Here is a 71,752-nt window from a genome sequence, read left to right as displayed (position 1 = left end):
AACGAAATACAACATCAGTAGACTGCTAATTCCATGCATTAGCTGGATTTTCTTATAAATCTATTTTAACAATATCCCCAAAATGAGAAATTCCATTAACAGCATTATTAGCTCTCCTTTAAATAGCTAATTGCACCTAACTCCAGTCATAATACCTAATTACTGGTTTATTCACTCCGAGTGGTTCATAACAAGAAGAGAAATTACCAAGATGAAATTAGATCAAAGGGTAACATGGATGTGTCTGCATCTCAAACTGCGTCCGGAGGCAGAGCTGGAGCCGGGGTGGATCAGGGCACAACAGCAGCACGGAGCTGCGCCCGCGCTCCCAGTCCAGCCTGCGCCCTTCGAGCCCTCCCACCCATGGCCACGACACCTTGGAGAGACAGGAGGGACCAGTGCACTGAGAACATCCCCTGGGGCTTCGCAACGTGCCAAGAGATGGACGCAATTCCTCCTGTTGCCTTCGGAAGATCACAATAGGAAACACGAAGCAAAAGGGCCGCAGGAGAATCATGGGGAGCTACATTAAACAAAGCCAGCTCTCAAGGGCCTTTGCAGTGTTACTATAATAAAAATTTGCTACCTAAAATGTGCGTACAATGGATGGATAATGAGTTTCACCTCTTTATCCTGCACCAAAATGATGTGGCTTTTTTATTCAAAATTTTCCCTATAAAAGTACAACAACTAGCACTCCTAGAAACTGAAATTGTTTCTCGATATACATGGGAGCTGATGTTGGGATAAGGATGGAAACAGTTATGTCAGGAGACAGGTGGCATGGAGAGATTTCACAAGGCACTAGTCTAGAAGTCTGAGGAGTCCTGAAATCAAACGGGGAGCAAAGCATTCTTCACAAAGCTCTCGCATCTAAACTTTCTCACAACCTTCTCATTTGCGGTCATAAGCAGCGACAAGTTTTCCTTTTTCCCCTTACCAAAATTGTATAAAAAGCACCTAATCAGCAACAAACTAATGTCAACCCAAAATCGTTACTTTTTTCTCACAGTTGAAAGGATAACATGAACATAGCCAGACTGTTCATTATCTCTGAGTGGAATGCAACGTTCATTCACACCGCTGAGAAGATTGCAGCAAAATTCTGCTGTCTTTTTAAAGCAAGGTGGGTTAAAGCCATTCACCTTAGTTCAGAAGGACAATGCCCTTGGTGTCGTGCAAAGGCACCTGTCTCCTCCAGCAGCGGGAGGCGTTTGATGTGAATTCTCCTTACATCAAATTCCACTTTCACTGGCCAAAGGACCAACTCCATTCTAATCAAGACTCTGACAACATCTTGAGGGCAATTGCTTATGCAAGCAGTAGCTCTGTTGCTCATGATTTAAAGCAAGGGAGACACTGCACAGAGGTTTAAGAACACTTTGCTCGTCTTATTCTTTGCTACAGTGTACAACATCCTCATCATTCGGATCTCTGCCCTTTCAGAGACACATCAGGATAAACACTGTTTCAATGAGTAGTAGGAAACAGGGGAGTTGAACTTCATGCATGACAGCATCAAATTAATGGAGACAGGTCATGAATTATACAAAGTGTTTGTCATTCATTTCCTTTAGACTGTACAGCTAATTAAGAGCTGCACTTTTCATACGACTTCTGTAATTACTCTGACATACGCTAACCAAGCATCCCATCCCTGGCTTGTATTGTACTCTATTACTGAGTGAAAGTTAATGGTGGTCTGTGATCCTGACATTAGTCTGAACCATAAAAACTAATGGCTGAAACTCCTCGTTATTGGTGATTCTCTTTTGTGACCTCTTGCTCACATTTGTTAAAAACACACATCTTCCTTCATGAGAAGGAGTCTGTCTGAAAGACAGGCCCTTCTTAGGTTTAGTTGGGAAGGCCATTTCATGAAAAAAACCCAATTTTTTTGCTTATTAAAAAAAATTATGCAGAGAAACCACAGGAAACAAACCTACCGATCCGAGACCTTCCATAGCGCACCCCCCTCACAGCTGAGCCTCTCCCGGCATCGCACGTGTGTTCAGCACAGTAGTTACAAACACCAACCAAAACACTTACGTGGTGGCCCATTGCACCCTACAGTCATCAACTATGTCAACAATTATTAATTAATCTACTATTGCACAAACAAAACCATGCCTTTCAGACAGAAGACTGAAGGGTTAAGGTACAGATACAGTGTCAGAGAAGCAGTATTTAGGCTGGCGCACAAACCTTGCCCAACAAGGTTTTACTGGGAAGCTGCTGAATGCAGGACTGAAAGAGGAAGAGACCTTCAGGATAACCACCCAACTTTTACTGTGTTCATACAAAATTTTCTACAGTGTAATTCAAACTGATACTTAAATCTCTAGTCTTTGCTATAATGCAAGCAGCAACCCACCACGATTGCTAGCAGTGAAAGGAAGCACCTTGGCTGTGTGTTTATGACACCAACTATCAGCTCTACTTGATGCTGCACAGAGCTGGTTCTCCTGCCCACAAGGTGGTAGAGCAGAAATGAGCACTAACAAGTCATTAAGGCACATTAACTAAGGACCGTGCCCAAACTCAGGAGACTCATACTCTGTGTGACCTTAAACAAATGACCTCACACTCTCACCCCTCTGTGCCTCAGTTCCCAAATGCAACACGGAGATAAAACTCATTCCAGTTCATAGGAACACTGTGCAAATTAACCTTCCCAAAATACAGCAAAAGCTTCCGATATACTGCTAGGTTTCTTTAGAAATACAGCATCCATAGCTATTGCTGTTCAGAATGGGTGGGCTTTTTTTTTTTGGCTGTTTGCTTGCTAATAAGAAAAAAGCTGAAAGAACTCAAACACTTTGCTATCCACCCCAGTTATTGTCTTCTATCACTTTCTCTGACTGCTTCTCATTACTCAACTTCCATCAGCGAACGTGAGCACCTATCATTGCTCCTTCGCGCTGTCATGAGTCACCTACCCCTTTCATCCTTTCTTGGAGACTGTCAGTTTTGATTTCCTGCCTCAAAATGTCATCTTCATCTTTGGTGTTCTGTCAATCCACAGTGAGCTTAAATACACCATTCTGGAAAGCACACTTCAGTTTTAAAATAAGCAACCATTAGCGTATGTTAGACTCACTCCCACAGGACAACTGATTAATCCAGGCTCCCAGTTCAGAAATCTTCGTGGTGAACATCTAACAGGCCATGACAACGACCAGAACCAACCCACAAGGCTGACGTACACAGGGCTGGAAACAAAACTGGCATATTTATTGCCTGAGAACCCACGGGCTTCGCAGTTTCACAGGACTGTGCAAGCTGCTCTCTTAGTTGATGTGACATACATCCAGAAGCCTGACTGCCAAAGAAGTAGAAAGGCAGTTCAATCAACACACTGGTCATGAGCACATCCCAGGATTCTGCAGGATAATCTCATTCCCCAAAGCATTTCTTCTGCGAATGTAAGAAAGAAGCAGATCAGACATATGGACAGAGAATCAACAAAGATGGAAAAACAGCCATAGTAACATCCAGCCCAATGTGAAGAGGAATCAGCAGTTTGGGGACCAATAGAGTCTCCTAATTGGCAACAGAGGCTGCAAAAAGCTCAAGGAACCTGTAACACAGCAGCAACATGTTCATGATTCATGCGGCTGGGATAAGACAAGCAAGGTGGCCGACAGTCTGACCCTCGCTCATGGAGAGCTGATAGACACCGTCTGCACTTGCAACAATTCCCTGGAAGGGCAGAAGTGATGGTGCATCTTTAAATAGAGATTGCTTCTTATCAAGGAGCTGCACCTTTAACAAAGATTACAAACACAAAGGACATACTACTTCAGTAATGAGAACAGAAAGCTCTTAAGGTGTCTACATTCCCTCTTTCCCCCATTAATAAAAGCTTTAGTTAATAACTCAGCCTATCTGTTGTTTCAAGGGCAAAACAGCAGTCACATTTTCAGGTGTGTAGACAGTGATGAATATTGGAAAATTCCTACAAATAAACTTTTTCAGCCTTTACCATATTCTCCTTTTTAGATTTTCCTAGTATCCTTCTTAGACCGTCTTTTTCAGATAAAAACCTTTGCTAGAAAACAGGAAAGCACAGTGACTGTTAGAGTGTCTGTCCAGTTCTAGATACCAACTTACAGACGGTACAGAAAGACAATTTTTGGAGATCAGATGTTCTGTGCTTTCAAAGCACCTGAACTGAAGCACCCCAGAGCCAGCAGTCACACTGGAAATCTTGTCTGAAGTACCTCATTTCCTACTGCTTGGTCTCTTTAGGTCCCATTTATTCCTCTGCAGATGACACTATGCATGACATGATGTTGAAATATCCATAGCTTGGAATACTCCAGCATGTCAAGGTACATAATTCAAAGTGTAACAGAGAAACTCGTGCATGAAATCAAGTAAAGGAGAAAGCAAAGCAGCAGAAGAGGCCTGTTCCAGCACAGCCCTAATAACTGTTTCCATCAGAGAGGTGTTTTCCTTGCAAGGGAACAGAGCAGCTGTGCTGAATCTTCACTTGGAATAATTATTTTTCACGAGATTGCTATGACGTATTCCTCTTACCTACCACCTAGAACCGACACCACGGCTCGAAGATCAGCCTTCTTGCTCCAAGAAATGAACACACAAAACCATTGCAGTTTGCAGCCTTTTTCCTGCTTGTGCCCTTCAGAAGGTGAAGCCAAATAACAGAGAGTAGTGAGTACCACAAGGATGACATCTCACAATTTTTGCCTTTGTTCTGCTATAACTGAGGGGTGTAGGGTGACAACTGCAAGGTTATTTTCTGAGCACAGGGTTAAGGAATAAGAAGTCCCCAATAAGAGAGTTGTGTCCTTCTGGCAGGTAACAGTTACCCTCCAGTGTTTCAGAAGTGACCACTGACATGAAAGGTACACTCTGTAAAACCACCGGCAAAGCAAAATAGAGTTCCCAAGAGAGCCTGTAAGTCATTACATGTTCTTGTTTCCAGAAGTGTCAGCAATCCATCATCAGGCTTTGTACCACAGGATGTACAGGACAAAGACTAAACAAACAGCACTTCTCAGCGGCAGTTAACACTGCACAGAGGTGACTATTGCATCACTAAGAAAGGTTTCACCTCGTATATTCTAGATAACCTCTGTAGAAAACTTTCTTACAGGTTTTCACAGACATATATTAATTTTCTCCTCCATAATCCATCCAGCCCTCAGTCACAGTAAATTAACCTGTTTGCAAGAAATCCTGTGTTCCCAACATATCCCCAGCACATGTTGATGGCCAAATGAGAACAAGAACAAGAACTCCTTCCTGTGGCAGAGCCGTACATCGTTTATCATTCCTCTCATGGCAAGCTGATCTACAAATCTCAGGTTTAAAGAGCTGATGAGGCTCGCTAGCCCCAGGGAGGTCTGAGCTCTCGTGGAAGAGCAGACACATCTGGTCACACTCCAGATACACTCCACGATTCCCTGGTGTGTCTTTGGAGGATGACACACCATTTGTCACAGTCAGTTAGGAGGACGACACCAAAGACTCATTCTTTCACCGCATTTTGGAAACATTATCTTGTGATGTGAGCAAACTGTTGACACAAAAGAAGCCAGGTGGGATGCTGAGTTATCTATTCCTGAAATGTATGATCTGTGTAAAAAATTATACACAGTAGCTGTATATTTATGGCATGCAGTTCCTCAGATACTTTTATCATATCAGTGCAGTGTCAAACCATTTCCAAACTATGAAATGCAAAGGAACTGGTCACAGCTTCTGCTTCCAGTGTGTCGGGCATAAGAACGCAGGTGACAGGAGACTTTTGCAGAGATTTTTCCAGGGAAATTTTGGATTTGGAACTGGTTTATGGCCAGGTAGATATTTCACAGATGGTTAAGTTAATTCCATTTTTCTCTCTGATCACCCAGATTTAAAAGGTTTTGCCTGGTTAGTTCCTGTGATGGGCTCTATCTAAACCTAGAGCCCTCAGTGTGATGCCATCACAGTGCAAATACGTCCTTCTAGTGACAGCAGAAAGGGCCCCTTCCTGGAAGAGGGGAAGAATTCCATCACAGTGCATGTGCCAACTTCAGAGAGAAGGGAAAACTCATACAGAGCAGATGAAAAAGAGAGATACAAACACTAACCAAAATCAGATTGGTTCTGCTCACCTTCAGCACTACCCATGGCACATCCCTGGACCTCTTGTGCAGAGAAGCACTTCGGCTGGGGAGGAAGAAGTTGGTTCTTATACACAACTACATGCAAAGGAGCTTGCAAGAGTTATTAAAAGCAAAAAATCCAAGCATTCAAGCACTGGGAAATGCCAGAACCAATGTTATTTGTACAGCCTTAGTTACACCATCTTGTACAAATGCGTTACGTCAGTGCCTTTAGTCCTGTGACCACACACGGGTTTTCCGCAGGACCAGCCTCCTTCAGCACACAGAATGGGCAGCAGCATTCGGTCTGATGTGCAATCTTTGTTCTATTGCCTGGCACTCGACCCTTCCTCCTGCATCGTGGGCAAATCCATTTGAACACAAAATTCTGTTTCCTTGCCAGCTTTTCGGTAGCACTTCTTACAGGATCTTTGTGAAGCTAAATCTCCAGCACTGACAGGAGGTAAGAGCAATTCCCACCTCACAGACGGGGAATGCCGGCACAGAGGCAATGCTAAATTTAGGAAAATGTGAGTCACTTAAGAACAGGCCTTTTCTAGTATATGTATTATTCACACACCACTTAACTATGCATAAAGACTAAGGCATCGCATTGAAGTTCCTGCAATTTACAGAAGTTCACTTCGAATGACTTCCCATTAAATGTTTCAAAACTGCAAGTTTCTGATGGAAAACTGTGTCTGGTTTCCCACAGGAAATGAAACATATACAGTTGTGCCATCTGCCTATTCATGTGCTCTTAATACTCCTTCCACCTCATTTCTGAGCCCATTGGCTGCTTTCAAACAAAATTGGCAGAGGAAAAGGTCTCTAAGTGAATGCCTCTAAGCCTGAGAAAAACCAGCAGCTACGAGGGAGTGAGACCCGAATGACAGGCTGCGCTGATGGAAAGGAGGTTCCAGCTCTGCCGTCCCTGTCCCACAGGCAGTGACAGCCCCTGTGGCTTCCAGCCAGCTGCTTGTTGGCGACTGCGGGCACAAACGTGTGGAGCTTATCTCCACATCCCCCTCTGAGAGGCTGTGTTCTCACCTGGCAATACAAAACAGAGCAGCAAGAGAGTAAAATCATTTCCGAGCTCCACAGTAATGAGCGCATCTCCGCAATGATCGCTCACCGCAGGGCTGGGCTGTGCTGCCAGCCCAGCGTCGCCCTCTCCCATCACTGCCAGCAGAGGCACTTGGATCCAGCACAGCCTGCGCTTCCAGAACTGCCAGCACGCGTTCCAAAGGATGCTCCGGTGCTCGTCTGGCAGGACACGAGTGTAAAGGTTCAGCACCACTTAGCCAAGAATAAAAATGGCCCTGTCTCAAAAGAGAAATATCCCAGTCCTTTCCAGAAGCCGACCAAACACACTGCAGCTCGGCAGAGGTGCAAGGAACACTTTTGGGAAAGCAGCTGTTGAGCACAGTGCAGCTTTCAAACAAACAGAAGGCTATGCCGCTCCACACAGCCAACACTCACTTGAAAAGCTGGTACTCACCATTATCCTCTTCCCAGCAGTTTTGTTTCCTGATGCTAGTGGAGTTCTTGAAATAAAAACATAGAAGTCATGTTAAATTCACAACATCAACAGTTAGCAAGACATTCGAGATCACAGAGCAGTGAACTGTCTGTCACTGTTAGGAACCTGAAACAGGTAACTCAGAGTGACTGTCTAGTCCTAAGGTCAATGTTGGGAGACACACAATCAGGGAGAAAAATAGGTAGTTCTAGAAGGTTCAATTGTAAGCTGATCCCCAGCACAGCAGCATTGGAGACACCTGCTACAGACAGACAGCAAATGCTCTATAGCCTCATGTTCAGACCTGCAAGAATATTCAATGACAAAACAGTCTGTCCTGTAACCAGCCCGTACACGCACATGCTAAAGGCTGGACACACCGCATTTTCCTTTACAGAGCAAGGCCTCCGCTGATTGAAGTAGAGGGGGACATAAATCTATTTTCTCCTACCCACAGTGATTAAAAATTAGTTTCTACTACTTTAAATGCACCAAGTAGATCAAGACAAGCAGCATGATGAGTAAATGTCATTCTTCCCACCCTCGTCACAAGTGGCTTTCCTCAGAAACGTCTCTGCTGCTCCCTAGGAAAGTCCTCCCGTTATGCACAAGGAGAAACATCTGCTTCTAACAGCACGTAAACAGGGATGTTTGTGTCTCTGCTGGCTGAGGGCTAATAAGAGCAAACCTGATTTGGCTCAGAACATTAACAGCACCAGGAAAACTGATGTCTGCACAAACTGCCTCGGCTGCTGCATCCAGAGCCCAGCGGGGCTCACGCTGCATGGTGCTGAGTGCTGGTGGGCTGTTTTACAGCACACCCTGCATACAAAGCTTTCCACACAAAGTTAGAGAAAAACATCTCAGTGAACACTACGAGAAGCAGAGTTTTGCTTTGAACACAAGGGAGAAGCATGATGAACGTTCACAATAGCCCCCTTCACCATCATTATTCACCAACACAACAAAATGCAGATCTTGGTCAAGAATATTTGCCAATCATTTTAAGTCACACCATATACATTTTGGGATCTTGGATAAACTCCACCTGGCTTTAATATTAAATATATTGCCTCAAAAGGTCAACGTTCTCCCCTTCCCCTGGGTCTGGGGAGGGTTTGCTCTTTTGCTCTCTCTCAGACCTCTTTTTCGAGGCCGTTTCCAGGTTTTCTGGAGGTGCTGCGGAAGGGGACGCAGGTGACACCGGCCAGATGGGCAAACTGCAGAGTGAATACTGTTGCCCTTCGGGCCCACAAGATGGTGAAACAGGACGAAACTGGAAAAGCTCAATGGAGCAACATCCAGTGCTGCAATGCAACTGAAATGTGGTTTGTTCCTTCTGTAGTCAGCCTAATGGGCCTGGGGGGAGGATTTGACCCTTGGTACTGTAGCAAGAAAGCACTAATTACTCTGAAAGTAGAAAGAACTTGTCCTTTAGGTTACATAACCTGTGTTAGCTGCTGTCCTACATAACTACAGGGGACTAAATAACATGTAACCGAATGAAAGCCGCAACTCTGGGCTGGGAAATTTTGCTGGAATAATTAATACCAGCAGATAATGGTCTTGATTTACACATTCAGTATTCCAGGCAGCACTGGCCATTGCGGGTTGTTATTCGCAGGAGTCAATGTATTCAACCACCATGCAAGAACAAGGGGAAAAAGTCAACTCATGTAATTCGTAGCATTTGCAGATGAAAAAACAGGAGATACCAACCGCCCAGCATGTGCTGCATAAAGAAAAGTCATGCTGAAAAACAAATGGAGAAAGAGAAGCAGACATGAAGGATTGCTTAGCATACAGCCAAAAGTATAATGCAATACTAATTCCTTCAATATATCGTTATTTGCACAGTCCTTTCATTTTGCTTCTCCGGTAGTATTTGAAATCTGAAGGCAGAGTTTCAGCTGTGTATGACCATGTAGATACATATATAAAAACACACACGCGTGTACACACATAAAACAACTTTACAAGAATGACTATTGGGTCTCTGAGGACTTCAGAGCACGACGCAATGCGATTTCCACCTGTATGTAAAGTTATCATGGTAATGACATTGTCAGTTAAGGATAAAATAACAATTTGCATTATTATCCACTATAATGCAAATTGTTATTTTTGCCAGCAAATACGTGGCTGGCTTTAGCCTCAGTGGCAAGATGAATGTTAAATCAGGGCTGATGAATAATTCATAGATCTTATATAATGCAATGGCTCTGGGATTCGTGTTTGAAGAACGACTTCTCCTGGTTTAGATGCTGTTTAGATTCTGGGCCAGTGACACCCTGCCACGACCCGCCTGCAATGAGATAACGATCTGCTGATGAAAGGCTTGGCTGGTTTTCTGAGGGGTTTTTAAACCATTAAATTTTTTATTGAGTTTGCATTACACAGACGTATCTACAGAAGACTGAAATAAGCAGATACACAAATTCAGCGAGCGCGTTCCACTTGCTACGTTGATTGCGAAGGTAACGACTGTGCAGAGGAGACTAAAGGCCCGTTCACATCGCGCACCGTGCAAAACGTGGCGAGGAGAACACTGCGCTTGGCCTCGGGACACCCGGGACCTCCCCCAGCTCTGCCAACCGCCTGGGACACGAGGGGACACAGGGAAGGGATTGCCCTCAGTGTCCTGGGGTGGGAAAGGCAGGAAAGGAGCAGAGACTGGAACCTTCGGAGGACAGGGACTGAGCCTGGGGGCGTTACAGCTGCACCAGATACTCGTCTGAAAGGCTGAAAACAAAGATAACCAGCATTTATCAAGGCTGGGGAGGATCAAAGGTCTGTGGCTCTTCACCTCCAGCATGATGAGAAAGTGTTATTCACAAATACAAAAGCAGCAAGAATCCCAAAGCTTTGGGAAATTTAGCATAACTGATTAGACATTCTTTGAAATGTCACGGGAGGGGATTTTTTAATGGGGGTGGTGGTAGTTTCTTTTGGGTTTTTTTTTTGTTTACATTCCTGTCCCAAATGTTATAAATAACTATACTAGTAAAATGCTGCTCTGAATGTTCTTGTAACTAAATATACACTCAGACAACATCACACATTACAAAACAGACAAACCTGTCTCTTCTCCAAAGGTATTTTGGAGGGAGAATTAGTTCATATGCCTCAGAGTGAAAAAAAAGTCAAATCATAACAAATCATCATTGATGTGAGCTGAAGGGCTGTATACAACCCAATCTCAGTTATTCCATGCTGAGCTGCTCTCCTCAGTTCCTTGTACCTTTCTTCCAGATCGTCTGCTAACAACCAGTATTGATCTAGAGCTCTAAACACCACAACAGTTCCAACAGCCTTATTTCTGTACGGGATGTATCATCAGTGGGCTGCACGGGCAGAACGAACACTGCCCAGCCACCTGCAGCTCTCGTGCGGTTCCGAGCGCTGGCTCGAACTCGACACGGTTTCTGGCAGGATCCCCACACCCCTTTGCTCGCGTCCACAACCAGCGCATCTCCCACCTCTGCCCCACACCGCGTGGTTTAAGGGGCGAGTATTGGAACAACTGGGTTTCTCATTTGAAGGGGTTACTCATAACAGGCAGAAGTAATTTCTTTCTAACCTTCTAGATGACCATGAAAAGACATAGAATTCCTCAGAGTTCCTGCATTTCTCTGATTGCAGGGAGCTAATTTACACATTCCTCACACCTTCAGGAAGTGATTTATAACTGTCACCAGCTTTAATAAATTTTGCCTCACTGTAGTAGTCAGTTTCCAAGAGAACTTGACAAAACTCAAAGTGTCAAACACCTTACAGCCCATATTACTCCAGCTGCTCCTAGAAATGAGTTTACATGAGCTGTTGTGCTCCTGCTCTGAGCAAGGTCCTTCAGCATCTCTGCCCCAGACCAGGCAACCCTCAGATGTGCGAGCACCAGGCTGAGTAAGGAGCGTTACAGGGTTGAGCACCCCTGGATCTCCACAGTCATCAACTGGCTCAAACACCAGCACCACCACTCAGGTATTTCAGGTAGACGCCACAGCGGTGCAGACAGCACACACATCAGTGCAGACTGCACACACATCAGTGCAAGCTTGCGCCTGGAGCTATTCCTCCAATATCTTCACTTTATCTTGCCTAGAGTAGCTAAGTTACACTCAGACCAGGTACATTACGTGAGTTGTTGCTGCAGTTTGATCAGTGCTCTGTGAGATCAGAGCTGTGACAATTCAGACCAAAACAGGGACTGAGCATTTCTAGTTTGGCTCTTATTCCATTTGATGAACGTCCCTTAGATATTAAGTCTGTGTTTGGAAGCCTTGTAGATTTTCAAGGAATTACATTTATTTGACAGCGTGTTTTGTTCAGACATCTCATCTACAAATAAATAGGGCGTGAATGTAAAATAACTACTCATAGAAAAAGTAAATCCAGCCTAAACTTACTAGCGATGCTGCGCTGTCTCCAGCTACACAAGAGCCTGCTGGGCACCTCCAGCCCAAGGAATACTTTGCTTTGTGAGCAGCAAGTCACAATTCGAATACAAGTCAGATGCTTTACACTCTGCTCTCCATGTGTGAGCAAAGCAGCTGCTCTGCTGCGGTCACTCCAGAGACAGGGAGGGAAAGGAAGACTGCAGATGCGTCTGGGATGAAAAGCATATTTATAGAATCATAGAACCATAGAAGGCTAGGGATTGGAGGGGACCTCGAAAGATCATCTATTGTTTAGGTCCAGCAATACTGAAACACACACAGTGCTGTCATTTGTATCCAGCACTCTTTTCAGTTTAACCACAATGACAAAATGACAATCGTCTGGCTACGAACACTTCCATTTAAAGGGGTTTATAAACTGACAACCAGGGCAAAAAATATATATATGTGTGTGTGGATACATATATACTCCTCTCTCAAAATCAGATACCAATTTGTCTAAACCATGCAGTCTACTATAGAAGTCAACAAATCACCCAGACCTCCCCACCAAGCAGATGTAGACACACCACTGTGCAGGCAGGGGACCCCTATGATACACCTGCAGCACTTTATGGAACTCATAACTCACCATAGCCGGTAAAATTACCTGACATCTGAATCTGGTTATTCTGTATGTCGTGCTAACAAAGCTGTTTCCCATTGAATGGGACACTTGTGATGCCCACTAAGGATCTCAAATTACTGTTACCAACAGGAGATCCATCAAGCCAAGTACTCCGTGAAGAGGTTTCTATAGATGTATGCAACAGCTCATACAGTGACATTGAAGTTCATCATAATCTACAATTTCCTTCTATCACAGTCTTAAACTCCTAATTAAGAAATGTGCCTGCAGCTCATCTGTCCACTTGCGTATGTGAGCAGCCGGGCCAGCTGCTGTGCGGCACTTCCACAGAGTGCCAGTCAGCAGCTGTCCAGCTTTGCTTGACAAGTGACAGCAGTCTGGTAGCAAAGTCATCACCTCTATCTTCTCCAAGTGCAGGAAGTGTTCTGAGAACCCTCCAGAAGAAAGCAGGCTAGTATAAACTACAAAACAAAAATCTGTGAATGTCATTTGTCGTTTTGTTTGTGGGTTTGGAGGTTTATTTTGACCCTGATAAATTTCTTTATGTTGCACTCAAACACCACGTCCTTCCTTTTGCTGTTGAAAATCACTCCATGCTTTGCCCAAGAACAAGTTATGAAGCCAAAGGGCAGCAGGGTAGCAAAACCACTTTACAGAAACAGAGCTACAAAAGTTAATGCTAAGAAACTGATTTTTTTACGCCACTTTTCAGAGTCTTTTTCATTTGAGTACTGTACACAGATACGAACAGCTCGGCTGATAATCACTCTGCACATAATATAGGCACCTAAAAATAGGGCAGGTCTACCACTGACCCTGGGAGAGATGGAGTTTAAGTGCCTTAATGAAATTCCAGTTGTGTTGTATTTGTGTCGGTCTGAGACGCTCCGTGTGCCCGTTCAATAGCTCTCCCCTGCGCAGCCAGCAATAAGCCTCGCTCAAATCCAGCTAAATCAAGTTACTATGAGACAGGGAAATTAATAGTTTCAAAATTCAATCCATTTTTGTCCATAGTTTGAGATTTCACTGCCAGGTTTTAACAGGTTTGTTTCCTGAATGCTGAGGAGCAGAACAACTCGTATTGATTCGAGTGTTCACCCTCCGTATGAGATCACTGACAGCTTCATTACACGGGATGCTAATTTGTTTTCCCGTGTGGTCACCCTTAATGAGATTAAATATACTTTGTATTTTAAAGTCATTTATTTGGAAGGAATTGTGATTGGATTGTCATCACATCAAGGTTATTTAACCTAATATACAGCAGGAGAAGCAGAAAAAAAAAGGCAAGCACTTCTGAAAGAGAAGTCAGCAACCTTCAACTGATGTTATTCAGAAAGTACATTACTCAAGTATTTTTTGTGAGATATTAAAGAGGTATTTTATTTGCAATCCTATGCTGTTTGGGTTATCCAGAGGTGCTTTGCATATTTATAGTCACTGCACTTAAGACAACTCATTTCCTACTTGGAATGAGAATTCAGGTCCCACTTAAGTCAATGGGAATTTTGCCATCAACTTTAATGAGATCAGGATTTGGTTTGTACTGTATGTAACTCAGCTTCAAAATTCTCCAAAATACATGGATTATCACAAACTTCTGCCCCTGTTGTAGAACCATTAACACGATAACCAGGCTGGAGGTGTAGAAGAGGTGACAATTGTGAAAGTGGGTTAAAGTAGCACGATGTAAATACTGCGTCATACACATTATAGTGTTAATTTGCCTGAATCTGTGGATTAATGTCTAGTTTCAGTAATTTAATATGTAACCTTCAGGCACAGAATATTTTGTTGCAGATAAACATGCTGTTACAATCAGCATGTTTTCAGGCAATTCATACATAAGAAATGTCACTGTTGTATGAATGTATAATATAACGCATACAAAGAAACAGATTACAGCTATTGCAGAGGCTTTTCTTTAAGACAACAAAATTCTGTACCTCGACTGGTACTTCAAATAACAAAATCTTTTCCTGATCCACTGCATAAAACAATTATGCTAATTTCTACTAGTTCTGTAATGCTTATGACAGTTCGACAAGATAATAATTCGGCTGATTGTAAAAGAGGCACAAATAAAGCATCATGCCAAACAAAAAAATCCACAGCTAGTAAGACAGACGATGCTCATTAACAGCTTCTTCTCCTCGCAGGGCTCCCACCAGCCGGCACAATCTCAGTCTCGTTTCCAAGGGCCGCGTGTGGTTCCTGCACACACAAACTCACTTTCTCAGTTAATTCTGTTTCACATAACTCGACCATTTCAATGGTGATCATTTGCTGGCTAATCTCCTTCAGCCCATCCCCTTGCAGGCACGGAATATCGACCAAGGAAGCATTTATCAAGCGCTTCTAACAAAGATCACGCAAACAAACCCAGTAGATGTAGTTGGCCTAAGCCAGAAAGCTCATCACAGCCCTCGTGCAGTGATTTCCACACACACCTCACATCCGCACCGAGCGGTGGATGTGGAGCAGGACAGTCAAACAGCAACGGCACAGGCGGGTGAGCTCACACTCCTGACCTCCAGCCCTGTCATTTAGTGACACATCACACTTTCCTTTTATTATTGTTGCAATATGCAAGCACCTACACAGCTCCATAGCAGCACAGACTAGTGGAAGCGGGTACGTGTGCCTGTGTTCATGGCTAGAGAGATCATGTATTATTGTGTCCCTCAGAAGAGCCTCACTCCCACAAATCACCGAGTTTAACGTGTGCTTCATTTTAAGTAAACTCACAATAACATCAAGCAAGCCTGACGCTCACAGGTGTATGCTGCAGGATGAAGGAGAGTAAGGTGTGTATACCAGCTATTAGATTTGTTTTGGGTGTATTCCAAAACTAGATCATTTAAAGAGGAAATACGTAGGTTCTCAGTCGATTTGCGAGGTTCACACCTGTTATTAGAAGCAGTTTTACCTGCTCAGCTGAGAACTCCCCTGCCCTTTGAAGATTAAGTGTAAATTCTCTCACAGGCTCTGGTGTGTCTGTTCTGCCACCGCTGCACTGAAAACAAAGCACAGAAATGAACTGATGGCTTTTCATTTATTTCCATAATTACCAATCACAGCAGCTGCTTGGTGGAAGAATAACAAGCTTCCTTTTCTTTTGCCTCATTTGAGAAAAATCCTAGGCTTGGTGGGGCATTATTCTGTGATGTTTTTCCTCCCCTCACAACACTACTACTTGCTGCTGTCAAGAGCTGCTTTTGTTTTATTGTTTTAGCTAAGGACACCAAGGCAATACAGTAAATAGGACATAATTGGATACGTCTGTCCTGCATTTATTAGTTATTGCTGACATACCCAAGAACAGGCCTGGACCCCAGGCTGTTAGGCTGGAACTTGTACAGCATCTCACTCTTTTGACCTGCAGAGATGCTCTTCCTCAGTAGATACTGCCCGAGGAAGCCTCTAAGGCAGGAATATATCCCATAAGACTTACCCCTAACTTACTGTCTAAGCAAAATAATGACTAGAATAATTAATGACTGCTGGAGGCAAGACTCAAGTGAACGCAGCAATCTGTTCCCCACAACTAACCATCACTTGGTAAAGCTGTTATAACTGATCTGCCTCTCAGCAGATGGGCTGGAGAGCCCTTAACTCACAGGTGTTCCAGTGAGGAATTCCACTGGCACGCAAAATAATCCAAGACGCCACTATGGTTTGAATTAGGAGTGATAACTAAGCCCAAGATTTACACGAGAAAGGACACCCAGGTCCAGCCGTGTGACTCACCGATCACTGCGCTAAAGGATCAGGCCAAAATGAGCTCAAAACCCTTTGGGGTTTAATTTTGCTTGGACCAGGGTCCAAGTTCTATCACTCAGCCTCAGCTCACAGTTGCATTCATACTTTCCGTGTGCTTTCGGCAGAAAATTAGCTATTTGGCATATTCTTAAACTTGTTGTAAGCTGTGTAGCTCAGTTTCAAAAACTTCCTGGGGCAAAACCTTTATATGGACTCCACTGAAGGACAACTAGCTTTGAATAGCTTCAAAATTTGGGGCTGGGCTCAATATACTGGACTAGGACTGAAAGTTTGCAGCTGTTCCTCAGTTTCGCTGCGCTCTTCCTGCATTGCCAAACACCATCTTCGGACCCAGGAAGACAACAAAAGCTCCTTTCTCCCAGTTAGACCCTGCCCTGTTTCTGCAGAACAGAACCATCACCAATGCTAACAAGGTGGGCTTTATCCAAGGGAAGACATTTGCTTTTTCTTTGTATTTTCACCATACAATCAGATTTCTCTGCACAAAGCATCAGTACATTTTTACAAGGGCTTAATTCCCGCAAGTTGTACAGTAGCAATAAAATAAATCTTAAGAAATAATATGCTTCAACTATCGGGAAATTTGGCTTTTATAGAAGATTAGAACACATTCATAAGTGTCTCAAACCATACATTATTCCTATATGAAAAACAAACCAGCACGCGACCCAAGCTGCATCTGGCCATGCAGTAAGGCTGCTGCATCTATCACTTAAATAGACGAGAAAAGTTGCCAGTAAGTCCTGCCAGCTCCTGCTCTAATAAACAATCTTCCTCTCAACAGAAAGCCAGCACCATGTGCTGATTTATAGTAAACGTGCCATTCTTTCCCTGTGCTATCAGCACTGAAGACAATAACAAGTAGCTCAGAGCCCAAGAATACATTTTTATAAAAACAACACAATGGGTGTTGGCGTAGCACCTTATCTGCTGTATGTGAGCGCACAAGCATTTGAGTCGCCCCAGTGGACACCTTGAGATCCTTTATTACATTTATTTTGTTGATTTCTTGAGCGTAGCTTTGGGAACGAAGACCCATACATTGTTAGTGAACACTGTTTAGCAATATATTTGACACGTTTAGATCTATGGACACGCAAGTCAAATCAAAGGCTGTGACGGGGTAGCAGAGGTTATGCCCTATTGCGGAGGTGAGTCGTACGTAGACACTGAATCAGCCTGAACGCATAACCAGTGGAAGTTAAGAGCTGAGTAAATGCTCTGGTTCACAGATAAATCTGTAAGAATTCCTTATGTGTCTTCCGAATGCCTGCCGTTCAATTACCAGCACTCGTAAAGGGAGAAGGAGTCTCTAGAACAGTACGGTCCCTCTTCATCGTTAACGGCTGATGGGGAAACATCCTGTTTTGGAGACTGCATTAGCTTACACAAGTGTAAAGCTGCAATGTTCGCATCTCCCGTCATGTTCAAGATGTTTTCACAGTAGGTTATTAGCCTGGTAGCTATACTAAGACTATTTCTGCATGGAGTGCAATGTGTACATTGCTCAGCCTCCCCAAAATGCTCTTCGATTAGCTGTTTCCACATACACAACACCGTCCTGGGGCCCGTTACAATTTTCCATTCACATTTTACTCAAATCAAATACGAAACATGCTCTTCATTCAGAACCGTGTGTCTGCCCAACGCCACAACCCCTTCACCCCCAGCCCCCGGGCTCCATCCCGAGCCACCCCCAAGCTCTCAAACGGCTTCACGGAAAAGCATCACTCCCAGACCTGGCGCAATTATTTACATTTGAGTAAAGCTTAACGCATATTTTGCTAAAGTTAATCTTCCAAAAAGATACTTAAGCTTAAATAAAAGACATTTCAGGGCAGAGAAGTATGGATTTATTGCAGCAGTTGTGATGAACGTCTAATCTTTCTTAATTGGCATATGTCTGGCTTCAGTTTCCATCTGCTGATTCTTACAGAAACAATATTTAGGACCCCACACTTATTCTCCCATGAAAATACTACTTCACTGTAATTGAAACCTCTCTCAATCTCTTTAATAACTACATCCACTAAAAACTGAAAAGCTCAGCCTATTTCCAGCATCACTTGCAATCTCAGCTATGCAAACATCCTCCTGCCCCAGACTGGGAATACACACACACACGTGCACGCTTTGTTTTGGTTTCCCCAAACAAGGAGGTTTCAACCAGTGCTCAGCAGCACTCACCACAACCCTCCAACAGCTGCTCTCGTGACCAGAGACAACCGGGTGCTGACCGAGAAGCATCCAATTGCCGCGGTCTGTCTCCAGCCCACGTTTCCCTTTGCGGATCACGACAGGGCCGCTGCTGCACGGCAGCATTGGCCGCTCCAATAGACACTGGTGGGACTCTCAGGGAAATGTTCAGTTCTCTTTGTATGTTTAAAGCTGCCCAAAGAGCGGTCTCAAATAACGACTGATGAGTCCACCCTTTCACACCGACAAACTGAACCGCAGGTCAGGTCCCAGTGCTGGGGCACATACACCCACTGATTTCTCAAAGTCCTGTATCGAGGGCTCGTGCTGAATCTCTGTGCAGGCAGCTGACACTAAAAAGGCGTCTTTAAAAAGACAAGGAAGAGCAATTTTCACATATTGCATTTAAAAGGGAGCGTTCCTTGACAACACGGCCTTTTTACATCACATTGTCAAGCTCTGCCTTTTCTATTAAGGCTTTTATGTCGCCCAAACACAAACAAGCATTTAATTACAGGACAGTTCTAAAATAACACATGAAGAATAAACTTAAGTTAAATTCAGTTTTATTAATTGAAAATCAGAAGAGGCCATGACCGGCTAATAAACTATTTCTTCTTCCAACTTGGCAACTTTTACCTGGTGTTTTAAGATTATTTTTTTTTTAAGCAGCAAGTTGACTCTACAGTATGCATACGCTAAAGTATAATCACACAAGTACTTGCTATACAAACGCTAATTTGTTTGAAAACACAGTTGGTTCTGTACATAAATTTACATTTAATGGAAAACACATCAAAGAATGAAGTAACTAATTACAGGGAAACATACTTGGGACTTACCCAAATCACTAACAGATCTGGGCAGAGAAACACGGGATCCTTCAAGTGAACAGCAGAATGCTGTAAATTAAGCTATTTTCCCAGTATATTCTGCAGATTTCTTGGGTTGTGTTGGGTTGGTTTTGGTTGGCTGGGTTTCTTGTTTGTTTTTTAGCTTTCGGTGCAATCCTGACCAGCGCAATCCATCATCTTACAGAGCTGATTGCACACGAGGTGTTTAAACAGCCGCATGCGACAGGGACATGGAAGCTGGACCTGACCGGTGCGTGTTCTGCCCTCTCAGACCCCAGTGACCGGCCAGCAGTCAGGGCAGACTAATTCAACCAATTAAGTCAGTAGCTTTCTCCACATCTGGAAAAAAAGAGCTGGTGACTTCAGAAGAAAAAGGGTTTGGACATTCCTAAATACCCAAGGGCTGGAGAAGAGGCTATAAGGAGCCTACATAGCCCAGAAATCAAGCAGACTACTCAAAACCCCACTAAACCAGAAAAACAATGGCAGGCTCTTACACACTTAACACCTTGCGACACACAGAAAATGTTTCTTTAATAGCTTTGCTCCTTCTGCAGTAAAAGCTATGATCGCATTCTAGAAAGGTGAAAGGGGCCTATTTAAGAGCTTTATTTTTTTAAAACAGTTGAAAAGAAATCTTAGTAGTGACCAATTCCTTGATACAGACAAAACACCATCGGCAGGATTTTCTTTATACAGAAGACTGCAATGACATTACCCTTTGTTTATGCAGAAACTGCGGCTCTTGTAAAAGTTGAATAACTTTCACCTGGAAAACAGAGAAAGAAACATCCAAAAATAGGAGAAAGAAGCTGCGGGAAACTAAATCACTAGAGGAAGAGAATAGGACAGGCACAACTTGGGGAAAAATAAGGAATTTGAGAGTAAAAAAATGCTAATTAAGTGACGAAAGAGCCATCCTTTGACGTGTCTCAGATTGAAGTATTTGAAATAAATCATTGCATCCAAGTACATGCCGTTCAGTACAGGTGTATTTTCTAACTTCATCCACCTTAATTAACGGTCATTATCTCAATCACACATAGCAGAGGCTGAAGCACAGTGCAGTGAACAGGGCCACTGAGGGGGCCAGCAGATCAGCGGTGAGGGTACAACAGCTCCATCGGGCTCCCATATTCCTCACTTGATCCCAGCCAAAGCGTGAATGGGAAAGACAAGAGGTTTGCGAGGGATGATGCTGAGTTGCAATAGAGAAAAAAAAACCCACATAAAGTGGAAAATTCCCTGTGGCTTCAGGCTGCCTGGAAGCACCAGGCTGCAGCACATGCTGAAAGCACCAGCTGTTCAGCGAGAAACACTTGACATCGCTGAGACATTTGAAAGACAAACATCGAACACTGAAAGAGAAACTCAAGGATTTCTCATCCAAGAAAACTTGAAGCCTTGGAGGGAAGAATTAAAGGGATTTGATTACTGAGACTAACAATATCAATACAAAGAACTTCAGCCTTATGTGGCGTCTCTGTGAGTCACGCAGCCCTACAGAAGCCAGTGGTGCTGAAAGTCTTGGCGCAACAGCCGGCGTCAAAACACAGAGAGACATAAGCAACAGCACACAGTCTATCGTGCCACTTTAATTTCCCATCAAACCTAAGCAAATCATAATTGTGTTCAAGGCTCACATCCTATGATACAGTCTGTATGTTCTGCTTTCCAGGATGGATCAGCAAACCCCCGTGACATGAACAGCAGTCAGCAAGCAGGTGACTTGCTGCACAGATTGATTAACAGATTTAGGAAATTGCAATTTGTGAATGTTGACAGGGATTAGAAAGTCATTGTGAGGAAAACAACAACTAAAAATAAAATGAAAATCTTCAAAAAATACTTTGTAGAACAGAGGATCACAGAACATTAAGGAAGCTGATACACAATACAAACTGCTGCTGCTCCACCTTTTTCCTTTGGAGTGAGCAGCAGCCTACCCAGCCCAAAGCTCTAGTGATTCTTTCCACCCAGGAGAACAGTGTTGATTTCTCCACAGCACACGGGGAGCCAGAGCTGCACCTGAGAGAGGAGCCTCGACAAAGCAGTGGCTGTTGATGAACAGCATTTACTGCTTTTGCAAAAACAACGGATTGCCAGGGCCAGGAAGTTTTCAAGTAAGTCTTCCCCCAGCTTCTATGTTCATTTTATCATATAACAGCCATTAATAACCTGTATTTCTCTGGTTTTATTAGTCATATAACCTCCCAATTCATTAAAGCTAATGAATCTGTGTTAGGTTCTTTAAGCATGCTACTGTTATAAATGAATGACAGCAGCTTTAATACAGGGTTACTCAAGGGCAGACTTGGAGCTTTCAATATCTGTATATTCCCCATGATGTAACATACAAACAGCAATAAAAGCATAAAGCATTTCCTTCTTTGTGCATCAGGCCAGGTCCTCTTCAGGCAGCAGATCAATGCTAATCACAGTCTAGTTCGGAATGCTGTCCCACCCGTAGACAAACGGTACCACTAACAGGAAAGATAAGTTTATGTTTTGCATGGAGCAAACACACTCACCTCCAAGCTTCTCCTGCAGAGAGTGGCCTTCAATGGCCAAGAGGTGATTAAATGCAGCTGGCCAGACTGTAACACAGGGTGGGCTGCTCTGTAGCACTAAGAGTTCAATGTAAAATGTCCCTGCTATCAAACAGATACGCTGTCAACTCGGAATGTCGCTCTCAAACACATCAGTGCAGTCTACAGAGTAGCAGTTCAAGAGAAAGCAAAGGGAAGAGGGACAAGCTTTGTATATTGTTTCCTGTTTATACTTCAGTGCATCTTTACATCTTACAACCCCTCCCCAAGAAAGGAGCCCTCTGATTTAAAGACAGTAACCAAATAACTTAGTCATAGAAATCAGCAGGCTGGGAAATACACGCAAAACCAAAACGAAAGAACAAAAACCTTCCAAAGGTTGGCACATGCGTGCAAGTTGCAGAATGAGAAAGGCTGCCAATAGATAAACACTGTGCTAAAGAGAACGAGGTTTACCTCGGTTTTTTAAGAGAGAGGAGTAAATGGTATATTTATACAGTCCATACAGGAGGTAAGAAATTCTCTGGATGGAAAGTGAGCGACTGAGCTATGAATTACAGGAAGTTTATAATTAAAAAGAGCTAGAAATCCTTAACCGCTGCTCTGCGTCCAGTTACATACTGCAGTCATTAACGTTCCCATAAATTGTTTACCTAGCTACTGTTGTACAGCAATTCCGTATTTGAAACATGATTCCAATTCAATTGGGTTGGAATTACTGTATGCTTTATATATGGATGCTACAGTAATAGCAGAACTAACAATAAAATCTGCTTAAAAAGTCATGAAAATTTAGAGAATGTCTCACGTAAGAGAATAACTGTGCAATTCTGGGAAACCTCACGGGTTCTGTGCACCCTTCCCTCAAGAACACAGCAGCTCTTCCGCTACGAGACATCACCGAGATGGAATAAAGAAGTCGACGTCAGTGCAGGTTCATGCCAAGCTCCATAATGAACAAATGCTGAGCAAAACAACCCAAACACAACAACCACCACTTAAATCTTGGCTCCAGCCTGACTAAGCAGAGCGTTTGCCACAAGAATAATGAACCTACTTCAGTAGTTTGAGAGAGCCAACGCCAAGATTCATAGAGTGATATACAAGCTTTCTATTTTTACTACAAAAAAACATAATACTCATGTTGATCAACAAAACCCTTTATGGTACTTCTCTTGTATACAGTCCTGTCCCCTGATAAGCAATATAGAATATTACAAGGCGGTTCTTTCAATTTACAGCAAATCTCATTCCCAAATTATAGTTTCTTAATTACCACAAACTTGCATGTGTTTCTGTAGGGAACTGCTTACCCACCCTGTGCTGTGTTTCCTGCAGGGTCTCGAACTCCAGAACTCCAGATTTCTCACCTCCCGTGTGCTCAGAAGCACAGCTGATGTGTTCTTTCGGTACGCTGAAAATTCCTTTAGCTTGCTGGAACGTGATACAAGCTGCATTTCTCTTTAGAATCAGCACAGCGCGTGTTTCTCTCAAACCTGCTTCACAACTATTCTATACTCTTTGCTAAACTGCAAACCAACACTAAATTACTACAACTACACTTCCATTATGATTTTAAAAGAAAAAAATAAAGGTATTCGCCTAAGCAAGACAGGCTGGTTTTACCTGCTTTGTTCTTGCTCTCCTGCCTATAGCAAAATGAAAGAAGAAGTGAGAGGGAGCCTAATTTTGTCAATTTGTCCTGCTCCAGCTGGTTCTCGTTTGCACAACCAGGACAGCTGGGACTAATCAAGGGACTGAATGAAATAACCTGGGCACCCTACCATATAAAGACTTTAAAACAGGAGCCTATAGTATTTTTTCCTATTAATAGATATTAAAGTTGGATAGGTCTTTAAATGCAGTAAAAAAAGCACACTCTGTATCATGATTAGCACTAAGTTTCCTTCCTCATGATGATGTGCACTAAAAACAACAAGAAAAGGAAAAAGTCTACTTTTTTTTACACATACCAGGGGAAAAAAAGAATATTAACTGTCCAAAGGGAGAGGTAGGTGCTTTTTTTACTACAAAACAAATCTATGATTCACTATGACAGGTTTTCTTAAATACATTAAACATTACTGTATGTACTCTGCTTGTGACCCTGCTTGTTTTCCTCAGGTACTCAATAATAACTGTTGTGCTGTATTCCTGTTCTTCCAGCAACCTCTCTTAATTTCTTTTCTGTTTACAAGTTAACTACATGTGAACAAATCACCCCGAACATCACAGGCTGTAATCAACAGCAAGACACTGCCCCGGGTCTCTTTTCTTCCCCTTTCTCAAATTTACACGTAGTTCCCCTTTTCCATTTCTTTACATCATTTTCAAACCCCCAAACTAACATAAAATAGTTTTTGTAGTCTTATCCCCTCCTGTTCTTAATAATTCAGCAGGAATGTTATCGGCACCTGGTGCTTTCTTGTTCCTGGGTGTTCTGGTGGCCTCTTGGCTCAGCTGGCTGCAAAATTGCTGTTTATTTGCCTTTATCCATTTCCCAGGATCAGTAAAATGCTCCCCCCATTTTTCTGTAATTGTGTTTTTTCCATTTTCGTCCTGTATCTGACTCACGCCCAGTTCATGTCCTTGTCTCACACATCCCAGTAAAACGCTCTGAAGTTTCCTCCTGACACTACCACCGACCACACAGCCCTTCTTGTGCCATTACTGTCTTTTTGCCGAACCGTTTGCATGACCAGACTTACGGACATCACAAAACCCCCGCCCATCTCTTCTAGTGCACGTGCGTTGCCCTGTCACACCGTTTGTGTGTTTCACTCCTGTACGGTGATGCCAAGAAGTTGCTCATAGAGGAAAACCCCAGGAATTCTGCCTGTGCTCTGGGCACCCGGAGTCTCTCACAGCACAGGCTGGGGATTAACTCCCACTGTGAACTGCAAAACACAACGTGCTTCTTTATGAAACTTTATTGTAACATACACAAACCAGCATGTTTCTTCAGACTTCTTAAACAGTGATGAAAACAATAATCCTGAGGCAAACAATACAGGGAATTTTGGCTGGGATTACACAGCTTTAGCAAAAATAGCCTAACATTTCTTTAAAACCCCGCTGAGCAGCGCAGTGCAGCCTCTCCCCGCTCGGCCCCCGTGCCCTCCAACTCCCCGGGAGGTGAGTCCCGCCGCCCCCACGTTGTTTAGACTTTTCGGTATGCACGTACATGCACACACTCAGTTTTTGTTCCCAACAATTTCTGTAACAATGGTAAATTGGGTTATTGTTGCACAGGACCACAAAAACGGCCTCTGCCCACCAAGGACATCTGTCCCAAAAGTGATGCGGATTGGAAGTGCACATTGCAACCCTTGTGCTCTCCTCTGTGTCAGAAATGCAACACAGCTACAAACATTGATGGTTGTTTTCTCATGTCCTTGTGTTGATTCCAACTCAACAAATTATTTGCAATCGTAAAAATCATTAACGGCGTGAACCCCAACACAGCACAAGGGCTTTTTGCTTTTCCCAGTCTTATAGAATAGAAAGGAATGAAACGATCTTCCCTTACTGGTATATTTCCAAGCCAAATACAGCTGTCAAATCAAAACAAGAAGGATCACGTATGGCATGGTACGGCACAGCCGGCATTGTGTTTAGAGCTCCGTGGAAGGCGGCGGGAGGTTGCCGGGCCCCGCGGGAGCGGCAGGAGCCGCGTGTCACCTGCGGGGAGGGAGCCCGCGGGGTCACGGGTGACACGGCGGCGACGGGACGGAACGGGGCCAGGAAGACGTGTCCCGTGGGAGGTCTGAGCCAACGCTGATCCCGCGAAAGCGGCCAAACCTCCCACGGCCCCAGCGACCGGGTCCCCGTTCGCACCCGAGCGCCTCACAGCCCCTCCTCCCCGTTCCGCACTTTCGTCACGGCCGTGGCGTCACTGTCGCCCTGCCCGCCCGGCAATCGGCTGTTGTCGCCGAACGCCGCGCTGCCCCGCCGGAGCGCGGAGCCTCCCGAGTCGCCTCCTGCGGCCATTGCTCCCTCAGGCCGCCCAAACCCGCGGCGAATCTGCTGCCCCCGCCGGAAGCCGGTCCGGCCGCTGCTCCGCCAGCGGAAGCGGAAGACTCGCCATTTTGTTTCGGGTGATGGCGACTGTGGTGCTCTGGAGCTGGGGAGTGTAGTGCGGGCCCGGCCTGCGGGGGGACTCGCTTCTCGGACAGTTGTTGTTACTGTGAGTTCCCTCCTCCTCGCTGCATCCCCTGGTGATGTACGGAGGGGCCGGAGGTTCTCGCCGGACCGCAGAAGAAGCAGGCCCGCCGCCCCTAATGTTGTTGTCAGGCGGGGGAGCGGCCCCCGGGCCCCCCGGAGGAGGTGGAGGAGGAGGTGGAGGTGGGAATAGCCGTGTGGAGCTGCTGGTGTTCGGCTATGCCTGCAAGCTGTTTCGAGATGATGAGAAGGCTCAGTACCAGGAGCAGGGGCGACACCTTATTCCTTGGATGGGAGACCCCAAGATCATGATCGATAGGTCGGTGTAACACAACCCCAGACTCTGCTGCGAGATCTCCTGTTATAGCCTCTTTCTGTTCCCCCCCTTATGCTGTGGGCAGGTGAGGGCGGGGGATGAGCCCCGGGCTGGCTCTGGCAGGTGTGTGCGGATCTTCTTCCCTGGCAGCGCTGGAGGCCGCTCCTCCTGGCACAGCGGTGCGGGTGCTGCTCTGGTGACTGCAGGACCGTCCCCCGGCAGCGGGAACTCGGGGTTCCCCACTCAGGCGTGCTGGGAGGTTCCCCTCCCTCTGCTCCCGTGTGCGCTGGGTCTTTCTGCTCCACGTGTGCAGGGCAGGGCTGGCAGGGGGGCTGGAGAGCAGGAGTGATCTGTTCGTTCTCAGTGCAAACCACAAACATCATCTTCTCTCACTTGGAACCAAGGGAGCCGTATTCCATGGGAACGCTTATTAGGCACTTTATGTGTTCTCTAAGCGAGAAGGGCGCAGTGCGAGGAGTAGAAAGGTGTTTATCCACCTCAGGGAGAATGAGGTTTTCTTATTTCTCCTGTGTAATCTGCCTGCAGGCTGTTGGTGGGATACCCCAAGAGCAATTCCTGGCCTAATTACTTTTTATTGTACTATCATTCACTGTATTAGGCAGAATGGCTTTGATTTTGGATGCTTGCTTTTCAAATTTCACGTCAGGTGGCTTTTTTTGGTTGTTCTGCATTAGGTACAAGTTCATGGCCAGAGAGAGTAACAGAATGTGCTTTGATGTTTCTTCTGGTCTTTAAGTTGTTCTGCAGTGCAGGGTGGGATTTGGAAATAAATTCGTTCAGAATGAATTTTCTGAATGTTTTCCTGGGGAGAGGGCAAAGTCAGGCTGGCTGTGTTGGAGGGGAGCACAGGAAGGGCAGTTTGGGAGTTGTGGCTGACCCTGAAAACCTCAGTGGGGAAGATGGAAGGATTTTGGTTTGAAAAGGATCACATGACATACTGCAGATATTTGTTCCCTCAGTTTCATTACTGCTTTGGTGCTATACATGACTCTTGTTTTGATTTGACACCTGTATTTGGCTTGGAAAGATACCAGTAAGGGAAGATCGTTTCATTCCTTTCTATTCTATAAGACTGGGAAAAATGAAAAGCCCTTGTGCTGTGTTGGGGTTCACGCCGTTAATGATTTTTACGATTGCAAATAATTTGTTGAGTTGGAATCAACACAAGGACATGAGAAAACAACCATCAATGTTTGTAGCTGTGTTGCATTTCTGACATAGAGGAGAGCACAAGGGTTGCAATGTGCACTTCCAATCCGCATCACTTTTGGGACAGATTTCCTTGGTGGGCAGAGGCCGTTTTTGTGGTCCTGTGCAACAATAACCCAATTTACCATTGTTACAGAAATTGTTGGGAACAAAAACTGCGTATGTGCATGTATGTGCATACCGAAAAGTCTAATAACCTACATTTATAAATTAAGGTAGCTTGCAATTACTAATCTTATAGGCTCCTCTGGAAGCTTAGGTTCCTTCTTATCCCCAGCAGCAGGAAGTCTTCATATTCACCATTTTGAGAAAAGCACATTGCTATGAGAAGACTTGGGTTGAAGTTTGCCTGTGGACAGAGCTTGATTAACCAGACCTACGTGTTTCATTACCTTTTTACTATAAGAATATTTACTTTCTTTGTTTTTGGTCTAGCAAGTTGGCACAAGTCAAGAGTTGTGTGTGGGAAGACACCTCAGCGGAGTCGAGTTTACTGTCACTTTACTTTTCAATCAGTTTCTCTCCCTGATGCGTACACATTATCCCAATGCAGTGCTTTTCCTGCAAAGAAAATGGTTTCTGCTTAGTAGAAAGGAACTGTACGTCATTGATCTTTGCCGTTTTTACGGTGAACCTCCTTAAATTGCATGTATATGTTACTGTTCCTATGTATGTGTGTCTCTCTATCACATAACCCAGAACTTATTTCCTCAGCCAAATGGCTAGGGGCCGAGCCTAGCCATGATTTTACCTGCAATGGACGCAAGTTTCTATGGTGAAGATATCTCCTGAGAGTTCGGGACTAGCAGAAAGAAGCGAGGAAATTTCGACCGTTTGGTTCTTACGGATAGGTATTTATGTATTCGGGTTTGTGTGAATGTAAGCTATTTGACTTTCCAGAAAAACGTATTTTGCAAGTGACATTGATTGGTTGGTTGAAGCACGTACGGTAAGAGCTGTTAAGGAAATGGATCCCACTTAAACTATTAAAAGATACCTTTGCCTTTAATTCTAATAATTTATTAGTTTCTTTGAGAGGAATTTAGACTATTAAACAAATTTTCGATAGTTGGTGACAAATGATTAGCAAAATTAAATGTAACTTCTAAAAGGAAAAATGCTTTAACATATAAGTACTTCTTTTCTTTTGTTTTTAATGGGTAAGTATTTAAGTAGTCGCATAAACCCAAGCCCTAAGTTTTTTGCATTGACCAGCTGTTTCATCTTGCAGGTATGATGGACGTGGTCACCTGCATGACCTTTCTGAATATGATGCTGAATATTCCACGTGGAACAGAGATTATCAGTTGTCCGAAGAGGAGGCTAGAATAGAAGCCCTCTGTGATGAAGAGAGGTATTTAGCCTTGCATACGGACTTGCTTGAGGAGGAGGCGAGGCAAGGTATTGCTCCAGGAAACTTCCTGAGTTTAGCACATGTTTAAAGAAATAATTATGAAATTAAATTTACTCCTAATTTTATACTCTCTTTTTTCTGATGTTATCTTGACAGTACCCAGTGGATTCGAAAAACGGGAGTCTTTGCGTATGTGAGAGGACCTCGGGATAGTTTAAATATAGAGCCACACAGAAATTGCCCAGATTCTGAGGGCAGACTGGGATTTCAGACCCAAAACCCCCAAAATAAACACATTCTGCTTTTGTAGTGTTGTATAAATGCAATTTTATGCTCTGGTATGCCTAATTACATTAGAGTGTTTTGATCCGCAGCCTTTATCTCTTCGGGAAGAAATAAATGGTCAGCATATGTACATGCTGTGTTTTTCTATTCAGTTTTTAATGACAGCTAAAATGACTAGGTGAAAACTTCTCGTTTAAAACCTAAAGTAAGAAATACTACTTTTCTTTTCTTTTTTTTTTAACAAATTAGCTTTTAAATATGTTCTAATGATTGGTAATTGCATTTTTGTTCAAGAGGAGGAATACAAAAGACTGAGCGAAGCTCTGGCAGAGGATGGTACCTATAACGCAGTGGGGTTCCGTTATGGCAGTGATTATTATGACCCTTCAGAACCCACTGAGGAGGAGGAGCATCAACCTGCGAAACAAAGAGGTGAGGAGTAAAAATAGCAAGGGTTCATTGAGAGGAAGAGCACAGCGCCTCTGTTGAAGGTTGAAAATGAGTGTTTTATTAAAATGCAAGTGAAAGAAGTCTCAAAGCATTTCAGCAGAGTCTCTATGGAACTGTGTTGCGGAGTTTTTGCGAACTTCTCTCTTGATGTGCTTAGATGTTTCCCTGCTGCGGCACAGTCGATACTGCAGTAGACAGCATAGGAAGTTTAATTCTGCTGTCTTGCAAATTCTTGTTCAGAAAAAAACAGTAATTCATCACATGGCTGGCTGTTAACACTGTGTTTCTGGTCAATAAGGAAAAGATCACAACCATAAAAAAGAGATGTTCTTGTTAATTACTGTTCTAAGTTTAGATTTTTGTCCTGTTACTAGCTATAAACGAGTCTGTCTTCAACATAGTGCACCCCTCTCTGTGGTCTTAAAAAATGCAGAATTCAGGTTCTCGCGTTCCCATCTTTAATTACGATAACTTTGCATTTTTAGTATGAAGTCTCAAGGAAGCTCTCAGGTGTTGTGTCAGGGCGGTGTCCGTGCCGCTTGCATTCTACCAGGGGTTCCTCCTGTACTCTTCAGTACTGACACCGAATTGCATTGTCTTTCCTGGGGTTTATTTTGTTTGATTTATTTCCACTTGTCTGGTAGGTTCTATAATCAATAACCAAATAGTTTCTAAGTTCTCTTTACATACGATTTGTCATGTTTCTTGTCACAGGGGTGTTTTTCATGTTGTGTGGATCTGTGTATATGTAGGGATAAGCCTACTTAAAAAGTGGGGGTGATAGAGAAGAACACGTTTGCAGTTTGGCTCCCACACCTTTTTCTACTGCGTAGCGATTAAAAAGGTGAATGTCCCCTCTCTGTTGGTCACTAAAAATGGAATCTGATGAACCTTATACGGTGTCTGTATTGTACGGAGACTTTGTTATGTCCTCTTAAAAGTCAATGAGATTGGTCAAGCACGACTTCCCCTTGGTGAAGCCGTGTTGACTGCCCCTAATGACGCTCTTATCCCTGATATGCCTTGGTGCCATCTCAAGGCATATGTCATGTGTGATGAGGCTGTTCTGTGTGTGTCCAGAGCTCCCGCAGTCAGGTTTTCACGCAGTTTGGGCTCTCTGATTTGTTGGGATGAAACTGGAATACGTTTTTCTTAAAGCAAGTAGAGTAGATAATACTGAAAGTATATAAATACAGTATATAATACTGTATTTAAATGTCTTCAGTGCAGATGCTGGCTATAGATTCACTTGAGCAATTCCTTGATTGCACATGCTTTTCATATACTTTAATATTTTTTGTTAACATTTGGGTACTTTGATGTGTTTTGTGCTATAGTATTTTATTCTGTCGTTTCCTGTAGAAGCGGCTCAGACAGAAAATGTAGAAGAAAATGAAGAACCTTTTGTGGCCCCTCCGGGACTGAACGTACCTTCTGATGTGGAGCTGGTATGTGTGAACATTTAACTCAACCTACATTTCTGTCAATTTTCAAGGAGTTTATGGTGCTTTATTGATTTTTTTTTTTTTTTCCTAAGTCTGGTGTGGTCTTTTAAATGATTCTAAAATAGTAGCTTAATTTCAAATGTTCTTTCTTGAATTCTTGAGTTCTGTCAAGTCTCTTGAATCTTTTTCTCACTGAAATTACTCCAGTTCTTATGCTAAGTGTATTTAATATCACTTGTGATGTTATTTCAGATAATGTAGAAAAAAGGCAGTTGTTTTTGGAATGGAGACTTACTGAGATGTCAAGGTTGACATTCCAGATGTGAAGGACCGTTAAGCCAAAAGGTTGCTTCTGTTCAGGAGATTTTTCTGAATTCTTTCTGAGTCCCGATGTGAAGGGGTCAGGAAATGATCAGATATACCGGCTGTTTTTAAGACTGGCCTGGGAGAAAAGCAGTGCTTCATTTCTAGCAAACTGAAATAACTTGGAAGTCTTAGCATACAGAAGTGCTTTCCTTCCTGTGATGTCACCAGAATTTACTATATAATGAGCCATAAACTTAATTGCAACTGGTCTGTTGTTCCTGAAGGGATCTGAACAGTGCAGTGGCAAAAATGTTTATGCTGATAGGAGAGGATTTGCGAAAGGAAATGAATGCGCAGCTAGGGAGGATTGGGACTGGTTTGATTTTTCAGCGCTGATATGCTTCCACTAGTTGAAAGTGATGATGAAGCGGAGTTGCTAGAGAAAGCAGAGCAGAGGGGCAGGGAACTGCTGCTCTTCTGCATTCCCTCTGGGGCTTTAACACACTTCACAAGCTGCTTAGGAAAATACAAATATATGTTATTTTACTCCCACAGCCACCAACAGCAAAAATGCACGCGATTATAGAGCGAACTGCCAACTTTGTCTGCAAGCAGGGAGCACAGTTTGAGATCATGCTAAAAGCCAAGCAAGCACGCAACTCCCAGTTTGACTTCTTGCGATTTGATCACTACCTCAATCCCTACTACAAATTCATTCAGAAGGCCATGAAAGAGGGACGATACGCTGCTCCTTCTGAAAATAAAGCGGACGAGAAAAAACGTGAGTCGTTGCTTGTCACACGGATGATTTCAGGATGTGAATCATTAAAACACCCACTGATTTTTTTTTGGCAAAGCAGCCATGTCTTTTTGTTGTGTTGCAATGGCAGTACTCTTATCATACAACTGAGATTGATGTGATGATTCAAAATTTTGGTTAAGTTGGGGAAGATTCTTGAAAGAAATGATTGTTTTGAGAAACTGTCAGGTACAAGAGCTGCTATGATCTTGGAGTTTTTGGAAACACTTGAATGGCTCCAATGGGAAGCTGCTCTGAGCACATAGATTTTAGTTTTATTGCTGGCTAGCAATATCTTGTGTCTTTGTTTTTGTGAATAAGCATATGTATTAAAACAGTAGGTTCCTAAGAACACATGCTTGTCCTGTACTGTCTCTCTCTCCTAATACAAATGCATAGCAAACCCAAATAAAATTCAGACACTGCTTTTGTTTAGACTCGAGAGTCAAATCTGAGGAAGAAGAGGATGATGACGATGATGATGATGGAAATTACCTGCATCCGAGTCTCTTTGCATCTAAAAAATGCAGTAGGCTTGAAGAGCTCATGAAGGTACTGATCTTACTGGAACTGCTTTCTACCTTGTAAAACAACTGACTCCTGGACACAAAAATTATAATATGCAGGTGTTACCATCTTTTGTTGACAAAGATGATTTTTTTCCTGGTTCCTGTCTTAGTAATTTTAATCTGCTTTGGTAAATTTTCAAGTCACCTTTCCTCTAGCACATAAATTGTTATTTTTCCATTTGTAAGGAATTATATTTCTATTTTTGATGCCCTCTGGTATTGAGGGCATCACTCAAGGATTTATCCCACAGAACCTGTATTGAAGCTGAAAAGATTAAGATATTTAATGCCTTCTGTATATAAGCTGAGAGGGAATGTTTTCTTTTTAGATTTTGGCAGATAAAGTGTTGACATGAAGTAATAGTTTCAGCAAATAATATTTCAGCGGAATTAATACTACTCATGAAGTGTATATTTGATTGGATGTGGGAGCTATCTTTATTTTCTGAGTTTGATCAGTGATGGGATAAAGGGAACGACAGATGCTGGTGCGCGTTTGAGGCTCTCCGAGAAATGGTGCTGTTGCTGTCTGATATTTAGTCAGGTTCTTTGTCTTATTCCAGCCTTGACAATAAATAAGAGCAGTAACCACCTTCTTGAAATGTGTATCATGCATTTCTGTTTACCTTAAAGTATTTTTGTTTAGTTTTGGTTTTTTTTTTCCTACAAATTTTCAGAAAATAAGTGGATTCTGATGTGAGAGCTACAACAATAACTTCAGTGTTGGTACAATATTACTGATGTGTATTAACTTAGATAGATTTGCTTTCCAAATTGGGTTGATGCTAACATGCTTTACATATGTACTTCAAATTTGAATCTTTTTTTTTTCTATTCTCAAAACGTTTTCAGCCTCTGAAGGTTGTGGACCCCGACCATCCCCTCGCAGCGCTGGTGCGCAAAGCGCAATCAGATAATAGCTCATCCACCCCCCAGTCAACAGACGGGGCAGCTGTGCAGACATCCCAGGCAGAATATTCCTCTGATTGTAAGTGCTTGTGGTGGGGCAGCTGGTGTGTCTGCAGGGCTTATGAAGGGATGCTGGTGGGAAGAAAATAACACTTGCTTCATACTGATCACTCCTAACTGATACTTATTCTTTTTCGATGTCCTGAATCCTTGAAGGTGCATTTTTCCCTAGTATCTGTTGAACCATTAGCTGTGTAGGAAAACCAGCACGGGGTGGCGGGTGGGCAGGCGGCGGGCAAGTCTTGGTCTGTGCAATGGTGAGCACTGGGCCCTTCCTGGTTTCTGATAATTTCAATCAGTTTCTACTAACGAAACCTAATGAATGCCTCTACTGCCGGATGTCAAACTGTCCTATAAAGTAATGTGCTATAAGGTCCCTTCTGATTCTGTCTCTTAATTTACATATTTCTTATTCATTCAAAGTGTGTTAATAAGAGCAGTTTTTTCTTTCCTTTGTTTTGTTTTTTTACACAAGAAATTAGATACCATTTCTTAAGGTGTGGTGTGAGTCTGGGTTCTCAATGTGTTTGTACTGCTGCAATAATTGGTGTTTCTTATTGTGTGTTTTTCTGCTAATTAGAAAATTGTTCTTACATTTCTCTTTTCATAGCAACTGTGGCAGCCATGTATTATAGTTACTATATGCTGCCCGATGGAACCTACTGCCTCGCGCCTCCACCTCCAGGAATAGACGTTGCCACGTACTACAGCGCGTTGCCCGCAGGGGTGACGGTATCGAGCGCTCCGGGGGTGGCGACCGTCCCCCCGCCCCCCGGCACGACCCCCCCGCCTCCCCCTGACGCCAGTGACAGCAGCACCGGCCTGACTCCTACCACAACCTCCACAAGGTACCGCTGACACATTGGCTTGTTGGTTTGAAGGGGTCTCGCTCCTGCACTTCAATATGAAATATTTAGTAAGGGGTTTATTATTGGGGATTCCTCAGGAGCATCTGCCAGGGTTTCTACAGTGTGGCTTTGATGGCCACATTGTGGTCTTTGATATTGTACATGGTTATTATTACTCGGCTACTATGAAGTTTTTGCGTGATGGAAAATAAAGTTATTTTAACTGCGTAATGAATCCAGAGGGCAAAGCTGTATGTGATGTTTTTTGTTAAAACAGGACTCTGAAAGATACTTATGTTCTATTTATAAAAATGTTGTACTTCTGATGTTTTCAGCACAATTACTCCGGTGGTTGCCATTATACCTCCACCCCCAGATATCCAGCCTGTCATTGATAAGCTTGCTGAGTATGTTGCTAGGAATGGGATAAAATTTGAAACCAGTGTTCGTGCCAAGAATGATCTCAGGTAAGAGGAAATGTTATTTTAACTTCTGTTTTACAAGTTGAAGTTTTCTTTTTTAAACATATTAGCGGGACATATCTCAAGAAGAGATGTACTGCATTTTTTAATTGGAATTCAGGGTCCTACTTAAAGGTAGTGCCAGAGCGTTATTGTCCAGATCCTCAAAAGAACCAGCCTAACAGAACATGTTCTGAATGTATATCCTCTAGGTTAGACGTAAGCTACAGTGCTTCCAAACATGAAATAGTGTTCCATCTGCTAGAGAAATTCAGATGGCAAAGCGTTGTTGGCATTTACTGTGTTCATGGGCATTTTCAAATATTGAGTTTTCTTTTAACAGATTTGAGTTCCTGCAGCCGTGGCACCAGTATAATGCTTATTATGAATTTAAAAAACAGTTCTTCCTTCAAAAAGAAAGCAATGACAACTGTCAGGTACGTGTGTGGTTGTATATACTTATATTAAAAATGCAGTGTGAAAAGAGGACTTGCTTATGTGTTGTGTTACCATCAGAAGTTTTAAAATAGAGCTCTGATTTATGGAGAAGCTGTTCAGCAAAGGATATGAATGCTTGTTTTTGTTGATTTGTAATGTTGTGTAGCATTTATGGAAGGATATGTGAGGTGGTGCGATATTTAGTTCTTGCTTTTTAGTATAAGCAGATGCTCAGTGCAGTTGTAATATAAAATAGCAACCTGAGAATCCTTTGGTTTTCTATACAAGGGCATATATGCTTTGTGGAGGTTTAGAGCTGTGTAGGATTGGGATTAGTGTTGTCAGAAAGGGTAGATGTAGCTTCTCGTATGCCTCATGGGTCTTTGTAGAACAGTAGCACAGTAACTAAACTACTTTCCTGACCTGCTTTTACTGCGGGAGGTTTTGTTAAAGGAGAGTCCTGTTGTAAGTGACTGAAACTGTATTGGAGCTTCAGAATCTCCCATCAGATTCCTACTTGCTTTGCTTCTTCTAGTCCATGTTATTAGAAGATGATACTGACTTGTATCCTTGTTGTTAACTGTTCTTGTGTGAGCTGATCTCATTAGATTGTTCTCTTACTGAAAAGAAAATTGCAAATAGTATCAGAAATACATGATCTGATGTTAACTTTTCATGGGAAAGAGCTATTTTTTTTTTAGGCCCTATGTCATTTGTCATCTCAAGGCTTAGATTGGGGAGCCTTAAACTGAAGAAGGTAGGCCTGTGGGTAAACTCCTCAAAATTGCTTCGTGGAAAATGAAGAAATTCAATACTAGTTGCTCGTTGAAAAACTTGTGTCTAATATTTTGTTTCAATAGTGAAAATGTTATTGAAAACAGTATTTGTAAAGATAAGCTGTGGAAATATGATCTTATTCAGTTGATAAGTTGTCCTGTACCACAGTGCTGACTGTTATTGTAGAATATCTTAATCGCAGATTTGAATTCATAATACTTACATAATTAATAAGGCCTTGTTAACATTTATTTTGGGGGGAAATTGCGCACTAAGCAAAGTGTAATAATAAGGGATTCATTTTAAGCGTTAGAATGAGTTGCAGTTAACAAGCAAGCAGAAACTGGTTTGAGTCCCTTGGGCTCATGTATAGCAAAACATATTTTCCTACTGCATGGTTCTGTAGGTAATACCATTCTCTTTCATTTTTTAGAATAATGATTTCAATATTATCTTTATGCTTTAGTAATGTACATACAGGCAACTAATGCAATTGATTGTTCTCCTTTTGGCCATTAAAGTTAATAAGAAATTTGTACTCCTGGCTTCAGCAAATACAGGGTGAAGTCCCTGATTTCCTTGTGTTTTTCCTCTCTGGGGTTTTTCAGAACTGAGTTTTTTGCTCAGGGAATGGCTGCAGGCGGCAGTGAAAGGGTCTCTTCCATACCTGGTTATTTCAACGTGGAGAGTACTTAACAGCAGCCAGTGGAAAGTGACCAAACTCTTCATTGAGAGCGGCTCATTTAAATGTTAAATTACTTAATGTCATCCTCTGACTCACTATGTAAATATTTTTAATGTTTTACAGTATCCATCTGAATTATTTTTTCCCACTGTGAGTTTAGAGGCTGTCTTGAATGATTCGGTCCTGTAATACTAGACCAGTTATTCTTTACTCATTTGAAAATCTCAGCACATCTGTACTGTATCAATTTAATGCCGCAAAAAGCATTGATAGACCCAATGTTCTTCGGCAGAATGTTGGAACAAATCAAACACCTTAACCTCTGTTGATCCCTGTAAAACTTAATTTTGTAAAGAAGGTATCATGCAATTGTACATTAGGAAAAAATGTCATAAGCTTTAATTCTGTCACTGTGAATTAACTTTAATGGATTTTGTCCTAGACCCTGGAGATCAAGACCTAAAAGAATAAATGCTTTTAGGGTCTAATTTTAAGAACGTAATTTTTAAAAGAGCTGCTGGCAAAAGCGTACCAGCTGAAGAATTTCTTTGCTGTAAAATAACAGCGCATTGTTACTGTAGGTCTGTAGTTTTTGCAGCCTGTGGGGTTACGTGAAGCAGTTCATTGTTTGTAAGAAGCAGACTTTTGGTCAGGAGTGCTTATCGATGTCAAATTAGCTGTTACACGCTTAGCTGATAATGTGATGTTTTTAAATGGCTGGGAAAATTGCAGCTCCACAGATACTACATTAATTCTTTCATGAACTACACAGTTAGTAAGTCTACACATTTCTTTTGAAAAGGGAGTATCCTCATCTGAAGATGTTCCAGCAGAAACTGCCGGGGACACCTCCAGTGAGCCTCAGTTTACAGATGAACATGCACCCGAAGATGCGTCTGAGCCAAGTGCTAAGGGACTCCCAGGAACTAAAAAAGATGTTCCTCCTAAAGCCGTCAGTGATGGCAAATTGGTGAAAGGTATGTTAGCACGATTGTTGGCTGTGAAAATATTTCTTGGCCTATATGTAAGGGAAAAAAAAAAGCAGAGAGAGAGGCAGGGGGAGAGTAAGGAAATGGATTTCATGATGCAGAAAATATTTTCAATGGAAGCATCAGGAAAGGACTGAACTAGGTAATTTGATTTTTCATATTTCTTACCAGACTATCAAGTACTTATGGTCTGACAGAATAAACTGTTTTGTGCAAAGTTGAAGGCTTTCAACAGTGACCCCAGTAGAATCTTATTTTTGTCGTTTTAAACTCGGCGGTTAGAAGCTCTGTGCAGGAAAGGAGTTCCTATCCTATTCCTCCAGAATAAAACCAGTGGTCTTGTTTGAGGCCATACATATGGAGGAAGTAGCCCAGGCTTGTTACTTAGTTGCTCAGCCTGTTCACGTCTGTCATGCTGGAAAGAAGGACCCTTGTCATGTCATGTTGCAGTGGATGGGCACTGCCTTCCAGCCACTGCGCTGCCATAATCGCTGGTGGGTCTGGGGTTTCTCTCTTCTGCTCCTCGCTGCTGTCTCTTCCCCCGGGGGCTGCAGGCCCCAGCTCTTGGCCGTGTTTGTCTGTCTGTCTGTCTGTCCATCCCCGCTGTGCGGTTTCTTCTCTGGGCAGGTTGAACAGCTTCCCCGGGGAGGGAACAAAATTCCCTGTCTTCAGAGATGCCCTGTGAAGAGAATATAGTATACAGCAGAAAACTGTATCGTTGCCTGTTGTTATGTCATTAACAAATGGCAAACTGGAGCCCATGCTTTAATGATAATAAACTGCTCACATTTAGATGATGGAATGTAACCAGTGAGTCACTTCGTGACAAACTTATTCCTGTAAACTTATTTTCATTTCCTGTAATATTGTACAAATCCCACTTTCTTGTAACCTAAATAGAGTAGTTGGCTACAAGACAGACATAGCATCCACACTAGATTTTTCTTCTGCCTGTGAGGGAGTAAAATCCCATTGAAATCTTATATATATGCAAAAGACATTCTGAGAAAGACAAATACTGCAGCAGACCATATGGAAGTAGGTTGCTTTGCCCGAGATGTCTGAGAAATTCCATTCTTTATTCTTAGAAGATGCATTTTGGCTAAATGCTTTAGAGATTAATTCTATATTTTTTTTCAGACTACATTCCAAGGAAAATTCCATGAGGCAAAAAGACTAGTTTAGGCCCATAGTTAAATATTGGCGTGGTTAATATTTTTTTTGAGGCTCTATTAATACAGCCTAGCTTGAAATGATGCACGATTTCCTTTTATGATGGTGTTCCGTTGTTTTTAGAGGCATTCTTTGTCCTTGCCGTGTGCTGTGTGTGCTGTGCTGCCCTTCTGTTGGAGGAGCAGGGGCTGCCTGGCAGGAACCGTTGACCACCAGTCTTGTTACTGCAAGACTAACTGAGACATTTGGGGAAAAGCACTTAGCTTTTGCAGTTCTATCTCCTGTAATGAAATGTTCTTAACTCCCTGAAGTAATTAATTTTCATATAGTTGGAAATAAGTCTTTAAATACTGTTCTGTGAGCCTGCCAAGTGCTATTGTTGTGCAAAGCGTTGATTTAGTGTGAAGGAAACATAAGGGACTGTATCATGCTGTAGTGTGTCAGATAGGAGCCTGAGCACAGAGCATTTCTATCTTAAGCCTGGAAGAGTAGATTGTTCATTTGGGAAAATAAGAAGTACTGAAACTAAAATTTATTTGGGACAGAATATGAAATTATTTCTCTCATCTCAGGAAATGTAATTCCTGAGATGGTTTAGAGTACTTTTCTTTTTCCCTGCTGCTGAAGTAGAAAAGACTTTGAGATAGATCTTGACAGGAAAATGAAATTCCCAACATTTACTTAAAAAAAATTTTAAAAAAAGAAGGTTGTTTTGTCCTTTTTCCCAAAAGAAAATTAGCATCGTGTGGTGTAGTCTGCATCAGTAATGGATAAAGTCAAGAAGTTCAACCTACTTTCTGCTGCAGTCTAATGATGTGTAAAATCTTACCCATTCATTCACAGCATCATTTGCTCCAATAAGCTTTGCAATCAAGGCCAAAGAAAATGACCTTCTTCCTTTGGAGAAAAACCGTGTCAAATTAGATGATGACAGTGACGAGGAGGAAGAAGAGGGCAAGGAAGGCCAAGAGAACGCTCACAGTGCTTCAAACCACACTCCAGCCGTGCCCGCGCCTTGTGCTGCTGCTGAGGAGAAGAAGCCTCAGCTGACCCAGGAGGAGCTGGAAGCCAAACAAGGTATCCCGGGTGACACTGAACACGGAATGAACTGGCATGTCAATAAGTGTGGCAGGTTAGGTATTTTGAGTCTTCACCATGTCATCTTAACAGGTACCAGAATTCTTTCCCCACAGTTTCCTGCTTGTTGTTAAGAATTCAATCTTCATTCTTTGCTCAGCTCAAATCTACTTGTGGCACACTGGAGCTGAGTACTTTGCCCTAATGTGTCACCTTTCTGAATTTTATTTTGTTTTTCCATTACAATCTCTGACAAAATCGTTAAACTTTTAGTTTCTAGATTGCATTAACAGAGGCCAGAAAAAGGCATGGCCATTTCTCTTTTTCTTCAGAGAATAATGGAAATGCTTCAAGCCATTTTTCAGTTCTATAGCGCTCTCCTATAGACCGCCATCACCTTGTTGATGTTTCGTTACTCTTCTAATGCAATGCTGTTAGGTCTTTGTGTGGGTTTTTCCAGTGACCGTGTTTAGGTATGTAAGGCCAGAAGGGTCTGCTGTGTGAATTTGAATCCCCTTTTCAGGGGATCGCATTTCCTCCATTCCTCCTCCAGGCTGTTTCACAGCAGAGATTGTTTAATAAAGCGGAGATGCTGTCGGTATTTACCAGCTTAAAAACTTACAACTATGAGTATGCTACAGTCATTTAATTTCTCATTTTCAGAATGTTTTTTTCACTCCTAAGTAGCAGTTCTTCTCTAAACTTCAGTAGCACAAAGTGTGCTTTGGTGATACATATCTAAAGCAAATAAGAAATATTTGGTATGATAAAAAAAATGAAGTGCAAAATACATTTGGATAAAGCTGTGTGTTGGAAAACCCAGTCACCTGAACATGCACACAGTACAGAGGTGGAAGTGGAAGGTGAAAAGGGTTAGACAAAATATCCAGTAGGTGCATAGTTAAATCCATTGGCTTATTCTCCCTCGGTGATCATGTAACAGTAACTGTTGGTTCTAACAGTGTTTAAGGTAAAGATTAGACCTGTGGGAAGAGCAAAATGGAGAGTTTGCTTCATTATAACAAGTAGAAGAAAAAGCGTCTGAGTTTACAGTGTTACTTCTTGAGATAGCTTTTGTAAATGGAAAAGGACAAGGAGTCTGAATTTTTGGGATTGTATTTTCGTGTCATTTACTTCACCTGTACTGCTCTTCATCAAGCAGATGATATCTCTATGAATTCAGATGCTTGGAAATGCATAATTTCAACCTGATGTGTCCTTATTATGTCTTGGAATGGATGTATTTGAAAGGATTGAGAGTGGTTGGAGTGTGCGTGTGTTTGTGTTGGAGTGTGTGTTTGTTTGAAACCCAAGTTCCCCAAGACCAATTCACTCTAAACTTTGTGCTTTTTTGTGTTTCTTAGCAAAACAGAAGCTGGAGGACAGATTAGCAGCTGCAGCAAGAGAGAAGCTTGCACAGGCTTCCAAAGAATCAAAAGAAAAGCAGCTACAAGCAGAGCGCAAAAGGAAAGCTGCACTGTTCTTACAGACTCTGAAAAACCCTTTGGCAGAGGCAGAAACAGAGAAAATTGAAGAGAATTTCAATAACGAGGTAAGCAGAAAGCAATTTCTCTTTACCATAAAGCTAGCAGAAAACTTACCTATAGAGTGTGGATCTGACAGTATGTTAGGAAGATGACTGAAGGGACGGTTGAATTTTAAACGCTGTTAGTCTTTATCAGTTATCTTACGTATGTCTCTCATCTGTCATTAAAGAACTGGTAGAAAAATATGATGCATAATTCAGAGGTCAGTTAGCCAGTTACAGAAAGGAAAATGAGCCTGCAGGTTTAACTCTGCACTAGCCTAAGCATCATTTTATCATAAGCACATCGCAGCCGGTGTGACCTGGTGCCTGCTTGCTGAAAGACGGAGGAGTCTGTGGTTCCGCACCCGTACGGACACCTCCAACAAGTCCAGACAATCTCTTTTCTTCGTGGAAGAAAACTTGTCATAACCCATTTTCAACAAAGTCACCTGAGATTTCTGTCTTCACTGCAATAGCTGTAAACAGTTGTGGGGAAAACGTAGGAATGGGATTTGGTGTAAACTATGTAGTTTCCTGATGTTTAATGTAAATTGGGCCAGAAGTTTATGCAGCTTGGGGTGTCGTTGCAGGATCCTTCACAAGCCAGACTGAAGTTCTGTGTTTGTCTGTGTATGCTGCTGTCAAGCCTTTTGTGCACATTGCAAATACAAATATTGTTGGGAAGTAGAAGCTCAGTTTTCTAGTTTTGGAATTACACTGCTTCCAGGAAAGCCACTATATCCCTCCTGGTTGCGCTGTTCAAGAAAATGTCATCTCTGGATACCGATGGAAAATTCCAGATATTGATTGTGACAGGCTGGTTACAAGAATGACTGACTGGTTTTCTATCTTTTTCTTTCTGATAGAAAGATTTCCAGTACCTAACATGCCATTCATTGCCCAGTTCTTGATTTTTTTCCAAAGAAATCATGGATTACACCTCCAAACACTTCCAACAGCACAGACGAGTGAAGGAGTCCTACCTGCAGTGCAGGCAATCATAGCAGTGGAGAGCAGCAGACATGTCAGGTGAATGCTGTCACGTCCCAAAAGAGACTGGGATTCTCGTTGCCACTGCTGACGTGTTTTCCCTGGGTGGCACGAGTGTTCAGTACCTTTTTCCAGCTATATATTGAAAACTGAATGCAGAGAGTCAGTGACAATGCAAAACTCCCCAGACTTGCAGTTCTGCTCCACTTCTCAAGGGGATTTGTCAAGGACATAGATATTTCTAAGCAAAGGTTCTTTTGATATTTTCCTTTAAGAGAGTGTCTGAAATAACCAGGAACAGCTGACTCTTTTTCAGAAGAGCGGATGAATGTCCTCACTCACATCTGAACTTACTGAAGTTCTAAGCTGAATTTACTAAAAAGCAAGTGAGCAAAACCTGCACCCTAATCCCACTTCTCAGTGAACTTAGTTGCTCCAAACTTCTCTTTCCTTCTCCCACACATGGGCAGTTTCTGGGTCAGCGTCTCTTTCCCGCACAAAAAAGGTCCAGTGGATTTAAGAATTTTAAAGCAACCAGTTTCACTGCTCCTTCCCGATGGAAATGTTTTGGACATGCTTCCTTTATAAAGGGGTTTGTTTAGAGTTGAAAGTGTGTATTTGGTACTGATGTGACCTTGCTTTTTAAAATCAAATCGACTGTTGGGAGTGTTGCTACTGTGTTAATGAACAGTCTAAAATGCCATAATGTCTTCGGAAATAATATTCCTCCTAAGTGTAGTTGCTTACTTGACATGCTTCAATATGTTTATATAGATACACATCTTAAGATTGTAGCATGTAAGTTTACTTTGAAACATGAATGTTTTCAAGCTGCTGTCTTTCCCTTGGCCATATTTGAACAAGCTGCCACGTACATTCATTCCAATGCGTAATCTGCCTTTGGCTCTTCTTGCCTGGTTTGCCTATACAGAAATTTTATTGGGAAGAGATGAGTGAAATCATTTTGTGGATTTGTTAACCTCTGTTGTGTATACGCTGAGAATCCAGTAAGCTGCATTGTGATGTCTGAATCAGTTTATAAATAAATACATAGCACAGGGATTTTTTTTAAAGCCCTTTCAGTCATGTTTGGGTTTTTTTTAAAAAAAGTCATATAAGAAAGTTTTAAGTCCACTGAAAATGTCACTTAATGTATTTCATCGCCATTTTGAGGGGAAGGAGCATCCAACGAGGAATCCAGGAAACAAAGATTAATATGCCGTGGTCATAGAGTTGGTGTAGTGGAATGATTTTGGTAGCTTAAAATGTGTCTCAAAGAACAGAGTAATGATAGAGATGTGTAATAAAGCATGACGTGGAGTTGAGAATGTCTGTAGATGGATGATTCCCGTGAGATCGCCCCTGCCTAATAACTGTGTAAAAACTAGTAATGCTATTTATGTGTATACAGTGTACACTGGTGCTGAAAACCTGCTTATCACACTGTGTAGAAATGCATTAAATGGGCAAAGCTTTCTTGACCTCTGTCAGATTTTCCTGATATCTAGTATTTCTTGAAAGAAATGCTGGTGCTGAATATATATTATACCCTTGAACAGATTTATTCCACTAACTGCATGTAAAGGACAGTCGATACCACAGACCGTAGTGCTTTTAAGCTTTTGTTTGGCCTCAGCTGAATCTTAAAAATCATCAGATGTACCTCATCCATAGCTGGATTGTTTGTTTCATACAGTTTCCTGTTTTTCCTGAGAGTGAAATCAAGCAAGAGGAACAAAAGGCTGAGAAATGAGCTTGAGCAGTGAAGCAGCGCAGCTTTGCACGGGTGACTCCTCAGCGTTCTCGCGTGCATTACAACAGCACGGTTCTGCAGAGTCTTGCCTCAGACCAGGCCTTGGAAAGCGTGGCTTTAGCTCCCTCTCCAATACTGAGCAGCTTCCAGTAATGTTGGTGCAGCAACTTGGTATCGTAGGCCTGTAACATTTCCAGCACCGTTTTCAGGGGTTAAGATGTTGTTTGTCTGCAGCTGTGCCAATTCCCTCACCCTGTCCGTCAGAGCGGGGTTGTTCTGAGGTGCATCTGGGAACAAGAGGTTGAAAAGAGAAAGGAGAAGGATCTGCTGGGAGCTGTGGTTCTCTGTGCTGCCAAGGGAGCGGGCGGGTTCTGCTCTGGCTGGTGAACACGCGTTTAATGCTCGTGTTAGCTGTGGCTGATAGTGGTACCAGCTTAGAGGAGGGAAAATGTGAGCTGCCAAATCACTGCCTCCAGCAAAATGTTTTGGTAAATATAATTGTGTGGGTAAAGTCCCATCCCTGCTGTCCCTGGCAAGGGAAGGCCTGCAGGCCTGCACTCTGGAGAAGGAGATGGTCATAGGTGACCATTAAATCATTTAATTGATGTGTCCCAGAATCTACTGGTGCTGCTAATACCTGACAGGAGGAGGAGCAGGCGGCAGCACTGGTGGCTGCCTGGACAAGGCGCGGAGCGTTCGATGTCTTCAGAGAAGTTACTCGGTGTAGTGACAGGTGCTTGCAGGTGTAGTGCAGTCCCGTTTCCGTCTACAAGGCATAAACTAACTATAATTCTGTCTGATGCGTTTGTAATACAGATTATTCTGCTAATCTCTCTTATTTTATCCTGTTTTGGGGGTGATAGTGCTTTGCTGTGCATGTAAAAGACAGTTGGTTTTACCCAAACTGTTACCTGTCTAAGCTGCAGTATCCAATTTAAAGGAGAGAAATCCAGTCATAATGCTGCAAAACCAGACACACACGCGATTTGAAAGGAACTCTGTTTTAATGGCTTGTCCCAAATGTCATCTGCTGTTGTGCCTCTGAATATAAAGATTCTATAACACAAAGCAGAACTTCACTTTTGGCCCTTTCATCTGTTTTGAAGCCCAGTTTGATGGTGGGTTTCTTTAGATGGCTTGTCCCTACGCTTGTCCTGTACGTAACCATTTTTTTCTGTGGAAAGTAGTCTGTTTATGAGAGAAATAGAAATGTGCCATGATTAAAAATAAGGCGCTATTCAAGCTTTGCCAAGAAGAACGGGGTTATCGACAACTGTAGGTGGTGTCTGTCTGTCACACTCACTGCTGTAGCTGATCCTCTGTTCTGTAGCAGTGGACTGTACATATTAGTGCCTGCCTCCTTGCAATAGTAATGGAACAGCATTTTATTTCCCTTTTCCAAAAGGACAAAAAAAGACATAAAACAGAATGTCATGAACTAATGTGACATTGGGAGGTGGACAGCTTGCTGGCATTTGCAACTTTCTTACCACGAGAACCCTGCTGTCAAAAACTACGTGAGAGTTGTAGTTCCTCATGCTGTAGATTCTTCAATTATTATTTAATAGGGGGGAAAATGTAGATATCAGGAACTGCCATCTTAATTAAGATCGGTAAGAGAGCTAAGAATGTTTTGAGCCTTGATTTTTACTCTTCAAAGTGCTCAAGGTACAAAGGCGTATTGATCCGTACTTTTTCCAATTTGGATCTAAGATAGGATTCAAGTTACTACAAAATTCAGCTGTTCAGAACAGAATAAATATTAGCCAGTTGTAGGAGAGTTAGTCACATTATTGCTAATGTCCTTTACCAGCTGACTTTGTACCAGGAACACGACCAGTGTTTGGTTCTGTTGCAATAAGCACCTTGCGGTTCACTTCTAAGGTTGGCTTTGTGTGTTGATGAAGTAGCAGAACCCCAGAATAACTCACGTGTGTTCTGGTCTTATGAACACTGCAAATCTGCAAATGTCTTGTAGTGACTCAAGTGCTCATTTGTGTTCTCGTGGAGCTGTCAGTTCTTCCTGGTCCAGAGCTCGTTCCTCACGCATTCCTGCTCAGCAGGACTTGGTGAATCATCTTTGTTTTCCAAAAAGGTATCTCTGAAACATTTTTTATGCCAAGTGTTTGCTGGAGAAAGCATTATTTTCATCCGCTTCGCTTCAGTCATGCAAATAACACACTGAAGAACAACCATGTCAGTGAGATTGTCTGACACACAGCATTTCATAAGGGCCAAAAAAATGTGCTGTTACCCAAAATGGGCAAAGCGTTGAGGTTCGGTGAATGTTATCTGAATGTTTGCAGAGTAACTTCACCCTGAAAACTGTGATCTCTCAGCCCTCGAGGGGTGCGTGGTGAAGCTCCTCAGGTAGGCCGTGGCTGCTGTGCTCTGCGGGAGGGTGTTCCCTGCCCTGCCGCTCCGCAGAGCCTGCTTGGAAAACAAAGCGTTTCTGCCTCTTGGAAACATGTAACATTGTCCCAGTGTCTGCGTTTGCTTTGGGTTCGGGGTTTTTTTGTTTGTGTTTTTTTGCCGTTGTGTTCGGTTTGGTTTGGTTTTTTCTGCATTTGTGCCTCCAGTTGAAGTTCCCGTTACCTTGGGTTGCCTGGGTCAGCTTTCACTGGTAATAACACAAATCACCGACAGCTTCTTCTATTTGCCAGACACGGAGTTTATTTTTTTTTCCAAAATATTTGGATTCAGCAGCATTATTTGTACACCTAGAAATTGTGTTTGTGGCCTGGCAACCTGCTGGCGCCAAGTTCTTCCACTGGGCTCCGAGTTCTGGTCTGGTGGTGAAGCTTGTCATTTTGGGGTGGGTTTTTTCTTGCAGGCAACCAGGGAATCGGCACGTCTGCTCACAGCCGATGGCGCCGTTGCGGCCTGACCGGGTTCGGCGTTTTGGTGGATACATAGGGGTGCTTAGTTCTGATTGCTGAGAGAACCTCTGTGTAGATTAACTCATGTATGAAGTTCCTTTTTGGCAGTGGTACAATAGCTGTGGTTTATGGGGCCAGATGAACTTGGGCACTGAAAACATTTGTTTTTTCCTTCCTCTCTTATTTTCCTCTCAACTCTACTTTGCCTACAGCTATTTCGTTTCAAGCTATTAGAGGTGTCTACTTCAAGGCAAACTGGCCTGTTGCATATTCAGTGGTGTTCAAAGTGAAGACTAAGATACTGCAAAAAGAGATGAATAGCATTGTCAGGGAACAAAAGTGGGCTGCGCTGGTCTCTTAGGAAACTCTTAGGTTTGGAGATGAGGTGTCTGCAATTACATGTGGATTGTAAAGTTAGTGAAATTGGAAATGGGCCTCTGGTAAACCAGTCACTCAAGTGATCGTGCTATAAAATGTTTACAGTCCTTGAAGCAAACTTCTTTAGTACTGCTTTATTGCTATTTTTGTAAAGATTGTGATAGCAGTTATCAGTTCAAGCTCAGCAAAGTGTCCTGGGTCTCCTGAAGCAAAGCTGGGTTTCTGGTTGTTCGGGTGCGGTCAGCTGCTGCCTTCACGTATTCACAGGAGGAGAGGGATAAAATAAAGGAAAAGATCACCTGTGTCTAATTTGGGTGTTTCAGGTTTTAATGTATTACTTTTTATTCCGATCACGGTAACATCCCCGTATCAAACGCTGAAAGTGTCAGACCAGATGGAGCAGAAATTATGGCAGAGAGAAAGTGATTTCCTCAGTTGCCTTGAAATGGCAGCTGGGGAATGACAGGCTTTGAAATGAAGAGCATCTCTGTGGCACCTGACTTGGATTGTTCTAAACACGGTATTGAGCAGAATTCTCGCAGGTACAAGGTGATAATTTGAAAATTTCTTGGAGCGTGGTATGTTTCGCTTAACTGACTGCGGTCGGAATTACTCACTGAGCGTGAATTGTACATGGACCTCTTCCGTCTTTGAGATTAATCACTTTTGTGATCTCCTTAACCCTTTACATTTATTTTGCAAAGTATAGGAATAATTTGTATCAGCACTAACTCATCTTGCTGGTTTTGAGGCTGTAATCTAAACAGCACAGTTGGGAGATGAAAGTGACGCTGAAACTTGACTTTGAATGCCAGTAGTTCCTGATTGTGTTTCCAGGCTTATCCCTTTTAAGTCAAAGCGGTAAATAGAGGAAAAGAGATCTGCTGGTACTTGATTTTTAAAAGCTGAAGATGGAAACTTCAGAACTATGTCCTAGTTCAGGTGACAGTCTTAGTGTGCGTATCCCAGCTTGCACACGTGTCTGGGAGGAACCGCACAGGCCTCCAGTAGATCCTCCTGGCGTGCGGGCTCGAAGGCATCAGCCTCGGGTGTGCACACTTTCTGCAGTATTGATGCAGCACTGGGAGCTTTTAAAGCGTTCATGGGACGTTAGATTGTTACTGATTTTACAACTTCTTTCCTAAGATGGATGTATTTCTCACACAGTTTGACGAGTCAAAAAATGTAAGGTGATTGTTAGTTACTATCTTCCTTGCTGTTGTTATCCAGCATTTCTCCAAAAACCTGTATTGTATATTGGCAAGACTATCGAGCAAGATATTTTAAGTGTCTTTGCCAGAATGTGCATGTATGTGGCATGCACAGGGGTAGATGTAGATCTCTGTTTAGGGTAAAGGACTAAAGATGCTTATGTGTTGTCTACACTTGTAGGACTTTCTCAAACTAAAAATTCACATGCACCTTTGAAAACTGACCACTGCTCTTTGTGTGCCTTTGATTTCAGAGTGTCAATAGTATACCCTGTCCTGTGGCTGCAGTCAGAGCTCTGCCCACCTTAGAAGTTAAACAAGCAGAAAGGCCTTCAAGCAAAGGCAGAGATCCTCCTAGGGATGAAGAGAAGGAAAAGAAAAGAAAAAAGCACAAGAAAAGATCTCGGTCAAGATCTCGATCGCCGTTCAAGTATCATTCGTCGTCTAAATCCAGATCTAGATCCCATTCAAAAGCAAAGCACTCACTTCCCACTGCCTATAGAACTGTCCGGCATTCAAGGTGGGTTTGGAAACCAAACATATTCTTTACAGTTCTGTGTGGGTTAACGCTTAAAGCATTTTTGCACTTCTTCCATTATAGAAACATCTTGATACCCATTACAAAGGGTTATAGTCACCTTGAAGACAGTAAATAAGTATCATCGAATGTGGAAGGTTTTTGAAAATAGTTTCAATGAAATAATGAATCATTAATTTCTAATTACGTAGTGCAAAATTCGTATTAGCAAATGCTTTTTCGCTCTGGTCTGTGAAACACTTGGCAATAATATGTAGGAATGTGATTATAGCAGGAGGAGAACTTGCTAATAAGTCTGTGTCTGTTGCTGTACTAATGTAAGCAGACAATATTAAGATAAGAAATAGAGGTAGAGAAGTGCCTGGTTGAACAGCAAAGCTCAGAAGGGAAACAGGCAGTTGGGTGGCGTGCGAAAAAATCTGCTGGATGAATGACAGGAGAGGAATGAGAGGAATCCAAGAAGGATGAAAGCAGAGCTGGTGAAGAAAGGAGAGCTTAGAAGAATGTAGCCCCGTGCAGCTGACTCTGGTGTTAGTCACTAATGAGATTAAATTCACTATATTAATTATCCAGCTATAAGATTATATATATTGTAGTTATATTGGTGCTGTTAATTACATCTAAGACATTTGGATCTACATGCCTTTAAAGTTTCCCGTCTGTAAAATGTGTCCCATGAAGTGCCCCGTCCCATGGGAGTTTGTGCTCAGCAGGAAGGGCTTGTTCTTGGGGTTGTGTTCTCGGGGTCACGCTGCACAACAATCCCTAAGGAACTTGTAGTTCAAACAAACTGTGCATATCAATACTACCACGGCTGTACATGTGTGTCATGCATGCAGAATCATACATTCCTTTATCTTTGTGGCCATGCCTGTGACATGTGCTTCCTGAGAAACACCTTCTACCCTTTACAGAGTCACAGAATGTCAGGGGTTGAAGGGCCCTGGAAAGCTCATCCAGTGCAATCCCCCCATGGAGCAGGAACACCCAGATGAGGTTACACAGGAAGGTGTCCAGGCGGGTTGGAATGTCTGCACAGAAGGAGACTCCACAACCCCCCTGGGCAGCCTGGGCCAGGCTCTACCACCCTCACCCCCAACAAGTTTCTTCTCATAATGAAGTGGAACCTCCTGTGTTCCAGTTTGAACCCATTGCCCCTTGTCCTACCGTTGGCTGTGAACTATTTGTAGAGGTTAATATGTTCATCTTGGATCAAGAGTCTGTATTGTGTGGATGCCGATGCTCAAATATACTGAACATCTCTGTTTGGAGTAACTGCTTTACTTGAGTGTCTCAGTCTAATGTTGTATGTTTGAGATGTTGTTGCTTTATTTTATTCTGTTCAAAATGTATATTCTAACCTACAAATCTCAATATAAAGTGACTATCGATGCCTTATTTTACCTCAAGAGTGAACAGAACACAGGTGGAATTTTCCATTTCTGTGGTAATCGCTGCTCCAGTTCCTGTTAATCAAATAATATAGAATAACAAACAAGATCTTTTTCTTAATAAACTTTTGTAACTTTCTTCGAGAGTAGCTTATTAGGTTTGAAGTATCTGCACAGTGAAGATAAGTATTTTGGATTTGAAGTTATTTAAACTATTATATTTAAATTAACTGTGACAGCCAAAAGATGAGCTGTGCTTAATTCATCATTTTTCTTTAGACTATATTGCATTCTGATGGTAATGAATTGTGATCTCTAAATTGTCAAAATGACCCCTCAACACATGCCCTGAATTTGGGAACAGTCTTAAAGCCGTAGATTTTGGTGAGGTGGGATCAGCAAAGAGTGAAAAGCCATGGATAACCACATCCTAAATGGCCTGGATGGGTAGGAAATTCTTACGCAGCTGACAAGTCTTGGAGGCTAAACACCCCATGTGGGTATAAAATAGTCATTTGAAAGGTGTTGTATTTGCATTTGGTGACAGCACAATTCCACTGAAACAAAGGTCATTAAATGAGTAACACGAAGCAAACTTTTGGCTGCGTTTTGTGCCCAGGTCTCGATCGAGGTCGCCCAGGAGGCGGGCGCACACCCCCGAGAGGCGGCGGGACGAGCGGAGCGTTCCCACAGCTTATCGCATCAGTAACAGTCCTGGGAACAGCAGGAAGCGCCCGCGGTCCAAGTAAGTGCTCTCGGGCCAGAGGTTGTGCATTGCCTGATGGGTTACGCACTCCCGAGGCAGATGGACAAATACTCGTGGAGAAAAACAACATTGGAAGCCCTCACTCTTCTTCCCCCGTTCTTGCCTATATTTGAACGCTAAACGTACAAGCGCATGAGTGCTGTCTCCCAGCTGTGAGAGTTCAGATTTCCCTTGGCCTTCCATATTTCCTTCCTGTTGGTCGTTTTCTCCTGCTCAGCCTGTGTAAGGTGTGTGACCTCTGCCCAGAGGCCGTGCACTGGCATGATGTTATTCCTGCTGGTGCTGCCTGATGTCTCAGTGCACAAATCTGAGATTAAAACACCAAAAAAGATTACTGTAAAACATTCTTGCATGGTGAATGTCTATTGAGATTTTCAAGAGTTGAGTATGAAATATGTTCACAGCCTGATTACATTATAATGTTTTAAGAAACTGAGCAATTACAGTACATAATTAGCTAGTCATGGAATAACTGACTGTGTAGCTGATGTTTCCTGTATAGTCATGACTGTTCGAGGCCAGCAGAGCTGTCATTCCTTCCATTGCTTCTGCCACTTAATGATGATTTATGCAAGAAAAATATACAGAGGTTTTGCAATTTTAAAAATTGAATGTTAAATTCTATATAAAAATCAAATATCTAAGCCTCAGAGGTGTACAGGATTTATATGGGACTTAAATGTGCTATAGCATAGCTGCTTTTAAAGTAGCAAGTTCCTAAGAAAATCAAAATAAGGAGCCAGTGTTGTGGTACCTAAAAGATGGCTGAACGTTTTCCGGTGGTTTAAGATATTCTAGAAGCTTCAACACGGCTCTTGTGAATAGACTTGTAGCAGTGCATGCTGGAGAGAAATGCTTCCGATGGGCTACTGCCTGACTCTAAGGCATTATCCCCGTAATTCTAATTACAGTCATATCAGTGCTGGTATGTAAATCATACATCCATAAATTCGTAACCATGTATAAAGATGTTCATAGTTCCATCTCTAGTGTATTACTAATTGAATTATCTTTGAGCTTAATATTATAATATATGAGGAGACTACCTCTGTTTTCCCCTTTTGTCAATAATGAGCACATCAGGTACCCGTAAGTCCTTTGTTCCAGCTCACATAATGGCAAATATTTGTGTATCTATAATTTTCAAGTCATAAATAGTCTGCACTTAAAACATGTTGTTAGGTCTGGGTTCATTTGAGTGGCACACAGGAGCTGGTTTGTAATTCTGAGCCTGTGGTTTGTTCCATTGTAGTTCAGCTCCGAAGGAAAGGGGGAACTTTCTTTTGAAAAGGAAACAACTGAAGCATGAATTTGCCTTGCAGATCTTTTGCATAGCTATGATTCCATGGTTCGTTCATGAGCCAGGAAAATTGTAAGGGATCTAAACTCTTACATTTCTCAGTACATTCTAAGTGCCTGATGTTGTTTGGGAAGGAAGTTCCCTCTAGCAAAGTGATTCTGCACGTCTCCAGTGGAAGACTCGTTGTCTGTCAAACTGTCCAACACTGGCCAGTGATTCCTGTGTACCCGTGGAGCAGTGTCCCAAGGGAGACCCTCAGGGACTGGTAGTAGCCCAAAAAGAGCTTCTGAGGAAGTATTTTGCACAACCATAGAAGTGCAGTGGTGGGGTAAGACTAATTCCTGCTGAGGGCAGAAGTATCCCATGGAAGAGGGTACCTGAGCTTTTAGAAGTGTAAAAAGTAACTTCAGCTGAGCTACTGTAATATTGCTTTAAGTATCCTTCAATAAAGTATTTTTTTCTTGCAGAAGTCCCCATGAAAAGAAGAAGAAGAGGCGGTCTAGGTCACGTACCAAGTCCAAAGCTCGGTCTCCTTCACCATCCACGTCACCGGGCAAACCATCCACACACAAAAATTCTGTACATTCAGCTAGTGTCTCTCCTGTGGAGAGCAGGGAATCCAGCCAGGAACGCTCCAGGTAACAGCTCGTGTACCCAGCGCTGCAGGGCTGATGGCTCCTGACTCTCTGTGTCTTTTGACCTGACTTGGGTGGTGAGGAGCTCTGTGCGTGTGTAATGTGTGAAATGCGTTTTTAAAACATGTACAATAATTTTCTACTTCTTATTGAACTTTTCTAGAGGAGTTTCTCAGGAAAAAGATGGCCAAATCTCTTCAGCAATTGTGTCTTCAGTGCAGAGTAAAATCACTCAGGTAAGATTAGAAGATCACATTATGTTGCCTGATTAAGTGTGCCCATCATGCCGCTTTCTTCTCTACCTCCCTGTACCATTCTGAGCTTTCCCCTTGCTGACCTGCCCCAGCTGCTCAGCCCATTTCTCTGTGCTCCCCGGCTCTGGGCCTCCTCACTGAGCGCCCATCTCACCATGTGCTGCTCTTAACACGTTTCATGAAAGAAAGGAGGAGAAATACCTTGGCAAAGGCTGAGTTTGTAGTTGGCAGTAGAGGAGAACTATGTCCTCTTGCAAACTGAAGTGTAGGCTTTGCATTGAGCAGTAGCTTCAGCTCCCTTGTCTTCCCCTTGTTGCTGTTTATGTCTCTGATCTTTCACTGTTATGATTTCATTGATGTATTCAAGTTTGCTTTGAATCATGGCATATTGAGTATGTGCCTCTATACGCTGTGCAATAATGTAAATGCATTCAGCTTCCCTAGCACAGTTTTAAGATACTCAATCTCTGTCAAAATAATTCCATTTCCGTTTTAAAAGCTGCTGCAAGGTATTACTTTTCAAAATTTTTAATTTCAGTCATCTTAGAGTCTTCATGCATATTTAAGTTTCCTTCAGTTGAATGTACCAGGTTTAGAGGAGGAAAGCTCTTAATTATGCTTTGGCAAATTTACAATATAAAATCAGAATTGCTTTTTATATTCTCATTTTTTCAATGGATAGATGATTCTTTCTGTAAATTAACATCGTTCAAAGATTTAGTTCCAGTAGGGAAATAGTGGTAGCTCAGAATTAATACTAGTAGACTAGTACTGTACATACCATATTTGATCCGTTTTTGATGAAAAAACAAGGAATATTCAGGAAAATAGAAAATAGCAGTTAGAAGCACCAAAAAAAGAAAATGGAGCATTAAGGCCCTAGCGCTGCTTAGGCTGCCAAACACAGGAAATTCCTGGTAAGAGGAATGTGATATGAACTATATGGTCTTGAAAGGAGGGTCAACATCGCACCCTTTAAACCCTGCACGTTTCAGCCAGAGGTGACGGTTGCGCGTTTCTGGGTTCAGTAATTGCTGCTGGCCCCACGTGTGCCGGTGGGCGTCTGCGTGTGCCGGTGGGCGTCTGTATGTATGTGCCGGTGGGTGTCTGTATGTATGTGCCGGTGGGTGCCTGTATGTATGTGCCGGTGGGTGCCTGTATGTATGTGCCGGTGGGTGCCTGTATGTATGTGCCGGTGGGTGCCTGTATGTATGTGCCGGTGGGTGCCTGTATGTATGTGCCGGTGGGTGCCTGTATGTATGTGCCGGTGGGTGTCTGTATGTATGTGCCGGTGGGTGCCTGTATGTATGTGCCGGTGGGTGTCTGTATGTATGTGCCGGTGGGCGTCTGCATGCGCTGGAGCTGCGCTGGAGGCCGACGGGCCAGCGCCGGCTGCAGAGCAGCTCCCAGTGCCTCCCAGCCGCCCACCAGCTCAAAACACGGGCGCGAGGTACTAGCTGCAAAAAGTACAAAAAGAAGAAAACTACGAATCTGCAAGCTATTTCCCAACATAGATTAGTTTAGCAGCTTTTGAAGGGCTCAAAGAAATGTAATTTACCTGATTATTAGTAAGATTATTTTGCTGCCAATGTGCTGGCTGACCCTGACCAATTCAGCACTGTTCCCATTCACATCCTGCCATCTGTAAAGTGTAATAATGATGCCAAATTCCCCTGTGAAGTGTTTTGAGAGCTTCAGATGAAAAGTGCTTTAAAATAACTAAGGATTTTTATTCATTTGTATTGCATTTGTGAATAAATGTTTAAAGTAACTTTAATTCATAACTTATCCACACTTTTTGTGATCATTTTTTGCAACCCAATTATCAATGCCGTTTACATGAAGTCTCATTTCCTTATGTAAAGCTGTTCCCACTGGAGACTTGGACAAGACTGAGAGCGGCTGTTTGGTTTCTCAGCAGTCTCAATGCTTCAGTCACTATGTCCGATGTGAATATGCTGCTGCTATGTAAATTCTTCATTCAGGTTTACAAAGCAAAATTAAAAAGCGGTGTGTTATCCAGCAATTGTTAGAGCTGTCTGCGTACCAGCAGACTCCAGTGCTCCGTGGTTGTGTGTTCATGGCAGCTTTTGTGCAGATACAGTCATGGTTTCTTTCCATTTCAGTTGCAGTGATTTCTGTGTGTTGCTGTATAGAAACTGCTCTAAAGATTAGGCAGAGCAGCACTTGGTAGCATTGTAGTGCAAGCAGACTGTACTTGCTGTCGTACAAACTTCCTGCAGATTATGTCGCTCATTTAGCCAAGGTCTCTGTAACACCTGCCGATGGTGCCGCAGGTGCGGGTGTGTGGCCTGAGCCAGCCCCGGCTGCACGTTCGCCTTCAGCTTCTTCAAAGCCCAGACGCGGCTCATCATTTTCCTTCTCTTTTCTACAGGATCTAATGGCCAAAGTGAGAGCAATGCTTGCAGCTTCCAAAAACATCCAAACCAGTGCCTCCTGAGACCCGTTCAACTGCCCCCCAGAAATCGTGTGGAAAAGAACAATTTTTTAAAGAACTGCCTCATCTCCCGCGTACAGCCGAGCTCGGCTGCCCGCTCCGCAGCCCGTCTGCTCCGCAGCCCGTCCGGCGCCACCGGGACTGCGGGAGCTGAACCTTCCTGTACAGAAGCGTCTCCTTGAAATTTCATTAAACTTTTTCAGCCGGAATATCTTTGGAAAGTTTTTGGTTTTTGTAAATTGATTTTTTGACTAATTCCTCAGTAACATTTTATGATCAGCGGTCTATATGTGTATATTTGTAAATATCATGTTTCTGTGAAAGAAGTATTACACAATAATAAAGAAGGAAACATCTTTCATTAGCTACTTCTTGTGGAGTCCTTAGTTTTGCGGTTAACACTTGTGCAGCCTGCCCGCCCACCTTAAGCTGAGAATGTTTCATCTTCATTCGTGCTTGGGCCGAGCTCAGCAGAATTGTTGTTTGCCGGGGTGGTGCAGTGGGCCGGTGGGGAATGGTGATGCAGGATCCTGTATCCAGCGCTTACCTGCTTCTTTCAAAGGTGTTTGTCATGTTTTGACTAGAACAAATACAGTTTCCAACCAGTGCGAGAGAGGTGACGTTTCTCTGTGCTCGTTTATGAAATGGTGCTAATAGAGACAGAGATATAAAAGGACACAAAGTAGATTTCGCAGGCAACTCTTGCAGATTGTTGCGTGATGTTAAATTTACAGCAGCTTTATTTTTCGCTTGTAAATGGAGTCCAGAGGCTCACCATGGTTAAATAACTGGCGGCTTGGGTGCCTGTTGTTTGTCAGGTAGTAGCACAGAAGCCCCTGTGTGGTGGAACACGCTGGGCAGCTTGTTGCGCTGCTGCTTTGCAGGTTTGTTCACTTTGGGAAGGTTGTTGCTTTAGTGACTTCTTAAAATATTCTAGCAATTCTTTTTCTGGTTTTGGGGGGTTTGAGTTTGTTTTTTTCTTCTTATTCCCTTTTGTCACATGAAGCGAGATGGAGCGTTTAGCTCCAGGAAAATGTAGATTAATCTGCATTTTTATACACTATTGTCTGCTGAGGCTTGTTTGTATTTAGCACTCGCAGGGATAGTTGTATTCTGCAGAATTTACAAAGTACTAGTGCTTTACTGTGTTATTTTTTTCTCTTTCCAACCAGAATGGGCATTTTCACCATACTAAAGGGCTTTGAACTGCTGCACCAGAAGAACTGCTCTGTATACATTCACATTTAGAAATGGGTGCTGGTTTTTGGTCCGTCACAGGCACCTGCTGGGTCATAACTGCTTGGAAATGGAGCATGGGGCTGGTGATGCCATGGCTGTGATGGCTGGTGGGTCAGAACGTGTAACCGGTGTCAGGACAATGTCTTGAACTCGGAACTGAAAATGTTGGGATTCCTGTTTCCAGGTGCAGATTTTGGGTGGCGGCCCCGGGGACCCACTGGGACCTGACCTGGGAGCTCGTGCCCTCTGGGGTTTAACGCAATGTCCGTTATCTTTTCTGAAGAAATCTGATTGGAAAATCCTATTTAATTAGATTTCTAGTTAATTAAATTGTGTTTTTCATCTATTCCTCTTCTCCTGTCCCTACTCAGCAACTAATTACATGAAGCAAAGAAGTAAAAGACCTGTGGACTGAGGTTCCTAATATGCTAAAGCATCTTCTTTACTTGTTTTTCTTTTGCCTTATGATCTGAAAGCATGAAATACAGCACTGTGCTGCTCTAACATCCTTATTTTCATCCTGTAGGTTAACTTGGCTATAGCTTCATGAAAATCCATTTGAACTTCCCAATGCAGCTCTTAAAAGTTGAAAGCTCAGTGTTTGATTGTTTTTCTGTCGTAATTTAGATACAAACATGTTCTGAATATTTTGTTTTGCTTTTAGACAGATCCTTTCAGCACCAAACCTGTTGTTAAGTATTACATACTTACATACAAAGCTTTAGTGGAGCGGTTGGTTGGAAACTAATACCTGCCTGCACGCTAATTAGGTTTCGATTTTTCTGGTGGCCAACTGTGTGATATTGCTGTGTTACTGTGCTTGAACCAGCCGAGGATTCGTGATCGTTCTCCGTGCTGAGCATGCCTTTGTTTCTTGCCTTAATTTTCCCCGCTCTGGGTTCCCCTGGGGTGACCCGAGGTGCGGTGACACCCCGCTGGATCTCAGGTAATCTTCAAGCAAGTCCTGACTTGATAACAAATCCACTTTTACCTTCCAGTGAACTTGAAACTTCCAGGGTATTAATTTAATACCTTTAATTTGAACGAGGATGCTAATCTCTTGGCTACAATTAATCCTGAACATACAGCATGACAAACATCACGGAAAGCTCTGCTGGAGCGGTTTCAGAGCGCTGGTGCTGATCTGCGGGCTCTGGATCGCTGCCACTCTGCCTGGGACACGGGGGTTCTGACAAGGACACGCTGGCCGCTCATCTGGATGCACACGGACAAGCTCATTTTGCTCCTTAGACCGAGCATGGAACTGTTGATCTCTAAATAGAAAGTGTGGTGGTTTCCTGATGATACTTGCTGGTGTTGCAAGTCCAGCTGGTGCGGGGTGAGGGGGTTCCCCGTGTGGGACTGGGGGAGGACAGACGCCGATGTCCCCAGACAGTGGGGAGCGGGGGCGCACACCACACGGTACTTCATGGGAACTGGCAGAATTTGGGGACCCGTGCTTGTTCTTGTCCTGTTTCTTGTAAAACAAACTCTTAAGGATGTGTTCTTCTAGGAGGAAGTCTTGTATAGTTTGGGGTTTCTTGTTGAAATGCAATCCAAAGGGGTTTATCTGCAAATTTATTGGTTAGGGCATGGTAGCCTTGGTGGTTGTAGGACTGTCTGTTAAATTATTACTCTTGCTTGTTATAACAGCTTTTTTTCCTTCAGAAATGCCAAAGTTGGAAAAAAACCCAAAAACAACAAGGACAACAAAAGCCTGACGTTAACTCTGATCGAGAAACAGGTCCGAGGGTTTGGCATCACAAGGAATGAAACAAGTTATCTGTAATCACTGCTCCTTCTTTCTGAAGCTGTAATAATCCATTTTCTAAAGAAAAATGGAAAGGGAAAACACATTTTGTAAGGACTGCTGGAAAGATGAGTGTTTTCCCACCTTGGGTAAGTGTGAGAAGCTACTTCAGCCTCAAGCTGCTGTGCCAGTCAAACGTGCGCGGTGCGCGGGCTCCGGTGCGCTGCCTCAGGCACAGTGAGGATCATAAGTACAACAATTAAAAGCTTTTTACCAAAATCATGAGATGCTGCCTTACAAACGGGAAGGGTGACGTGTGTTCCAGCGCCGTCCTCAGCGTTGGTGCCCAGCGAGCCGTCTGAGCTGCGAGAGCAGTCGGAAAGCTGCGTGGCCTTGACCTCCCCGAGAAACCTCCCCATGGATCCTCCACACAGAGCGACAAGGCAACTGCTCCAGGGTGTATTTCTAACGGGAAGCCTCTTATTCCCTTGGATTTTTACAGTGAAATATATGGGATTTAAGTGTGATGGTGGAGGAATAAAGGTTCTTTAGATGGGCCAATCTATTGTTTAAATTCCCAAGACAAAACATTTCATGTATTTGCATAACAAGGAGCCACCAGTTTACTCAGTTGAATTGTGAATTGTGAAAGCCTTTGAGTTTGTAAGTTAATAGTTTTCTCAGAATTGCCGTATCAAGGAGAGAACAGCCGATCATTATTCTTTTGTGCAGGTCCCTTATCTGTATGGCTGTCCCTGTGAGTTGTGCTGCCGTTTGTCAGGGGGAAGATATTTCCAGCTCATTTGTGTTCTGTCTGGCAGGGCCCTGAACACAGTAATAGACCCTCATGGTGCCGACCAGCCTCGTTGGACCTTCCCCGCAGCCTCCGCTCCCTGCTGCCGATGGAGGTTTGTCCGTCTGCAGGTCCATCGCAGCCTCTGCATGCATGGGGACCTTGTTCACCTGGACTGAGACCCACAGGCGACTCCGGTGTCAACACGCGCCCGTCTGGTGACCTGGGGGTCCCTGTGCAGCCCTGTGTGATGGCTCCACGCCTGTCCGGGGGGCGGCTGGCAGCTCTGGCTCTGGTTGCTCATGCCCGGCTGTTGTCATTGTCCAAAAAGGTGGTGGAGTGGAGTGTCCATCCCTGGAGACATCAAACCCGACTGCAGGCAGAGCTGGGCCCCTGCTCCAGCTTTGCGTGGTCGTTTCCAAGCCCTTGGCTCCATCTCCAGGGGTCTCCACCAGCCTCTGCTGCTCGTGGTTGGTGTTGCTGACACTCCAGGACCGCTCGTCCTAACGTGGTGGAGCTGACGGGCTTGCCTCCCCTCTGCGTGTTCCAGGTGGAGCTCTCCCGTGCCTCTGGAACAGCTTGATAGGGCTGTATTCAGTCCGAGGGTGCGTGCCCTCCGTCCTGCCGCAACACCAATAGAAATTGTCTCAGGGACTGAAAAAAGGCGTTATACTGAAGTAGCTTTTGTTGAACTGCTTCCCCTTTATAAAAAAGATACATTTAAAAATATAATAATATGCTATGTAATCTGGGAAACCTTTTAGCTGAACATCATGATCCAACTAGAACACCTCCTGAACCCAGACATCCCTTTGCCAAAACCTTCATATGCTTTAATACTCTATACGTCACATAACGATTTGTCTTCAGTTGCATCTCCTGTTTGTGCTTCTCAATTGGGCGTAAGCTCGTCTGATGGTTTTTAATCAGGAAATGGTAGAACTGACAGCCCCCAGCTGGTGTTGCGCACAAGCCCGGCTGAGACCTGTAGCTATTAATCCTGCAGAAGGAGCACGTTGAATTCCCGCTGTTCATAATCTCCCGTTGGAACCAATATTGGTTAATGACTTTAATGGTATCACACTTGGCAAAAATTAAACACATCTTTCATCCTTTCCTAAAGTTATTTCTATTTTAAGGCATTGTAGATAAGGAAGCAAAGTGGACAAAGAGTGATATTATATGTTGAATTTAAGGGAATACTGTAAAAATGAGTGAGCTGTGCTGGCAAATCTGATGGCATTTGTCCAGTGTTACTTAACTGGCAAAGAGACAGTCCCTCAGTTCTGACAGCCAGTGATTTTGATGACAGTGTGATGGTTTGTTGAGCAGGGGTACAGTAAGTGGTGGTGTAAAGCGCTTGTTCTCATATTGTGACAGGGATAATTTGCTGGGTTTTAGGGCTGGTGCAACTTTGGCAGCGAATGAAGTGTTACATCTTCGGAGGCAGAAGCAATTCTGCGCTTCCTTCCCAGGGTAACAACTACTTTACATGGAGCTGAGGACGCCAGGCAGCGCCGTCACCGCTTGCTTTACAGAAATGATGGAGCCACCAGCCTTCAAAATCATTGACAATCCTGGGAGCCCGAAGGTATGATCTAGAGAGCTGGGATTGTGCCTTCTGTGACATCTGAGTTCGGTAGGGCCTTTTCTGTTGAGGGCAAATGGGTTGAATGCCATTTGGGAAGTGGGGGGTTGGTTTAATTGTCTGTGTCTCTATTTGAAGCAATAAGCTGTTCACTCTTGCTATGGGTAAGTGGGAGACATCTCAGAGAGAGACAAACAAACAGCTCTTGCGGGTGTGCAGGGGTGAGACGCTGCTGTGCAATGGGCTGCTCGTGTTGAGCTTCACATTGTCTCCCAGTTGTCACCGAAAGGGAGGGCTCAGGTCTGCTTAGCTTCGCAGGATTTATTGTGACAACACGTAAAAGCACGAACGCGATGGACGTATTCGAGCCACAAGCCAACACGAGATACCAACTATAAACAAAGAATGTTCTTTGCCTTTATGCTTTAAGAATATGAAGATACGGTAAACATTGCTATTTATCCTTAAATAATAGCTGTGTTGTGGGAAATCTTCTGTCTGCTTGGGAAGAGAGAGTAGAATATGTTCTAAATGTCAATTAAGACAGTGTACAGAGTTAAAAATGGAAGAATGGGTTCAAATGGGTGTTGCAGGTTGCACACAGAGGCTTGTTCAGGTGCAGGCAAATGTAGCTTAGATCCCACAGCTGCATCATTTTGGAAGTCAGACCATAGGTAAAAATAAACCACATGTGATCATGTCCAGTTTCAACTACAGTTCAAGATTATTCCACTACTGGGCTTTCTTTTTTCACCCTTTTTTCTAACAATAGAAGATGCAGTTCTGTATTTGTGTATGGCTCAGATTTCCTGGTGTTCTGTCTCGTTTGGGAGTGAAGAAGGGACACAGTACCATGATTTAATGCATTCACAGATTTCAGAACAGAGTTGTGAAAAACCGGAGTCGTAAGAAATTAGTAACTTGGCTGAGGCATCATCTAAACAATGGCAGGTGATTCACAATGAACTGCAATGTCAACCCAAGTCGTTTACATACACTGCGCATCTAAAACCAGTCGTAGTGCGTTTGGCTGCTATTTGTCGTGTTTCCAAGTTGTCCCTTCCCATTTCACCTTGCGAGAGATCAGGAGAACATCTCGTGGGGTCTGAAAATGACACGTTGGGGCAGCCCTCAAGTGATCTGACCCTCTCGGGGAAATGCTTTCTTGGCCCCTTAACAGGCTGGTGGCCAAATATCTCTGTGCGTTCTCTAACGTGTTGTTGTGTTTGTGAACGGGTCTCTGCTGGATGAAAACAGCCTGTCCGCAGATGCTTATAAGCACTTTTTACCTTGTTGCATGAGGTTTCCGCTTGGCTGGTCCAGGACTTGTGGCTGGTCCAGCTTCATCCTGGGCCTCTTCAAAGCCCCTGTCTGGTGCCAAAAGTGACGGCATCCCCTTAGGGGAGACATAAGCAGCCATGACCCCGAAGCAGCAGCCCCTGCTGAATGTTTGTGCTTCAATAATGAGGATCTCAAAGCTCAGTTCTAACTCTGAACTTGGCAGCCCATTCAAAACCCTTTTTTTTCAAGGCCTCACATCAACACTGGAACTTTCAAGACCAGTGTTTTACAGCTTTTAGCCCTTTGCTAGTAATGAGTTTTACAGCTTAATAAAAGCTTCAGCAAAGTGGGATCTACCTGCAATTTCTGTCAAGTCACTGAAGAGTCACTGATTTCATTCAGGTATTGTCAGCGCTACAAAAGCAGCTTCTCAACAGTCTGCTATAAATGAACTGTTAGCTTAGGAAACAGCTTCCCATTACGTGTTCTTACATAGTTACTTTTTCTATCCATGTCACATAGTTTGAGTTCAACTGCAATCTTGTTCACTCGGTTATAAAGAGCTTTCAGTACCGTTTCTGTGCCCAGACAGAAATTAGCAGTGGGGAGGTTCCGCAGAACCTCCCTGAAAATGCATGATCTTAGCAGAATGGTTGTAAAAAACCTTCCAGATCCGCCGGTTCAGAGGCGAGCAGGACTATGAATGACAAAAGTGACAAGTCAAACACCCTCGCTTTTCTCCACGTTCTTGGGGGGTATTTCAGCGTCCAGTGCACAGCTGAGCTCTCTGCGGAGCATTCCAGACCATCACATTATGCTGTGCTGTGTAGGTATGTGGCTATTTGCAGGTGTGCAGCTGTAATTTGAGTTGCGTGTGGGTTTGTTGGGCTCAGACAATGGCAGGAAGAGGGACAAGTGTTCTGTATTTAACAACCAAAGCCGTGTGAAAGTAATAGTCAAGAGGTGCCAGCTGGGGATGGGGCCACTCGCCATGGGCACGACTGATGGGGCAAATAACTCAGGGCCATGTTGAGAAAGCAGCGCTGGCAACCAGAACATTCCGGAGACTTTAATTCTTGAAGAAGAGAGAGAGAGGTAAGAGTTAAATCTTGAAATACTGAAGAGCTGGTTGGAATGTGCAACTGTAAGCGCAGCTACGTGGAGACCTGGTTTTATGGAGAAAATGAAACACTGACATTGCGATGTAAAAATGTCCCTTTCAAAAAAGTCAGCAGCCTGGAAATGGAGAGGAAATCAGCCCCAAATCAAACTGCATCGGTTTTACTCTGCCAACTGTTGATGTTATGAAACAGCAAGGAGAAATGCTGTGAACAGCGCTGTACTGGAACACTGAATCACCCAGCCTAACTTTTCTTTTAATTGGGCTGTCTGCCGTGTCTGCAAGTGCCCATGCAAACTCAAAAGGAAAGCAAAGGAATATATTAAAGTGGCTAATTTGTAGCATGGTGCCAGTCTGCCCTTCCCGTTCTCCCTGTCAACAGAAGTCACAACAGCCCCGTTCCTCACTGTCGATGTCCGTTGCTGTTTGTACCTCTGAAGTTACCGGCACCGGGTGGGGAATGGGGAGAGGGGCTGTGCTGGCAGAGAACCTCAGCATCCTCGGGGCAGCACGGGAAGTCGTTCTGGGACAGTCCTCCCTGGTGGGAAGGGAACAGCTCTCTGCTGCACAGGAACCAGGGGAATTTGCCATTTCTGTGTAATATTTTAACTTATATCACTTAGAGATGTAGTAACAAAATTCGGTGCGAAAGAGGAGCTCTGAGTTCCAGAATCTCCTTTTATCTTTATCGTCCCATGTTTGTAGCAAAAATGCAGGAGGTTTCATAGGGAGGGACCCCGGGCAATGGGGCTGGTGGTGGTGCCTGCGGGTTCCATGGGGCCGCGGCTGCCGAGGAGGGAGAGCCCTGCGGACGCTGTAAATGATGCGAATGCTGTAAATGCTGCGAATGCTCTGAACGCTGCAAATGTTCCCACTTCCTCTGGTCGGGCTCTCGCCTGCGTTGTGGACTTGCAGTGAAAGATGTTCAGCTATTTGTGTCCTTCAGCCTCTGTCCTGAAACCCATTGATGAAGGAGCGCGTTAAAGGCGCAAGAGTCAGTGTGTCCCTGCAGGAGCCGCTCCTGGCTGGGGGTTTGTGTTGTGAGGCTGCAGGCAGCAACAGGGGTGCAGAAATTACAACTAAAGGCAGGAAGGAGGGACGCTTCTGCCCCTGTTCTGTCATTCCTGGGTTGGCTGCTACCAAATTGCAGGTTTTGAGTTGAAGAAAAGAAAGATATGTAAGCCGAATGCCAGCAGCGCAGAGCTCTGCTGACCCCCACACTGCCGGTCACAGAGAGCTGCAAGAAATGCCTCGAAGAGTCTTTGTTATAGCTCCAGATTCAATTTATATTCATTACAGTTTTTATCTGTGCACAATTTAGCCCAGCCTTGTGAATGTTATTAGCTGCTGGATTTAATTGTCAGGATTTGTACCAAAATGTTGCTGTTTGACTAATTAAAGTCTGGCCAAGTGCACAACATCAGGCCTTGGGCTCTTCCACTAATTGCGCTGAGCATTCTACCTGTTAATTTATTGGGATAAATATTATCAAAAGGCTTTGATAATTAACATGTGTTCATGAATTGTACCTATCACCTGTCACCATCCTCTGTGTGTTTCCAGACTGGGAGGCTGAAGCATTGTCCTCTATAATAGCACGTTAACATGCCAAGCGTCGCCTGTGAAAGGGGAAACAATGAGGCTGAAATGTGGACTCTGGAAATAAGGTGGAACCGCGGGGTGGTCGGAGCGCTGGGCTGGCACCGGGGGGAGCGTGTCCAGGTCTCAGCCCTCCAGCTTCCCATGCGTGATCCCGTACGGATCGGTTCTACGGGAGAAGAATCGAGGTAATGTTAATCTTTGCTTTGCTTGGTGGTGCGTAGCCCCGGGTAAAGGGCAGTGTGTTGTTTCTGAGACCTTTGAGTGAATCTCAGAGGTGACAAGAAAGAAAAGCTTGACCCGAGCCCAGCAGGGGGAACACTGTGACGCTGCGGCTGTGCCCTGTGCTGGGGGCTCCTGCTCTCCCCAGCAGCCCCTGTGCTTGTTGTGCTGCACAACGGGACTGAAACCGTCTGGAGATGAGACACCTGCTCCTGCTCTCCCCAGCAGCCCCTGTGCTTGTTGTGCTGTACAACGGGGCTGAAATTGTCTGGAGATGGCACCGCCGCGTGGGTGGTGCCACTGAGATACCGCACCCTGTTCCGTGAGCACCACGTTCTGCGTGCACCCTGTTCCATGAGCACCCTGTTCTGCGAGCACACGTGTTTGACGAGAAATGTCCTGCGGTATCTAGAGATGAGCTGAGGTTTCCTGGTGCCAGAGATGCTGTATAAGACTTCTCTGACTTTTGAAGCCGCACTTTCCCCCTTTGCTAGAGCTTAGAGTTTACTCGATTTTCAGCTACGTCAAGGCATTAAAATTGGCTTTGGAGTTTAATTTTAAATAGATTAAATTCTTGACTATTGTAATCTTTACAGTAAATGCACATAATCTAGCGTAGCAGTTTTCTTTGGTTTTGCATCTTAAATACCTTCACATAGATAAAGCAACACTCGGTACTTTTGTTTAAGAAAACAAGCTCGGTGATGATGTATAAAGGAGCTGTTCTTGCCTGGTTCCTTCTGATGTGTGTGCTTTTTCTTCCTTCAGCAGCCAGAGCACTGCAGGCTTCCTTGACTGATGGGCTCATTCAAGACATCTCAGAGGTAGGTGGGGAAGGTAACTATTGACTTAACAGATGATGGTGGCTGATGGGAACCAAAAAGATGAATGCATAGCTAAAAATGACACCTCGGATCTTGAAACATGGGCTTTTTTGGGCTGTAAATAGTCTCTATTTAATACAAAAAAAAGGTGAAGCTGAACCTTAGTAATAATTCTTCAGCAGCAATCAGTCTGTGCTGGAATATTTTTATAATCCTAGCTATTGATCTTCTGAAGAGCTGGTGTGTTTGAAATAATTATTTCAAAGAAAGATTGAAGCAAAAGCAAGATTGTCTGTGCACAAGTTTTTTCATCACTTCAATATATGCTCATTGTAGAAATGTTTCCCTCAAAAGAGGTGAAGATCGTCCCCAGCATCCAGGGCTGCTTTTCTTTGGCTCCATCTGCCAGAAGTGCTGCAGCTGGCACAATTCATTAATTCTGCTCAATCTGTGTTCTCCTAAACCGGCAAGGAATTTGATAATCAGCATGCTGGGTTTTGAACATACGGTTTTCTTGTTGCTCGGAGCTGCTCGTTGAGTGTCACCGTGCAACACGGCGGCGTTTCCCAGTCTTTCTGTGGAGAGACGGAGGACCCAGCAGCACGTGGACGGTGTGATGGGATCCCCGTCTCCTCGGTAGGAAGCTGGTTAGTGCTGGTGGAGCTCACGGGAATCGGGCACCGTCTTTAGCCGTTATTACCGACATCAGCTCAGAATCTCTGCGTGTCCTCCAAGCTGCAAGTCCACCAGGTAAGTCAGTGCAAGCAACAACCTTCTGGTTTTGCAGACCCTTGAGAAGCCCGTCAGCCTCCAGAAAGCCGATCTTGGGAGGTACTGACCCTGAGTGGGAATACAGGAGATGCTGCTGTGCTTGAGACATGTGCAGAGCAGTGAATATGAGTGACCGGCTCTGCTGCTGGCTGATGGGTTTGGTTTTGGTGATCAAATAACACCAGCAAGAGGCCAGTCCCATCACCTTCCTGGAAGGAGAATCCTCCACCGGCCACGGCAGCCCCGGGACGTCGAGCAGACAGGAGGGAGGAATCTGCACCAGGGCAGCCGGGAGCCCAGGGAACACGGGGTGAGGAAGGGACACGGGAGCAGTGAAACAGGGAGAACTGAGGAGCCGAAGGAGAGAGAACTGCGTGCCAGGGAGGAGCTGGTGTAAACTGCAATAGATGCAACTGTGGATAGGTACAAACAGGGAAAAATACAGGTATTTATGACCGTCTCCATAACACATTATACTATTGTTACAACCTTCAAAAACATGCTGCCTATCTCTCTTCCTTCTTCTGAAAATTATTATTTCACGGCAAAGCCCCAGTCCTACAAAAGCTCCTGATCCATAATTCGTGTAAGTACAGGATTCTGTGCTATTTTTTTGTCCCCTTGCAGCTCTTCCTGGAGGACTCCAGGGAAATCCGTTTATCAGGGGCAAAGCAAAGCTTTGTTCTCGCTCTCCTCCTCACAAGAAGCTGTCACTGGGTGCCAGTGTTCAGAGCAGCGTGTGAACGGCCCCAGGACCCCCCGTCCTGCCACGTTCCCGACAGCTCTCCCGTGAGTGACAAACTGCTGCCGCCTGCATCTCCACATGTGTGTAATATTAACAGTCTGTTTGTTGACCCTCACATTTCCTTTAAATGTGTCTCGGTGGAATTGAAACAACGTGCACAATATTTCTGGGAGGAATAACAGGCAGGTGACTTAATGGGGAGAAATCCACCTGCTCCTTTGAATACCCTGTGTGAATATCTTGAGGCTGCCGGTGAATTCACACTTGCTAATGGGCTGAGAGCAGCTTGCCGAGGCAGGAGCCCGATCCTGACCCCAGGGTTGCCCCCATGTGTGGGTGAGCGATGGGGACACATGGATGGAGCTGCTGGCTCTGTGTGGCCCCACAGCACCCCGCGCTCCCGGGGAAGCAGTTTCCAGTGCGCTCAAAGCGAAGGGAAATCCTCACCTCAAATCACTGCAGACACCCCGCTGCCCCCCGCCTTACACAGAAAGCCAGCAGGACACCTTATCCACACTCCGGTCCACCCTGCACAGGGATTTTTATTGCATTTCTTTTCCCTGTGTCCTTTTCATGTACCCACATTATTTTGCATGCAGCATGGAAAAACAATGAGGTTCCTTCAGATAATTGTATTATTTCCTCTGCTAAATGTAGATTAGCTTTCTCCGATGATTATTGAGAAAAATCATCCTAATTTAGACTGCTAATCTCAGGTTTGTGGGCATTCATACAACTCCTACTGTCAATATAGTTAAAAAATTACTGTATGTGTGTTATTTGAGAAGCCGGCCCTACCGAGTTCAGTCTGCAGCCAGAGGGATCTGTTCTGTTGCCTTCACTGGCATTTCAGCTGCTTTTCGGTGGGCGGTTAAACCCGTGTGCTGCTGGGGATGGTCTCGTTGCCACAGAACCAGGGGAGGATTTGGGAAACCGGAATTCAGGTCTGAGGTTCCACCTCGATAGATTTCCCAAGTACCAGGAGCAGAGCAGCCTGTTTCAAACAGGGACACTGGCGAGTAGGGACCCCTGTCCCATGGCCCCAGCTCAGAGCGCCGTGGTGGTCTGACCCTTGCCAGCAGCCAAACCCCCACCAGCCCCTTTTTTTCTCTTTTTCTGGTGTTTTTTACATGCACAAAGGTACATTGCTCAATTCTTCACTATTTCAGTCCTTTCAATCAAGAGGCATTACCAACCAGGCAGGGCGCAGAGTGCCTCCTCTTTGTTGCTGGCTGTTGAACATGTCGTATTTCCACTCTAAAATCCCAGATACTTAGCTAAATGTACCCAAGGAAACCCTAATTTACACAAAGTTGCTGAAGAATTGTTACACTCATTTAAAATTAGCTAAATAGGAGCATTTTCTGTTCTGCCGGTGCTGACGCCCTCTGGAAATGGTGGAGATGTGGCTGTTTGCTGCAGGGACAGGTGGAGCACGACCTCTGTGTTGCTGGGGCATGTCCTTGCACCCCAACACGCCCGCAGGGTCTGCACACGAGGGAGGGAGCTGGGGATGAATACGGCAAGTTTTTGATCATATAATTGACTTCTTTCTCCTCCCCTCCCCTGTGTGTTGAAACACCTGTAAAAGTGTCTTACCCTCTGCTGGAAATAAATGAGAGAAGCAGTCTCTAACACCCAATTATCTCAAACTGGGAGAAACAGTTGTGATTAAGGTTTTAAGGCTGCCTTCAAACAGGCGTCGCTGCAGATGTAGGGTGTGGGGAATGTGGATATAGCATTGACTGGAGAGGCGGCTGGGGTAATTAAAGAGGTGTTAGCAGACGGGGGATAAAAACAAGGGATGTGGGAGAGCGGAGAAGCCTGTGCAGCAGCTGTTGATGGAAAAGTGGGGAACTGTGCTGGAATGGAGATGTTTGGAGGAGTGGCCCAAGGCCACCAGCTTTTGAGCAGAACAAGCACGGCTGGGTACAAGAGCCCGTTTGCCTTCTTTGGGGAGGGAGAGAGGGAAACAGGGTCACTGAAAGCTGGTTTAGGGAGAAAATTCAGCATTTCCAAGTGTGTTTTTGTTCTCCTCTAGAGCAAACCCAAACCGTTTCTTGCAGGCTGTGTGCTGGACTGTGGTAGAGGCTGCACTGGAGCTGATCCGGGCTCTGGCCTGGGCCAGGTCCTGTGGCAAAGCCCTGGGCTTGAGCCGCTCGTGTAGTCAAACACGCATTTGATCAGGGGAGGGCTGAAAGTGTCTGGGTGGTAGAGGTGTTCATCTGACAGGCAATAAACCCGGGCTGAGCAGAGCAGGGGGTCCTGAGCCTCCCCTCGCTGCCACCCCTCCCTGCAGAACCCCCCGTGGACAGTCTATCAAGGCAGAATGGTTTATTTCTGTCCAAAACGTCTCAGGCAGCGCTTGCTGTGCTGCAGCCGAAGTGTCTTTGGTGCCTCCATTCTGTGTGCGGAGATCTAAACACAAACCCGTGTCTTTCCTCAGCTGAGCTGCTCGTTGTTGAGCTCCAAAGCAGCCCAGGAGCTGGAGCGGAGGTGCTGAGATGGCTGTTCCCAGCTGGGGCTCCCCCGAACACCCCCAAATAGGCTCTGAGCATCCCCAAATGGTCCATGATGGGCACGGAGGCTGCTGGTCCTGCTGTTTCCCTGCAGGGATGTGCGTCAATCTTGGCCAAGACCTTGGGCTCCAGCCCGGTGAGGATCACCCACTGCAGATGTGGTCTCGAGAGGTAACAACACCGCCTTGTGCATGCCGGCTTTTAGCAGTCCTTGGCACAAGGTGCTCTGAAACCCTGAGTTCTGCCCAAATCCAGGAGCTGACAACTAGTTGAATGTTTCCACCACCCCCCCGAAATCCCACTGTTGTCTCAGTGCCAATTTGCACTGTTTGAAGCCTTCTCCAAACAACTCCCTACTTCTTGGAGGCTGAGCAGGTGGAAAGACGCAATCCATGTCCCCTTGGTGCTTGTTGTGACCTGACGTACCTGGTACACTCCTGGCTGCTGGAGGCAACAGCAGCGGCTCAAGTGCCTTTTCGTGACACTTGCTTTTCTTGTGAAAGAAGCAACATCTTACTCTTTCTCAGTAGCAAAACCCCCTTCCAGAGCTCGAGGGATCCACTGAAATTGCCAACATGCTTTTGTCAAGCACCGAAACACTCGGAGGGTGGCAGCCGGGGAGCAGCACGGCCACGGTCCCCACCGGGCTCGGGTTGTCACTCCCTGGTGACATCCGTCACAACGCGTGTGCCAGGCCCAAGAGACACGCTGAGCCAGAGCAGCGAGGGAGCGAAGATCCCAGCTCGTTTTCTGCAGGTATTTTGCAGTCAGAACAGTCAGGGCTTCATTTTGTGTTGTCAGATCTCAGATGTGTAGAAGATACCTGGGCCAGGAAGGGCGATG

The 71,752-nt window shown here is 44.0% G+C and overlaps 1 protein-coding gene across 2 annotated transcripts; it reads left to right on the top strand.

Annotated features, from left to right (window-relative positions):
• The first annotated feature begins 26,099 nt into the window (after positions 1-26,099).
• Positions 26,100-56,822, top strand: SFSWAP (splicing factor SWAP). 2 transcript variants are annotated; one of them, XM_065033354.1, is made up of 19 exons: positions 26,123-26,525; positions 28,467-28,603; positions 28,984-29,106; positions 29,686-29,823; positions 31,204-31,289; positions 32,148-32,373; positions 32,828-32,943; positions 33,813-33,948; positions 34,540-34,777; positions 35,113-35,244; positions 35,582-35,675; positions 37,941-38,115; positions 40,144-40,377; positions 41,742-41,929; positions 49,371-49,636; positions 51,665-51,790; positions 53,579-53,749; positions 53,910-53,982; positions 56,396-56,822. In XM_065033354.1, exons 3-19 carry the CDS (start codon positions 29,097-29,099, stop codon positions 56,459-56,461), a joined length of 2,475 nt encoding a protein of 824 aa, XP_064889426.1. In that variant the 5' UTR covers positions 26,123-26,525; positions 28,467-28,603; positions 28,984-29,096; the 3' UTR covers positions 56,462-56,822. The 2 variants fall into 2 exon arrangements, with proteins under 2 accessions (XP_064889425.1, XP_064889426.1); XM_065033353.1 differs by lacking the exon at positions 28,467-28,603 and having other exon boundaries at positions 26,100-26,525; positions 28,984-29,153.
• The last annotated feature ends 14,930 nt before the right edge of the window (positions 56,823-71,752 follow it).

This window comes from Columba livia, chromosome 17, assembly GCF_036013475.1.
Source record: "Columba livia isolate bColLiv1 breed racing homer chromosome 17, bColLiv1.pat.W.v2, whole genome shotgun sequence".
Classification (NCBI taxonomy): Eukaryota; Metazoa; Chordata; class Aves; order Columbiformes; family Columbidae; genus Columba; species Columba livia.
This window is presented reverse-complemented; position numbering and strand designations above follow the sequence as displayed.

Bases quoted from the DNA above. Each gene is read 5' to 3' on its own strand.
- SFSWAP (XM_065033353.1), top strand. From the start codon at position 26,266: ATGTACGGAGGGGCCGGAGGTTCTCGCCGGACCGCAGAAGAAGCAGGC. The intron at 29,824-31,203 runs GTGAGGAGTAAA...CGTTTCCTGTAG, and splicing joins TCAACCTGCGAAACAAAGAG to AAGCGGCTCAGACAGAAAAT. The intron at 32,374-32,827 runs GTGAGTCGTTGC...GCTTTTGTTTAG, and splicing joins TAAAGCGGACGAGAAAAAAC to ACTCGAGAGTCAAATCTGAG.